The following is a 63,673-nucleotide window of genomic DNA, read 5'->3' on the forward strand; positions in this document are numbered from 1 at the left end:
GTTAATTAATACTGATTAAGGCACCTTATCTTTCTAAAACCCGAAGCAAACGTTTCTCAAATATATCGAGATATTTTAAGAGGAACCCCTGAATTTCTCTCTGGTTTTTCCTAAAACCGAAACTGCCCATGGTTTCTCATATATGATCATGGGAATGTCAAAGTCGACTCGGGTTGCTTTTTGTCCCGTTGAACCGCTTCTGGTTCAGTACGGACCAAAATAAAATGCATGAGTTTCGGCTTTTGTTTGGGGAAAACTATTTTCAGTTTTTAAACCCACCCCCCCCCCCCCCCCCAAAAAAAAAAAAAACCAAAATGTAAAACATTATCAATTTGATAGGGTTTTCACATTGAAGAGGATATTACATATATCATCAAGTATCGAACGAACTCGTAACTCCTTCACTAAGAGGTTGCAACCTTGTGATGGTTCAATTTGACTTTTCAACCTTGGTTACTCGAAATCCCTCAAGTGATCTGTGTCATGTAATTTTTAATGTAAATAAGAAAAAAAATCATACACATGATAATGATCAAATCTTATTACAAGCTCTCTCAATGATTCTCATCTAAAGATATAAAATTTTACACCTCAAGTTAAAATGTTACCGAGATGAAGAAGGAAATGCAATGGAGAAGATTACACAAGATTTGATTATAAGCTCCACGGACTTGTGCGATCCCGATCTGCAAATATCCTTTCTAGACTTCTACACAAAGAACTCCAGACCATGAATTCTTGGGAAGAGATGGAATCCCAAGAGAAGAGGCAACTAAGAATGGGAGAAACTTAAAGATTTCACTTTACCATGCCACTAATGGGAAGGTTTTTCTTTTTGGCAAGGGGCGGGGGAAAAAGCTTGGGTCATGCGCATTAAACGCGCATGACCGTCAAGCCAAGATTTCAATCTTGACCATTGAATTTCGACGCGCGAACAAAATTTCGACTGAAATTTCAATCCGACTGTCCCAAATGCATGGCTTGACGGTCCTGCGCATTTAATGAGTAGGACCCAAGCAAGACTCGGGGCGGGGGAGGGGGAGGTGAGTTTCCTTATTTAGTCTACCCCTTACCTTAAGAAGTATCTCGAACTTGTTAATCAAATGCGCAGGACCCAAGCAAGACCCGGGGCGGGGGAGGCGGGGGGGAGTTTCTTTATCTAGTCTACCCCTTACCTAAGAAGTATCTCGAACTCATTAATCTGCCTCCTTAGCCGGGTCGAGCGATCCGACCAGTGATTATAACTTGGGTTCATTTTACAAGCAATATTTGTTAAAGCAACACCCACCCTTTCTGCTTTAAGAGTGTAAGATGGTGAAAAAGTACTTCTATCAAAATTCCATCTTTTAAGTTGTGAAATCGGGTTTGGCTCAATCTCTTAGAAGTTTTTTTTTTTTTGGTAACCCCAATCTCTTAGAAGTTACTAATACATTTGTTACACATAAAGATCTTATTCCCAATATGCTTCTTTGTTAATACCTTTGATTCAATCTCTTAGGGGTTGCTTATGCAGCACATTTTATATGAAATCTTGTTCCTTTCCACTCTTTTACAATTAAATCTGGTTCAAGCCATTAATGTCACTAATGCATGTGTTACACATGGAAATAGTATCCCTCATACTCCTATTAATTTTGGCAAATGCATACCAGAGTATGCACTATAGATGGTTATCTTATCTTTATAATACTCTTTTACTACTAAATTTGATTCAATAATATTTTAGGCGTTACTTGCGCATGCATGTTTTATACATGAAATCTTATCCCTTTACGCACTTCTACTATTAAATTTGCTCTATGCCATTTAGTGTTATCAGTCCATGTGTTACACACGGAAATATTACCCCTTATATGTTTCTCTCCTATTAATTTTGGCAAATGTATACCAGAACATGTGTCATACATGGTTATTTTATCTTTATATTCTTTTCTATTATTTAAATTTGATTCAATCTCTTAGGCGTTACTTGCACATGCATGATTTATACATCGAGATCTTAACCGTTTACGTTTCGTTGCTATTATATCTGATTCAAGCCATTTAATGTTACTAGCGCAGATGTTATATGTGGAAATATTATCCATCATATGTTCCTCTCCTGTTAACTTTGACAAATGCATACCAGAGCATGTAATATACATGGTGATCTAATCTTTATATGCTCTTCTACTATCAAATTGGATTCAATCTCGTAGGTATTACTTGTAGATGCATATTGGCACACCTACCTAGCCGAATCTGGTCATACTTGAGTACCCGTGGGGGTGATACACCACAGGATCAAGGTTCACGACCAAATCCATAACGCAACACAATATAGCATAATCAAAGAGCACGAAAAGATTAAAGTGATTATTAATCAAGTATTTAAAAATGTTATTACCGTTATCCAAAATTTAAGTCTAAAGTAACATCCCCAAAGTTAGTCAAATCACAAAGGATTGGTTAGCAGTGTTAGTCTCCTTTCTCAAGAGGCTCAAAAGATTAAGTAACACCCTCATCTATCGATTGGATGAGAATGATGTAACATAAAGATACAAAGGCAACTATTACGTCATAAGATATTTCCAATGTCTCAAAACTATTAGACTTTGTAGGCACAGTCTGAACAGGCATACGACTCGCTTTTAGCTTTGTGTCCTCTGTCATGGGTCCCCCATAGGACTCAAATGGTGACGGACTCTCAAAATAAATGGGATCCTCATAACCTGCAGTGAGATCTAAAAAGACATATATGAAATGAATGAATTCAATAAAACTCAGTGAGATCAACATAACCATATATCATGCATTCATCACACATTTCCATAAACAATCCATGTATATACATATATATAATGAGATGAGTGACTGAACATGTATGTGATATGCTCCTAACTCTAATAATGGGGTCTTTATGGGGACACGCATTAAGCTATACACCAGCCTTCTCTCGATTGTCATAGTTACTCTCCCTCATGGCACTCAAGCATATGTTTTGGGTTCTCTGTGGTAGTTGGGTCAAGTCACATCAACCATGGCTGAGGATCAGGTCACCTCTCTCTCACATTATCATTGGTCTGAGAACTGGTGTGTCTCAGGGATAATCCTAGGCCAAATGCAAAATCATAAAGTCACGTACTACATATGGTCCGGATATCTCCCTTCATACATAGTGCCCTTTTGGTTCGATATCATTCTCCACCTAGGAATGGTATCCTCAACAGGAGGCATCTATTGGATCACATTCCTTAACTCTAGGGTCATCCACATATGTTGGGGCGGATGCCTTTCATGTCTCCATATGGCACTCAAGCCCATCTTTTTGACGCCTATGAGCCTAACCCTAACATATGCAACTCTACCATCTCATTATGACAGTGGGCCTGTTTGATGCACACATGACCCAACCACTGCAATCATGGGTCACCCGGCTTCAACACCCCTGCTAAAAGGGTTGTAATACTCAAGGTTTCACTAGCCAACACCTTTAGACACTTATTGATCATGTTCCTCGGTCTAAGTGAATATAAGGGTCATTAGGGTAATGAGAGAACCCACAACCCTAGTCAACAAGTATGGATGGACATTGTCCTACCATTCAACCCACACATAAACATCATTTTAAGATCATCATTCAAACAATTTGAATAATAAATAAACACAACACCACGTTACCTTCCGTTCGTGCAAAGTCACATGCAATTCATAACAGACATACGATATCAATGTAAACGAAGATAACATTAATAAATACGCAAGATATAACAATGTATTTTCCTCACCTGTCAAAGAATATCTCAATCTCCAAAGTCCAATGAAATCCACAAAAGAGAGTGCAAGTGATCAAAATAACCCTAGAAATATGAAAAATCAAATGAACGACAATCGAGAATCAACCATGGATCAAAGGGGGCAAAACATGCACCTGGACCAGAGGGCGGATGATTGGGCCTCCCAGGGCCGGTCGACCACCCCTGGTTAACCGCCCACCTTCAAGCTGCGGCCAAGTTTGGTCGATTTCGACTCCAATTCAAAATCAACTCAAAATAGAGCTTTGGGGTCTTCAATAGAACATCATTAGGGTCCCCAAGACACCCTTCAAACATCCCAATTGATTCCCAAACGAAAACCCCCAATTTGGGCTCTCCGTGTCTGCCATGGTGTCTCAGAGAGGTCTAAAACCATTTCAAATGCAAAGGATTGCATGAACCAACATTCAATGGGGTTGGGAGACATTAATGGAGGTAGAAGGAGCATTCAATTGTACCTAACATCGACAACTACCACAACATTGCAACAATCCAAACATAAATACTTCAAAAGAGAGGTTGCAAAAGGCTTTTTAGGGTCCTCTTACCTTATCGCGTGATTCCCTTTGTATCTCGCGCTTCGGCACCACCAAATGAGTGAAGAAGCTTCAAATCCCAAGTTCTTTCTCTCTCCCACGTACTCAGCCTCCCTCTAGTATAAACAATGCATTTATGAGGTTGGAGAATCATAAAATAGGGTTTTCAACCCAGACGAATCTGCCCCTAAACTGGGCAGAGACGATTGATCCAAGTGGTCAACCGCCTCAGACCAACAGGCCCTGTTTCTCCTTTGTGTGAAGGCCGATTTCAATGGGTTTCAAAGGGTAGAAAGGTCTTTTCAAGGACTGGTCAATTGTATAGTTTACCTTAAAATTTGAGTCCTCTAGCATTGGTTTATGGGTATGCCAAAGCCTCTCTTTATGCCTTTCAAACTAACTTTCTCTCTCCTCTTAAACTCCAATTGAGTGGCCGAGTCTTCATCGTAGTCATCCACCTACATAGGTTTGATTTTTAAATACCCGAACTCAACTCATATGGTCCAGAGTTGTCGCCTACTTGCACTCCGGGTTTCCGGTCCTAAAACCAATCAGTTAATGGGTTAGGATCCTAGGGGATTTCACACATATTTTATACATGCAAATCTTATCCCTTTATGTTCCTCTACTATTAAGCTATTAAATTTGATTAGGCCATTTAGTATTATTAGTGCATGTGTTACACATAGAAATATTATCCCTTATATGTGCCTCTCTTACTACTTTTGACAAATGCATAACAAAGCATGTTTTATAGGCTCTTCCACTATTAAATTTGATTCAATTTCTTAGGTGTTACTTGCGCATGCATGTTTTATACATGATCATTCCTTTACACTCTAATATTAAATCTAGCTCATGACATTTAATGTTATCAGTCCATGTGTTACATGTGAAATTATTATCATGTTATATGTTAATCTCCTATATAATTTTGAGAAATGCATATCAGAGCATGTGTTGTATATGGTGATCTTGTCCCTTTACATTTATTTGCTATAAAATTTTATTCAGGATTTTTAGTGTCACTAGTGCGTGTGTTACATCATGTAGAAATATTATCTCTTATTTGTTCATCTCCTCTTAATTTTAGAAAATGCATACCAAAGCATGTGCTATACATGGTGTTCCTATCCTAATTTATATGCTCTTCTAATATTAAATTTGATACAATATCATAGGTGCTACTTGTGCATGCATGTTTTATACATGGAGATCTTATCCCTTTACGTTCCTCTGCTATTAATTTGATTCAGGCCATTTAGTATTACTAGTGCATGTGGAAATTTTATCCCTTATACATTGCTATCTTAGTAATTATGAAAACTGCATACTAAAGCATATGATATACATGGTTATCTTATCTTTATATGCTCGTTTACTATTAACTTTGATTCAATCTCATAGGAATTACCTAAGCATGCATGTTTTATACGTGGAGATCTTATCCCTCAACATTACTTAAATACAATTCAGTCCATTTAATGTTACTAGTGTAAGTGTTACACGTGAAAATATTATCTCTTTTATGTTCATCTCCTATTAAATTTCACAAATGCATAGCAGAGCATGTGTTATATGTGGTAACCTTATCTCTATATGCTATTATATTATTAGATTTGATTCAATCTCCTATGCATTACTAGCACATACATGTGTTCTACATGGAGATCTTGTGATATCACCATTAACAACCTGATATGTATTGTAGATCCGAAACCCAAAGAGCTAGTGCTTCTATATTGAGGGCCTTAAAGGTGAACCCCACAAGTCAACTTGTAGATATGAAGAGAGTAGTTACATCCCAAGTTGCTATACAAGAGAAGGACAAGATGGATAACTCACTCTCAGATGGAATGGAGAGATGGATAGTTAGATTCTAAGAGTTGCACCTATGAGATGATTCTACTAGGTAAAATCCCACCATGTGTTGATTTAATTACTTGAGTACTTAATACTATATGTATAAATATAATGGTTGAATGGTAGTGGTAAGGAACCCCAACATACTTCTAATGAATGGTATATAGGCCCAAAACCTAGGTAAATAGGAAAAATTCAACCATGAATGATGAAGGGAAGTAGATCATGACTGGGACCCACAGTAGCCATATGGCTAGCTAGACCACCCAATTGATACACTATTGATCGCCTTATCAATCTAATCAATTGTCATAAATGCAATATTAAATAATTAGCCTATAACCCCTATGATAGCCCCTAATACAATAATCAGAGAATCATTTCGTTTGGAACAAAACAGAGGTTGGAAGAGAGGATAGGGAAAAAAAAAAAAGGCTCTAATGGCTTTTAGGTTTATTTGGGGACTAGGAGGTTGCTGAATTGCGAGAGTGAGGAAATGTAAGTCTCACTCTCCTCTATCTCCCTATATTCTTTTATTAAGTTTGGATAAGAATGAACCTATCAATGAACATATCATTGTTAGAAATTTGGAAAAACCAAGGCAGGTTTTAGATCTAATGATTATGCATTTATTATGTTTGGAATAGTCCAATAATGCAATAGAATGGCATACACAATAGTGGATAGATCCCCATTGGGATGATCTAATAATGTTTGGCAACTTAGGTAAATGAATGGATTAGAGGCTATTTAAAGGGGAAAATACTCTATAAAGATGTTGTAAATGGATGGAACATTCATGTGGAAACCCACTGGAAATTGGGGAAGAAAAGCCCCAAATATGGATTGGGATTCTGTCAGTAGCATAGGCGGTCGATAGAGTCGGTCAATGATGTAATGACCCGCTTATCCCTAGGTATCGAATGGGTGTTGTAAGACAGAATTAGGGACTATTTTGGATAGGTAATTCACCTCACATGAGCTCTAACCGTACATTATAACTAGGGAATTTGTCTGGAGAAAAGATTCACAACTTTATAATATGAATACCATTTAGATCAGATCAAACACTAGGGACAGAGCTAAGATTGAACATTAGGGGGCGAATAATGAATCTAGATCACCACCCCGTTGGGCAAACACTAACGCCTTTTCATCACACATATTGTGTGGACCCTTGTGGGACCTATTGTGAGTCCCACCTCCGAATTATTTTATCATATTCCGACATGGGGCCCATACTAAAAATATAGGCAAATTAATTGGAGGATTTAAATATAGATAATACAATTATAAGTAAATTACTGAAAATATATAGAAATAAAGCATAGGGGCAAAAGTTGTATGATTAGACTTGTTACCATTTAGAACTTTAAAAATCATGAAAGAAAGAAGGCTAGGAAAGAATTGAGGGAGAAATTGTAGGGGAAAAGATATATTTGAATTCTATTAACTAAATATGGGAAAAACAATCACTTCCCATAAATTAAGTAGGAAAAAAAAATCAACAGTTATGATTAGATTTGATAAAATCAGTGGCTGAAATTCTTCATGTCCAACTAATAAAACTTAAGATTTAAATTGGTATTGTTATTGCCAATGCAAGGTTGGTTGATTGGTAAGATCCATACTTCTTAATGAAAAGGTTGTAGGTTCGGACCCTTCAGATAACATATGTAATATCCCCATCCCTTATATATAAAAGTTTCCAGTTCTAAAGATTTAAATTGTTATTAGGAGGAATCAAAATTTCAGGAGAAAGTTTAGGAATTCTTGAAAAAGGGGAAAGAAGGGCAAATAGTGTATTTCACAAATACAAAGAGAAAATCAAGAGAGAAATAAAAGGAATATGGAAAATTTTTAAAAAATCAATGGCCCCCCTCCATAGAAGATTAGTATTCATTATAAAGTTTGATACAACAGTTAGATACTTGCATAATAGTTAATGGATGGCATATATGTTGCACCGCATACATAGTGGTTGTAATTGTTTTTCCCTCATGATTTCGGTGGAACTCAACTTACAATAATGAGTTAGTACTAGTACCGAAGATGCCCCTACCTGAGGAGGCGGGAAATGTGAGTCTGAGGAACATTTGTGCCTCTACATGACGAATTATATATGTGAATGTTATACCTGTTATCATAGTTCGCATATATATTAGGGATGAGACATGCTCATTGTTATGTGTTGACCTATTCATTTACTCTAGATATTCTTTATTTGATATTTCATATGGATAACTGTATTAATTAAGAATAATTTTTATAACCACCACATTGATAAACTATAATTACCGACAACATTAGAATTTATCTTTTCACTTCATGGCATAGATATTATAAATGATGCTCGATTACGAGATTGTATCAAATGTTTTGACTAGGTATTTGTATCATAGGACTCGGGTTACTCGGGTGGACAACTTGGTATCAAAGCCAAGATACTCAACCCCAATCAACAATACATTTATAATATCAATGTGAGTACAACAATAGCAACAGTAGCACCCTAGGACAACCGACAGTAAAGATATCTCCTTGTCCTTTTACAAAAATGTGAATGAAGAAGATCTCATCATCCCATGAATAGGTCATATTACTATAGAAGCATCGAATGAGGTGAGTATAATAGGGGCTGTCCAAGATAAGAAGAGATTCTCAACCCAGAGCAGCAAACCGCTCTTGCACCCTAAAAGCTGCAAATTTGACTAACATCACATTTTGGCCAATGTTCGCTTCCATCTGACATTGTGATAGTGGTCAAATGCTTCTCAATTCAAAAATTAGGTTTGGGTTGAATAAGTTAACCCTCACCCACGGGTAACCCATTCACAACTCTCCGAATGTGATGCCATCGAATCCATCAGATTAGAAATTTGAACCATGACAAGGACATGATTGGTGGTGATCTCCAAACCTTAGTACCCTGTAGCTCAACTTAAGAACACCCTACCCATAACTCAAGGATGAAAAATCTCAACTACTCAAGCCCAACCCTATCAAGTTCAACCTAACCCAAGCCCACCCTGGTCAACCCTAGGACTAGGTTGTGCTATGTTGGCCTTAATTGACACAGTTTGTTTTGGCCTCAAATCTTTGTGCACTAAAAAGTAAAGGGAAATACCTTGTATTAATGGTGAATGGAGAGAACATACCCAGACGAATGAAGCAAAAAATTGGTATAAAATCAAGGTATCAAGTTAAGGACTTAAGGTTAAAATCAATTGGGTTGGATTGGACAAAGGGTCAACCTAACCTAGCCCAGCCCTAACTTCAGCCGTGCATTTTATTGACCTAGTCCACCCTTAAGGTTAAAAACCCAGTCTGAGCCTTGCTTGTTAATGGCCGGATTTTACTATGTACATAGGTTGTCGCGATGGGAAAAACTGAAACACATTTAGTGTAGCCTGGGAGAGAATGGAGGATTAACATCCAGCATGGAGGAAGGGGACAGTTGTAAATGTTTACAGTTTTGGCCAGCAGGAGAGGAGAGTAAAGTCTAGCATTAAGTCTCTTTGCTGCTAACGTTTCTCTACCATGGATTGAAGGAAGTAGGGAGATTTATTTCGCCAGAATAATAATAAAGGTTGCAGTAGCTTCTGTATTTAATTTTGAACTCCTGGCCTTTTCTCCTCCATCCTGAGGCTTTAAAAGCCCTAAACCGTATAATCAACACACAGAGAGATACGTACAGAGCAGCAAGTTTGTTGTTACCTACCAAAGGAGGTGTTGTGGTGCAGTGAAGAATAAGAGAGATCCACGTCTGCTTGTTGTCCTTAATTGATTTCTACAAGGACTTATTCCTAGCAGCCAGCTACTAGTAGTTTAGCCAAAAACAGATCAAGCCCATTCCTCCACTCCCCTCGCATGCAGACCTGTACCTATTATTCATTACTATTCATTACTTCTACTTGTACTCAGACATTCCAAACAAACCGCTCATCTATGTTGTTCTTTACTTCTTTCAACTTTCAACCCACTTAGAAAAAGAGACCCTCTAAAGCAGATACTAAAATCAGCCAGAGTTAGCCACTCACCATTAAAGTAGTGAGAGACAGAAAGAAAGATGATGTAGATGGAAGAGATCAGGTTGCGTCAGCTTCAATGCTGATACAGCTAGCGATTCAGCATTAAATTAGCAAGAGGAGACAGTGAGAGATGATGAAGATGGAAGCAGATCAAGTTGTGTCAGCTTCAATGTTGTTTTCGAATCCTACATCTAACCACCAGCTTTAGTGTTGTTCTTGAATCATATATCTAACCGTCTCTCTCCACCCGAAAGTGCTTTAGCGTGTTGTGGTAGCACCGTGTAGCCTATGATTTAAATCGAAACTTGTGGTTGAGACGAAACAAGTGTTCACTTCGGGCACAACTTTGGATGTGAACTATAGGCAACATGGTGGTGTGGCACCCAAGTAGAGCTTCTCTCTCTTCTAACACTAGCTTTTTTTACAACTGGAAAAAAAGTCGAGGTACCCTTTAATCCAGTTAGCTAGTATTGAGATTAGAGAATGTGGCGTCCAATTGTCAAACTCCTACACCAATTCAGGTAGCTCGATGTTCTCCCTTGCTCCTACAAACCTACCTCCTTTACTTTGAGCTTAGAGAAGGAAATAGCAGCTTCTCTCTTTTGTCTCCCACATGAGCAATCAATTGCTTCAGTAGCATCTAACTAGCTTGGCAGCAGAAGAGGGTGGAGGCATATGATCTCACCCAAAGACATCTTTGAGATCATAAATGACTCCAGGGTGTACTCAGGATGACATTATTATCATCTATATATATAAATAGGGTTTATGAATGCTAGCCTGCTTTTGAAATTATTACTCAAGTCAAAAAGATCAAAACAAATTCTAGATTTGCAGCTCAAAATTCTGCTATTTTTTTATTGTTTTTGGGTGTGGTTGGGAGATGGATTTTTATATATCCCCTCCAAGTATGTGTCCGTTGGCAACTTTTTCTTGGTGAATGCATGATGTCTTGCAATCCACCCTGAGGGCATATGTAATATTCTCATTCCCTATATATAAGAATCACTTATTGTAATATATATAATATCAAAATAATTCTACACTTATTATTTCCATTCTCCTCTTTCCATCTTCTTTACTTCTCACTCTGCAAACAAAGAAGTTGCAAAAAGAAAAGCTACACCCAAAAGGTTGCAATTAATGACCTTCTTTTCTTTTCTTTCTTTTCTGTAGGATACTCTTCTTCATCACTTCTTGGGATGGATGCTGAACTCTTAACTTTGCCCTTGGATAACTAATCAAGACCAAAAGAGAAGGAGAGAGGGAGAGAGAGACGTTTATCGTTGATATGCTTGCACCGGGGAGGACAGAAAGAGATGGAGAAACGGAGCACCAAGGAAAGAGAAGTGAAAGATGGTGAAGGGGAATTTCTATCCCGTCCAACTCTAGCTGATTCTTGATGGGGGTGAACAGAAAACACCTACGAGTGCAATTTTTTATTCTATTTTTTAACAATCCATGATTTTGATCAATTCAATAAAAAATGATCAGGCGTAACCAGTTCTCCCTACAGGGATATCAGAAGTACAGAATGGTACTGGAAGGCAGGAGTATATATATCCATCCAATCCTTTTCTAATGGCACAACCACCATTTTGAAATTTAATTTGAGAAGGAGAGAGGGAGGAGGTTTATCATTGATAATGCTTGCACCGGGGAGGAGAGGAAGAGACGGAGAAACCAAACACCCAAGAAAGAGAAGTGGAAAGAGGGTGAAGGGCTCTTTCTTGTAGAGAAAAGAGGAGGAACATGGAAAGAGGTGAAAGAAAGATGTTAAAAATCCTCTTTATATAATTGTTTATATCAACCGTACGATTTTTGTTTTGACACATGTCATCCATCCATTGAAATTAGAATTGGACAAGATAACAATCCATTGGGGGATTTATCCTAACCTATACACAAGGTTCGATATGTCGACTCATGTCACCGTGTTGGACCCTGGCAACACGGCGACATGGGCGACATGTGGCCAAAAGTAGCCCGACTTTTGGCAAGGGTTCGATGAAAAATCGAACTCCTGTTTTGAAGGGTATTTCAGGTCATTTTGACCTGAAATTTGACGTGTAACCTAATTTGAGGTCAATAAACACATTGGGAGTGTTATTTTGACCTAAAACATCACCTAACCTAAAGTTTATAATTGGCACATGTCCAGCTATATGCGGGCAAAACTGGAAGTTTGGAAAATTCATATAAACTAATATAAATATGTAAAGAAAACACAAATACACAATTAGTAAAGAGATGTACTAAAGTTTACAATTCATTATACAATTATGTTGAGAAAAGAGATGTATGGCTCATGCTTCACATATTGTTGTCAACGGACACGGGGTCCCGCTCCCGGTGAACGGGCGAGGGTCTGGGGAGGCCACCCCGGCGGGGGTGTGGGGGCAGCGCCCCCGGAGCTTTTAGAAACCCTATGTCACCTTGGCAAAAAGCGAATGAAAAATCGGCGAAAAACAAACGAAAGGCTGTTATATATGGCAAATTTAGCGATATATCACCGACTTAAGGTGTTATCGGTGTCGCTGGGGGGTGTCGTGTCGCCCCCCAACGACATGGCGACATATCGCCCTGTGTCGGCGACATATCGCCGACACAATGAACCATGCCTATACAAGAACTAGATTTGAGGGTAAGACAACCCAAATGAACCTACGATTATTAAGGGGTCCTTTAATTTGCCCCTATGAATTGAGGATTATGCTCCCTTGACATCTTTATATAATGTTTAATATCAACCATCGGATTTTTGTTTCACACATGTCATCGATCCATAGAAATTAGAACTGGACAAGATAAGAATCCATTGGGGGATCTATCCTCACCTACATAAGAACTAGAATTGAGGGTAAGACAACCTAAAAGAACCTATGACTATTAAGGGGATTCTTTGCCCCTATGGGTTGAGGATTGTGCTCTCTTGACATCTCTTCACTATATATTTAAGAAATGAGCCTACCTCTAAGGAATGACAAACTCATAGGTGCATGAATCCCCTTCCTAAACAATTGGTGGAGGGGTGTGAGAGAGCGATATCATGGGTTACTTTTTTAATGGTATAATTGTGACAAATATAGTTGAATTATTGACCTCAAGGGACCATGCACTCCAATGGGTAGAAATGATAGGATCATCTACCGTTAACCCTTCCTTGACCCCCCCCCCCCCAAACCACACACTAGACTCCAACGGCAAGCCTACAACAAATCACACGTGTTTCAATTCTTTCATTAAATATGAAAGAGAATCTCATCCTAGCAAGTGATAAGCTTTGAGGAATCATGAATTGATTTAACCAAGTGATAGGCACTCCCCTATTAGGATTTAGGAGTGATTTCATTCATATTGGAAGAGGGGGGGGGGGATGAAGAAGAAGAAGCTAAGGCCAGGCCTAAAATGACCTTAATAAAGTTTTGTATGTTGACATACATATCTAGGTTTGGTGGGTATTGTAGTAAGTATGACCTTAAATAGTATTATTGGAGGACAATGTGATGTAAGATAGCCCTAGAAATTAGGGTATTCAACAAGAAACGGGACCCTAAGCCAACTAAGACACTATAAAGGATGACGAAGTGGTTTGCATAGCACACAAATGAATTCACACTTAGAGAACAATACGGAATTAATTGAGCTTTCAACCTAAAAAAAACTTTAGATAACATGCAAGATAAAACTTAAAGGCTTGGGGAAGAACAAATTAGATTTATTCATTCAATCCACAAAACTAGACAGGGAGAAATAGGGCATTGCATTCAACATAACAAGAAATAGTTCACACAATTGTCCTTTCATTCAATATATGAAATCTAATCCCAACCAAACTAACACTAACATCTATCCAAGCACCAAAAGGAATTAGTAATAGAGCATATAACCTCAAAAATATTCTAACAAAATAGTGAGGTGAATTACTATAAAGGAAAAAGGTGAAGAGAAACAACATAAGTAGGGATTGGGAATAAAAATTGCAAAAAACAATTATGCTAATAATATTCTCGACAGAGAAAATAGAGGGGTAAGATAGGAGAAGCAAGAGGTAGAAGAAAGAAACAAAAAGAGACAACAATTGGGGTTGTCAACAAAGTGAAGAGTAGGTCATAACAAAGAGAAATTGGTAGCAGCAGACTATCGTGCGGAGGGAAAAGAAAGGAGGTGAAGGAGCAAGAAGCTTCACCTAAACAGGAGAGAATGAAGGAAAAAAGGAGGAGAAGAAATAGAAGAAAGTTAGGTAAAAGAAGTACCGATTTTGGAAGAGGGAAATGCAAGATTTTGTTTTAGATCAGAAGAAGTCAAACTAGAGGAGAAGACACACTTGTTGAGAGATAAAAGGAAGTTTTCCGCCAGAGAGAGAAACAGGCTATCATCGATCTTTTTTCTTTCTAATTCTTGATAATTGTCCTTGTTGGTGATTACACATTAAAAGGAAGAAGAAAAAAAAACTTCCTAAAAATAACCCAATAACATAAAGGAAATAAAATAAAATCTTATAACTTCAAGATATGAAAAGAAAAGCCTAAACTACTTTTACAAAAATAATCCTATGATGCTAAAACTAATACTAATACTGAAAAAATGTGGTGTGGAACATGTCATAAGGGTTCAAATGACCATTTCTAATAACTGAACCACATAGAATGATTCTATCACCTCCGCCTCAAGAAGTAATAAGTGATGGGCAGGGGCCATGTGATGCCCCCATCAATCCTCCCTGCGTGCGAAGAATTCACCTTTGGTAGTACACTAGGATGTCAGGGTCTAGTCTCTGAAACTCCTCATATGTAATCCAAGAGTCGTTATTCCCCTATCGTCCATGCCATCTCATTAAAAAATCATGCCGTCCTTTATGGGTGGTGGATATGACTCTCTCTCATCTTCAATCTTCTCAGGTAAGGTGGTAAACTAGGGTAATGGAGCAAAAGGTGCATTGCGGGAAAAAGGATCTTGCTAGTCAACGTTAAAAGGGGACTCTCTTGTTGCAGGGGAAATATGATGAAGGGATAGTATGCTGATCATTGTAGGGACTAAGGTCTTCAACATTGAAGATATTCCATATCCCCATATCAAATACGCACTTGTGCGGATCCTCTTAATTACTTTGAATGGGCCTACCCCCCGAATATGAAGCTTGCTTGCTTTTCCTTTCACAAACCTAGTCGGGGGGATCCGAACCATCACTAAGTCATCTTCTTTAAACTCATGTAACTTTCGGTGAAAATCTGTAGGAGACTTATATTCCTCATTGCTGGAAGCAATCCGTTGTTATATGTCTACATGTAAATCATGTATGCGCTATGCAAAAGACTTAGCTGACTCATAACTTTAAAGCTGACTACGACAAGTATAAGATGTATTGGAGCTTTAGGCTGAAAACCTAAGCAAATCTTGAAAGGAGATAAATCAATGGACCGGTTCTTAGACATATTATAGGCAAATTCAGCATGGGACAAAATGCAATCATAGATACCCAAAATCTCAACAACTAGACATCTAAGTAGATTACTTAAACTCCTATTTACAACCTCGGTTTGACCGTCGGTTTAAGGATAGAGAGGTGTAGAGAACTAGAGTTTGGTGCCTAACATGTGCCACAAGGTGCACCAGAAGTTACTAGTGAACTTGACATCCCTATTAGACACTTTGATTAGGGGAAGGCCATGGTGCTTGAAGACATTATGAAAGAACAACTTTGCCACTACAAAGGCATCAAATGTCTTAGAGCACTCTAGATGAAGTGGGCCATTTTTAAGAACTGATCCATTACCATAAAGATAGAATCCTTGCCTCACGAGGTCCTAGGTAAGCCTAACAAAAAGTCTATGCTGAGGCCTTGCCATGGGAAGTGGGGAAGTGTAGAGGAGTATACAAACCCATGTTCTACTTATGTTGTTTTTCAATTTGACAGGCATGACACTAGCAAATGATGCACATTACATCTCTCTACAAAGCAAACCAATAAAATCAATCCTCTACTAATCAAATGGTCTTATCTTGACCAAAGCGCCCCGGCAGCTCCACTATTATGCATGCAATAACCCCTATAATCCTAACCCAAAACCCAAATTGAAGGTCCAAGTACCTAAGCCTCTAGTTTGAAGGAGTTGTGGGGCATCCAAATTGAAGTCTGTGGATTGGTTCCAGAACCCATGGATCTAGGTGAAGATGGTGAAGAACTTGTCTTATTTGGAACTAGAAGAAGATCTAGCCGAAACACAAAAGGTTTGGTACATAGATGAAGGAACGATAGCTATCGATTAGGTGAAGTCATAAAGGAGTCAAGCTGACATATTCACAAAGGCTATGTATGTCAAAAACTTGTGTATTGCATCTACATGAATGGGTTAATGCCTAATCCTAAGGTCACATGATGGATACCCTACCTATGTGAAGAGACTAAATACTTGAATTAGGTTCAAGGGGTACCAACGAAGTCATGGGAGGACTGGTTCAGTACTATTATTTATAATTATTCCATTCTAGAGTGTAGATGAAGGTAATAGTACTAGCACAAGGGTAAGGTTGAGCAAAGCTCTTAATTAGTCTAATCCCAAGGAATGTGGGGTGTGTTAGTTGTGGTGCACATTAGAGACTAACCTAAGTGGATGTATGGGGTTTGGCTACCGCCAATGACAACTTAGGCGAGTTATCTAAACATTCATGAATCCAAGATAAGGGACATGGCTGGTTCAAAAGTCCAATGTGTAATATAAATGTAGCTCCAATAGTTGACCTCTAGGACATGGACGATGGGACGGTCAGCTACGCTAATGAGAAAAGGTTAAAGGAGCTTGACTCTACTTGTACTTTGTAGTGTGACTCATTAGACCTAGTGTAAGTTCAAGTCCGAAAGACACCTACAAGGATGTGTCCTTTAGTGTCTAATATAGTCACAACACATGTCCTTTTTTTTTTTTCCTTCTTTTTTTTTTTTTTTTTTTTTTTTTTTTTTTTTTTTTTGCAATTTTTGAAACTTGTGGGGGATTGTTAGGTTTTTTATTAAAATCTATATTAAGTTTCAAAATTAGTTTTTGCATTTCTTTTATTTTAATTGTTGTGGGACCCATGATGTAAGGGTGGTAATGAGGCACCCATGAGTAAAGGAGGCCCTTAGTGACCTTGGTTATAAAGCTCTTCATGACATTGATCATGGCTCTTAAAGGTCTTGATCATGGTGATGAGGTGGGCTTACTTGTAGGGTGAAATTTACTCAAATTCTAACTCTTGACCTTCAATTCTCATTTCAACTTCATGACCATTCATGGCCATTACCATTAGTGTGGTTAAGGTTATTGAATGGATTAAATCCAATTCATACAAAAGAGGTGAATATGAGAGTTAATTCTCCAAGTAGTGGGGAGATTAGGTCAATGTGGTTTATTCTCATTAGAGGAGGGACAAGCCCATTGATTCTCCATTACTAGAGAATTGATTCTCTCCCTTGTGAGGAGGTAAGTCATTGTGATTCAATGACCCAATTCATTGTCTTGAGAATCTCAAGAGGTATTAGATGTGGTTTGGGCCTATATAAACCCATCCCCTTCCTTGTATGTGGTGTGGAATAGAGACACTCCTCACACTTGCATTATTTGTTTTATGAAGTTCATTTCTTTTTTGAGTTTGTCTAAGTGTTGTGTTCTAGCTTTTGGCTCCTTGAAGGGACTAGAAGAACTACCTCATCTTCTAGTTGAAGGTTACTTTATCTTGGAGGTAGTGGTGCGAAGAACCCTTGGTAGTAGGGTGCATCAATTATCTTAAAGACAATACTCAAGGTGTGGCTCAACCTCGTTCGCTGGTGGTTCATTCGATTGCAACATCAAGCTCTCTAAATTGGCTAAGGATCTTCATCTTTCAATTGTATTGGAATTTTATTATTGTGTTCTATTGAATTTGTAATACAATTACCCCAACACTGGGTTGCTTTGCTAGGGTTTTGAGTGTTTTTCTTCTTCCTCCTTTGTTATCTGTGGCTTCAGGGTTGTAATCTTGCTTATTTGCAAGGGTTTTGGGGTCTCTAGGTTGGGATTCATTTTGAACAACACTAGGTGTAGTAGTTGTAAGTTCTTCTCTTCTCGATACTACATTTAGGCTTTGAATCTGAGCCCTGGATGTAGGTATAACAACCAAACTTTGTAATTTCCTTGGTAGCAGTTGTAAGAGATGAAAGAAGAGTTCAATTCATTATGCTTCCCCCCACACTCCACTTTTTCACCACTTATTTAGGAGAGGGCTCATCTCTAAACACTAATTTTTGAAATGAAAATGGACATATCTTCTAAATGTATGATGGAGAAGTGTGAGAATAGTACAATCTTCTATTTTCCAATCTGCCAACTCATAATAGAACAAGCAGGTCTCTCTCTTTCTCTCTCTCAGTTGTGTACATCATGAAGATGATGACTAAATGAAAGCAAACCTATGTGGGCATTGGGATGGTGGGTTTTAGTTCTACACACAGTCCCTTTGCCATCCATAAATGCACAGTAGGCCATGTGTTCCTTCCTCATTCACCTCAGAACATGTAGACCTTGTGGCAATGGAAAAGTTTCTTATGGCTACTCAGCCCATAGTTACTCCAGAAATGAACACCAAGCTGTGTCAGCCGCCATCCCTTGAGGAGATTAAATCAGCTCTCTTTGCAATGAGCCCTCTTAAAGCCCCTGGCCCTGATGGCCTCCCTTCCATCTTTTTCCAGAAGCTCTGGGAATCCACAGGCCAAATTTTAACTAACTTTGTGCTTGAGTGTTTATCTACAGGTGTGATGGACCCTAAAATGAATGTCTCATACATTTGTCTTATTCCGAAAGTGCCTTGCCCTAACTCAGCTGAAAAATTCCGGCCCATCAGTTTAGGTGGAGTAGCAACCAAGGTCATTTAAAAAATCATTGCTCAACGACTCCAGGAGTTTCTTCCAGCAATTATCAGCCCTTATCAATCTGCTTTCATTCCTTCAAGACAGATTTCGGATAATATCTTCATGGCACATGAGCTGTTCCACTATATCAAACACAGGATAAAGGGAAAGAAGACATTTTTAGGAGTCAAGTTGGACATGAAAAAGGCTTATGACAGAGTGGACTAGACTTACCTTAAGGCTATGCTAGTAAGATTGGGTTTTAACCATTCTTGGATTTCTCTCATTATGAGTTGTGTATCCTCTGTTTCGTACAGATTACTTATAAATGGTAATATCACTACCTCCATCACCCCAATGAGGGGGATCCGCCAAGGCGATCTGATGTCTCTAGCCTTATTCATCCTATGTGCTCAAGGATTCAACACTTTTATTGCCCAAGAAGAACAAGCTGGAAGCATCAAAGGTATGTCAGTTAAAAACAGATACCCCCCATGAGATCATGACTATTGCCAAGGTAGTGGACAAAGACATCAATATGGATAAATCAAGTTTATTTTTCAGCCCCAATACTCGTCTCAGATTTAGAAGATGGTTCTCAAGAATCCTAAAAATTTCATATACTTAAGAACCTACAAAGTACTTGGGTTTGCCACTAGATGTTGGGGTTTCGAAAGTTAACACTTTTGGTTTCTTGAAGGAGAAGGTGCAAAGAAGATTTGAAAGCTGGAAATTGAATCTGCTATCACAAGTAGGCAAGGAAGTACTACTTAAATCTGTGATTATGGCACCTTCCCCAATTTGCAAGTGCTCATTTTAGAATCCCAAAGCAGATCCATGATAACCTAAACAAAAATTCAATAGATTTCTTTTGGGGTCAATGTGATGGAAGACAAAAAGCACACTAGATTAGTTGGAAGAGATTATATTCATCAAAAGACAAAGGTGGATTAGGTATCCGTGATACTAAAAGGCAGAATTCAGCACTTCTTACAAAATTGGCCTATAGATTGTGGAAGGAACCTGATACCCTCTGGGCAAAATTCACAATAAGTATCTACTTCCCAACTACAAATTTGCTTGATGCAATGTTAGGACACAATCCTAGCTGGGCGTGGCGCAGTATTATAGACGGCAAAGATATTCTCAAGGAAAACTTAAGATGGAAAGTAGGAAAAGGAGACAGAATCAGTATATGGGAGGATTGATGGTTGCCAAATATCCAAGGAGGTAAAATTTGATATCCCAAACCAAATATTTGTTCGTTATACTGGGTGGCAGACCTTATATCAGAGGATACTAGGAGCTGAAACGAAACACTTCTTCCTGATTTCTTCCATCCTCTTGATGCAGCTGAAATTCGCTGCATTCAGTTAGGCCTGTTTCCCAATGAAGATGAACTTGTTTGGGGGGCTGACAAGAAAGACATTTTTTCAATTAAATCAACGTACCATGCCTTATCAAATAAAATGGCAGCAACAGAGCAACAACAAACGTCTACCTCTCGCACACCAAGGTGGAAAAGCATAACCAGTGAAATCTGGAGTATGATTTGGAAGACACATGCTCTGCCCAAAATCATAAATTTAGTATGGAAAGCTTGCGCAGAAGGTCTCCCAACTGGTGAAAATCTGAGAAAACGCATTATGCCAGGGGATTACTTTTGTCACCGAGCCTGCATCATTGAAGAATTTGTGGGACATATTTTTCTTGATTGTGATTTTGCCAGAAAAGTATGGTTTGCAAGCCCCCTCTCTTACAAACCACCACTACAGCAGCCACTCCACCTTGCAGATTGGCTTCAAGAAATTCGGCACCTTCTCCCAAGAGATAAAAAGGAATCCAGGAGTTTCCTTTGCCTCTGCTTTTGTCTTCTATAGGAAATATGGATAGCAATAAATGAATATATGTTTAAGTTGCTCAAGAGAACCCCAATCGAGGTGGTACACAGGGCCATAAAGCTTCATGGTGATTTCTGGAAGGCAAAAGAAGTTTCAAGTAAATCAGCTCAAATACAAAGCCCATCAAATCCATCTACAATTCATAATGTCTCTCTTCCAATGGGCTGGCATCTTATTCAAACTGATGCTTCTTTGCTTGTGGGTAAAAATCTGATGGGCTTGGGCTATGCTATGTATAACACAAATGGGCTTCTGTTAAAGGCGGTCTCTAAAAAGGTCTTTTTTGAACAGGCCCTAATGGGCAAAGCGATGGCGTTAAGAGTAGCAACGTTAGACTCACTGGGTGAATGCTTTGATAGTGCTGTGTTTCAATCGGATTGCGAAGAACTCATTCACATCCTCCACTATCAAACACTGGGTATCCCCTTATGTCTTGATCCTATCATTGTGGATATAAGAAAACTTCAATCATACTTCTTAGAATGTAGATTTGATGTAATTCCTACAACTAGCAATGTAATTGCCCATGTCCTAGCTAGGAAGGCCCTGTCGATTGCGGGCTCGACGGTTTGACCACTTTCCACTCCTTGGCTGAGTCCATCAGCCTTGGCTTCAGCTCAGCCTTAATGAATCTTCTTACCAAAAAAACAAAAGAAGATGGTTTACCTTGGGTTATTTTGGGATTTTTCAAATATACAAAGATGCCACATCATTAGTTAGCTAACGAAGTTTAATTGTAGGGGTATCAATGATAAGGTTGGACTAATATAATTTTAAAAAGGGATAATTATTGTTGCCCCTTTGTAGTTTGATTTTATTACTAATAAAACCCTGTTCTTTACGAAATTACGGTTGCCCCCCTTCCTTATAATGGTGTTAAGTAGTCGTTAAGTTTGAATATGTAATGTCTACTTTGTCCTTCATTAAAATTAAGAAATCGAAAGACGATGCTACCCATTTATAAAAACTAAATTAAATGTCAATTTTACCCTAAACTTTATTTATTTTGAATTAAAGAAATGGGCAAAAAATTTTGATTTGGTGTCCCACCTCCACTAAACTTCATTTATTTTGAATTATAGAAATGGACAAAAAATCCAAATCTGACTTGGTTTCCCACATTCACTGAATTTCATTTATTTTGAATTCATTTATCTTAAATTAAAGAAATGAGCAAAATCCAAATCCAATTTGGTTTCCCACCCCACTAAACTTCATTTATTTTGAAAATTAAAGAAATTGGCAAAATCCAAATCCAATTTGGTTTCCCATCTTCACTAAACTTCATTTATTTTCAATTTGAGTTAGATTTCGATTTTCCTTCCTCTTCGGTTTCTATTTGAGTTTTATTCAATCATTTTTTCTTTATTTAGTGTTTTTTTTTTCATTTGAGAATAAAACAGATTATGGTTATTTTTTTCTGAGTACTACTATAACTTGACAAAAGGGTAAATAAGTAAAGAGATAAGAATAAGGGTATTTTGGGATTTTTGAGAAAATATAAAGGTGCTACATCATTAGTAAACTAACGAACTTAACGGTAAAGGGCATTAATAATTATACACAAAGTTAAATGTTGGATTAGTAATTTTGAAAAGTATAGGAGATAGTATATGGGGCAATACTAATTACCCTTTTAAAAAGTATAGATTATAAAATAGTTATTAAACTTGACCAGAGGGAGGCATTAGTAATTTGGATGGATTTAAAATTATAGAACCAAATCGGTCCGTGGATTAATTCCGGATTACATCATCACTCCATGGATCGAAACGAACGAGCTAATCCGAATGCCACCAGATCACTGCGAAGGGTTGTTTCCTCTGGAGGCCTGTAGAAGTCGGATTATAGGGGAATGAATTTTTCCTTCTCTCATCCGTCGGCGCAACCGCGAATGAGGAATTTCAATGGCGATTTAAGTGTTTCCAGTATCGCTTGCTTGGATATATATAAGCTTTTGGATTCGATGCATAGATTTGAAGTTAAATTTTTTGTGTCCTGCTTCAGTTCTGGAAAACGAGTTTTTATAGGTCTTAGGGTTTATTTATTTATTGTGTATATGGAGAAGCCATTGAAGCAGTTGTCTTCCCTAGAATGGGAGACTTTCATCGAGGATTTCCAGTTCAGAACTGCTCTTCGGGAGCGATGGCTTACACAGTATCCTGGCCTTTCTTTCCTCGATCTTATTCTCTCCGCCGTTCTCAAGAAAGATTTTCCGCTAAAGCTCCAGTTGATCGTATTTCTTGAAGAGTTCTTTGAAGTTTTGATTAAAGAATCTGAGGCCGAAGAGGCATTGAGGAGACTAATGGAAGCTCTCCGGTCTGTTGTTCAAGCACCAGTGGATGGAATCTCAATGACGTATTCGCTGAAAGAAGAAATGATGATTTGTTCAACTTCAGTCATGATTTCTATGGATGGATTGAAAAATGGAATTCGCTACTTAGAAAGTTTGACAGAATTGCTCTTGACTGTCATTAATCGGCCGAACTACGGGGTGGATCGGCAGACCAGGGGTGTGGCCTGCGAATGCTTGAGGGAATTGGAGAGGGCCTATCCGTGCTTGCTTGCTGATGTGGTCGGCCATCTATGGAATTTGTGCCAAAGCGAGAGAACTCATGCGTCACAAAGCTACATTCTGTTGTTAACATCGGTGATCCATGATATCGTGACCTACAAGACCAACGTGCCGATTCTTACCACCTCGGTCCCTCTGGTCCCTTTCAGCGTGCCGCATTCCCTTCTAGCCTCAGCTTCTTTTGAGACTAGGGAGTTATCAGTTTCGAATATTAGGGAGCTAAGGAGAGTGACGGCTTTCTTGCTCGAAAGGCCGCAGATTCTAACAGCCTGTGGGATGTTGGAATTCATGTCGATGTTGATGGGCGTTACTATGGCTCTGGAATTGCAAGCGTCGTTGTTGAAGGTGCAATTCTCTGGCTTGCTTTACTCGTACAATCCTATCCTATGTCATGTTGTTCTGATGCTATATTCCCGTTTCGTAGATGCGTTTGATGACCAAGAGGGTGAGATTTCTCGGCGTCTGATGCTAATCTCGAAGGAAATGCAGCATCATCTAGTTTTCCGCCTGCTGGCCCTCCACTGGTTACTGGGTTTTATTTGTTTACCCTTGAAGAGGGAAGCGACAAAGAGGAGTTCTATTACTAATATGGTTATAAACTTCTATCCAGCGGTCTTCGATCCACTGGCATTGAAGGCTATGAAACTAGACTTGCTTGCCTACTGTGGAATCTGTCTTGACAAGTCAAGTTCAGAGGATCCAGAGGGTGCGGGAGTTTCTTTGGTAAAACTCTTTGAAGATGGCCTCGTCTCTGTTTCAGCATTTAAATGGTTGCCCCCTTGGAGCACGGAAACCGCTGTCGCATTCCGAGCTTTCCATAAGTTCTTGATAGGTTCAGCACCTCATTCTGTGTCTGATGATCCTGCTACTCTCAGTGTTTTCATGGAATCTTCAAGTTTTCCAAATTTACAGGTACTTTTTCTTTTAACTAATTATTTTTCATTAGAAGTGAAAGGTACCTTCCTTTCATTCCATTACATTTAGCAAATGCATCCTCACTTCAGTTGTTTCCTTATGTTCAATTATAAAACATAGTTTTAGTCTAAATCTCTACATTTATTCAATTTGTGTCATTCCAAGCTAATGAAATAAAGTCCTCACGCTTATACATTACAGTAATTAGACATGAAAGCCGTAGCTCCATAAGATGCCATTGTTCTTTCCTCATGATCAATAATATGTCATTTATTTACTTATCAATATATGAGTTACTTCGCTTCAATTTCTTAAGCATCAACATCATTTTAGATTTCCCAACCACATCATGAGCATCATAATGTGTACAAACAAGAATAAGGCAAACCCAATGCCGAAGCCTTCTGCACAAGCAGACTTTGGGACAGGGGAGGGGCCAATTTTCCTATGAAGCCTTACCCCAACAATCTTTGCTGAGAAACTGTTTTTGCCTTGACCTCAAGCTACGATTATGGCTCACCAACCATTGCACCAAGGCCCACTCCTTATGCGTACAAACAAGAACAAGAAACTAATAGGATGCTTTGTAATAACATGGAACTAGTAGCATGTCTCATAATTAACATATGAGGGAGTAAGCTGCATTTACTAATAATAGGACAGTTCCATGCATATCATTACATGACTTATCCCCACTTTGTGATGTAGTTCCCAATACCCAAACCAAGTGGAAGCCCAAGGCCCAAGGGAGACTCTAGGTTTACTGTCCAGCAGCACAAGAATGGGCTAATATAAGCCCATTATTATTATTTTCTTATTTAAAATCACTTTTCATTGTTTAATAAATTTGCCAGGTAAGTACATTCCTGCAGAAACCAATGAAGAAAACACTTTTACTCAACCCTTCCTACATGAATTGATAGGGAATTTGGCCTGAGGTCTGGATGAGCTATGAGCAAACCCCCTTCCCCTTCTCCCCTACCTACAAACAACCCCTCCCCTTCGGTTGCCCCTCCCTCTTCTCCCTAACCTCCCCTACAAATGCTGACCTCTCCCTTCATGATGTCCAGCCTTCTAGCAATGGCTCCATTGTGTTCACTCTCAGTGGCTCCATTGTGTTCACTCTTTGTCCCTACTCCTTAGCCCTTGGTATCGCAAAATGGAAGGCCTGCCTTGTTCGGAACTTCATGGATTCCCATCCTCCGTCCAAGATCACTCATGCTTCCCTATCTAAGTAGTGGAAAGTAGAAGACTTTCTCCACTCATATAATCAATAATGGTGTCTCCATTTTCCAATTCTTCGACGAAAAAGCTAAGCTCCGGGCAATCGAAGGTGCCTCTTGGATGGCCAGGAACAAGAGGATTTGCCTCAGGCCGTGGAGCCTTAAATTGAAACTAGAAAAAAATGGATTTGAATGTCATTCCCCTCTGGATATCCCTCCCAGGCCCCCCTGCTGCAATTTTGGAACTCAGACAGCCTATTATGTCGTATTGCCTCTCTCATCGGCTAACCCCTTCGCATGTATGCTAATGCTTTCAAGTGTAAAAGACTATCGTATGCTAGAATATGTGTTGAGGTCATGGGTTCCTCCTTGCTGCCTGCTTCCATTTTGGTCAGAGATGAAAATGGTTTAAGCTTTGATCTCCCTCCAGTCTGCCATCGGTGCAAGGTGTTCAGCCATCCAAACTGCTCAATTTCTGATAACTCCTTGAACGCCCTGCTACTGCCCAGAAGACCGCTTCTCTAGTCAGCAAGGTCTATTGCCGCGTTTGACCACCACACAAAAAAAAAAAAAAAAAAAGGTCTATTGCCACCAATGGTTAGGTTCCTGCTTCCAAGAATCCGCCGGCGATCTCACCTCTGGGTATCTCGGCAATGGGAGGAACCGATTTGCGCAGTTGGAAGTTGATGGTGACCTCTCGGTGCTTTTTCTACCAAGAGCTGACCCTCACTGCCCCAGTGCCCCTATCACCAGGCTTTATGCTGCTGCTAGTTGTGCTTTTCTTCTTCCGGTAAGCCTTCAACCTGCAACCCCCTACCTGTAATCTCCAACGTTTTTCTATTATAAGGCCTGCCCTCTTCTGCACCTGCAGCTTTCCCCACTTTTGCCTATCTCTTCTGTTGAACCCCTCCACCTCTTCCCCTCCTACGGCGAGGGAGGCCGCGGCAGTGGAGTTGATGGCACCACCGGTGCTTTTCTTCCAAGAGCTGACCCTCCTGCCCCACCCGGCTTGCTGCTGCGGTGCTTCTCCCGTGCCTCCCTGCCTCCCTCCTGGTCTCCCGTTTTCTTTCTGGCCGCCCTCTTCGCCCTGCGCTGTCCCCCTTTGCCTTCTCTTCTGTTGAACCCCTCCACCTCTTCCCCTCCTACGGTTGTCTCCTCTACCCCGATTGACTCTGCCATGATCGAGGCTTCCCTTGCCTCCACTCCCTTCTCTTCCTTTCGCATCTCCCCTAATCCCTTTTATTCCCTTGCATGCCCAGAACCACCCCCCTTCTTGTTGGCCCCTCCTAGGCACCACATTGTGGTGTCTATCATCCAATCTAACCCCATTCTTCCCCCTTGTCTCTTGTGTTCTCCCATCCCCGTTGTTGTGGACCATTCATTGGGCCTTCCCCACCCCGCCTCCTAGCCCGGCCCATCTACCTCTTCTTGTCCTAATGAGCCCCCCTCTAATGGGCCTCCCTTCTCTTCTTCCCCTCTCCTTGAATTGGGGATTTCCCACCTTCTCAAAAGCTGCTTGATCAGCCCTGTTGTAGCCCGCTACTCCTCCCTCCTGATTGCCCATGCTGAGGCATCTCCTCCACCCCCTCCCTGGGTGTCCATTGTCGTGGACCATGTATTGGGCCTTTCTTAGTGTGCTTGTAATGGGCCCACTGACCCTGAGGTCCTTGATGGATTGGACTCTCCTCTTGCATCCTTGATCAAAAGCTGCTTGATCAGCCCTGTTGTAGCCCGCTACTCCTCCCTCCTGATTGCCCATGCTGAGGCATCTCCTCCACCCCCTCCCTGGGTGTCCATTGTCGTGGACCATGTATTGGGCCTTTCTTAGTGTGCTTGTAATGGGCCCACTGACCCTGAGGTCCTTGATGGTTTGGACTCTCCTCTTGCATCCTTGGGCGATTTGGCCCTAATTGTCAATAATAACGATCCTGTTTGTGTCGGCTGTCGAAGAAGCAATCACTTGACTAAGGGGCCTCGCAATCTGGATGGAGATTTCGTAGTGGATTAAAAATCTCACAGGAGAGAGGGGGGAAAAAAAGAAGAAGAAGAAGAAAGAAAAAGAATGGGGGCAAAATTTAGTCCCTGATCTTCTTTTGGTTTTAACCGGTTGTTGCTATTTATTTTTGTTGTTTAGCTTGCTGCCTGTGTCGGTTTTGTCTGGGCTTTGCCCTTGAGTTCGTTTATATCCTCTCCCCCCCCCCTTTTTACCTTTGGTAATCAGTTCTTTATTCACCCCCGCCCCCTTTTTCCTTTGGTAATGAATTCTTTATTCATCCCCCCCCCCCCCCCCAAAAAAAAAAAAAAAAAAAGGGTACAGTTCTGTAATTCTGCCAAGCCAAGTTAGGACAGTCTAGTTGTTTTAATTTAAGGTGTGTTCTATCAAGTTAAGTCATAATAAAGCAGCCCATGATCGGGTAGTCCATGTAAAGGTCAGTACACACTTCATTATTTTTATGAAATTATCTGGTTTTGCTGCCAATTTTGTTATCCTTTTCTATCCTGAATTCCTGAGTTTGTTTGGTGTTACAGCCTGAGAAGGTAACTCCAAGGTGTTCCACAGAAGGTTCTTGGTGAAGAAAACTTGAGATCCTTCTTCGTGATTGAAGATTCCGTCTCCACACCACTCAAGCTCCTCATAGATTCATACATGGCTCCTCCATCCAGGCACCAGGCAGCCAGCACCTCCATTTCTCTTTTCTCTTCCCTGTAATTTCTATTTGAATCCACTACCTCAAGCAGTCCCTTCTTGACATAAAAACCACGAAATGCCATAGCACCACAACCATCCATCGGAATTGCACCGAACTTTAACCACGTAAGCCCCTTACAATTAAGCTTCCATCCAAGTCCCATTAAATTCTGACTTGCCTAAAGCCCGGATTATTAGTTATTGTTTTGAACCCTGATTTTAATCCGCGGGATCAGTGACTTCTTATCTTTGAATTCAACCAAACTTGGGAAACATACCTTGGGTATCAAATTCTAGGTTCAATCAAAGTTTCAGCCGACACAAACAGCCTTGAGCCCTCCTAGCACTTAACAGACAGTGCTCTCTAAATGTTGCCCAAGAATAATTTTCTTTTTCAAACCAAACCTAACCTAAACTCATCTTTATTCTCCTATCTTAGTCAAAATGGGGTTTCCACACCATTTATCTTAAATAATAACAATCCCAGCCCATCACCCAAAAGCTACCCTAGAACAAGGTTCAAAATCTTGTCTTGTCTCGGCATCTCATCCCTACTAGGATGACCTGGATATTGAGATTTAAGCCAAAATCTAGCACAATGTCTGCTGGATTTCAGTGGGTTATAGGCATATTTGGTCTGATTCTTCTTGGACGTCTATTTTAAGGCCTGTAAGCCCATATCCATGGTTGAGTTGATAAAAAGAATCCACAATGGTCTTTTGGATTCATACTCGTGCTTGTTTGTTTGCGGTCGAATCTAAATGGTTTTTATTATGTACAAGACCTATTTAGAATATTTTCAAAGTAATATTGGAACACTATAGCAAACCCAACATGACATGGGCTGCACTTGAGACACATGTGGAAAGCCTTATCAAATTTTACTACTATTTTCAAAACCAAAACTGATTTTCTGTCCCTTTTTTAATAGCTGTATATAATTATTCTAATTTTTAGGAACTTAAAATAAATATATTCAGGTGGGAAAATGTTTCCACATCGTGAGGCTATGCTTGTGTTATTCACCATATATTTATTCAATCACCATACAATACATTTGTCATATATATATTTGTTTTTATATTTTTGATGTGGGTAAATAGATTCATTTTTAACCATAACAACAACAACAACAACAATAAGCCTTTTCCCAACTAAATGGGGTCGGCTACATGGATTCTTGCCCTCCAATCGGCGTGGCCTGCAGATCAAGGCCTAAGCTAACATATCCTTTCCACCACTTCTCCGGTTATCTTAGGTCTACCCCGCTCTTCGTCCTTCATATGGATTCCTTCTCCGACGAGCATTTATGGCTCCGTTGACGGGCGTGCCCCTCAAACGTTTCTAGCTATCCTTATAGGGCCTCCTGATCGTTTCTTATCTTTCCTCCTGTTTTGCCACTCTCCTCTTGCTCTTCTTTCGCTCCCGGTTTTCTTTGTTCTTCTCCCCCTCGCCCGTATTCTGCTGGTCGGCCGTCCTTTTTTCCTTGCTTTTGGAATCGCGTCCTGCCCGGTGCCCTCTCCCTTCTCCCCCTTTTTTTCTTGGGCCTCTCTTCTTCCCTCTTTTCTTTGTTGCCTGGTACCTACTCACTCGAGGATCTCTTTTCGTCGTTCCCATTCTCTCCGCCGTCTGCTGTTCACTGTATTCCTTCGATCTACTAGTTTGCCTTTGATTCCAGCTACTCTCCATGATTCTATTTGGTATTATCCCCCTTGGGTCTCTCTCCACTTCTCCGGCATCCCGGGGGCCTCATCTTGTGTCTTTGGTTATTCATCCTTTCGGTGCTGTTGGGCTTGTTGCCCTTGTGTGCCCCTGTGTGTCATTACTTTGTCCCCCCTGTTCTACACTAGTCACCGCCATCATACTATCCTTACTATATCTCTTTTACTTGCACACTTCTTTTCTCTAGTCTTGCCATTCGCTCTGGGACTCTTCTGCTTTTTCTAGGTCAATAAATACCATAAAAATAAAAAAAATGATTAATATCACTTGCCTCCCCTCTTAGTTGACCAAATGACACTTGGACCCCCTCTTAATTGGATTTTTTATATCACTAACCTCCCCACTTGCTTGGCAAAGGTATCAAACACCTCCCTTTGGTTAACTTTTTCAGTTAAATTTACTTTGCCATTAAATTTTTTTTTTAAACTCCAAACTACCCTTAACTAAAAAAAATATTTTAGTGTAAACCCCAAATTAATCTCAATTACCCTAGTAGTTAGAATTTTGAATTACCCTCAATTAATATTATTGTCAAAACCCCAAAATACCCTCAATTGCCCTAGTAGTTAAAACCTTAAAGTATCTTCAATTAATTTTGTTGTTAAAAAAATTAATTTCATTTTGGGGTTTTAACAATAAAATTAATTAAGGGTAATTTAGGGTTTTAACTATTAAGGTATTTTGGGGTTTTAACAATAAAATTAATTGAGGGTAATTTAGGGTCTTAGCTACTAAGGTAATTGAGGGTAATTCAAGGTCTTAGCTGCTAGGGTAATTTGGAGTTTAAACTATAATGGTAGTTTAGAGTTTTAAAAAAATATTTAATTAAAAGTAGAATTTAACTGAAAATGTTAATAGAAGGGAGGTGTTTGATACCTTTGCTAGGTAAGAGGGTAGGTAATTGATATTATCCAACTAAAAGGGGTTCCAAGTGCCATTTGGTCAACTAAAAGGAGAGTTAAATGATATTTACCCCAAAACAACAAACATTACGAAAAAAATTTATTTTAACATCGTGGGTAAATCGGCCATGGTGTTCAACAACAATAACAACAACAATAAGCCTTGTCCCAACTAAATGGGGTCGACTACATGGATTCTTGCCCTTCAAACAGTTCTGTTCAAAGTCATGCTAGATACAAGGCCTAAGCTATACACATCCTTTCTCACCACTTCTCATAAGGTTATCTTAGGTCTACCCCTATCTCTTCTAGTTCCTTCAATATGTATTATATCACTTCTCCGTACAGGGGCATTTATAGGTCTCCATTGAACATGGTCGTGCGACCTCAAACGACTTTCTCGAAGCTTATCACTTATGGGAGTAACTCCCAGACCAACTCTAATATGATCATTTCTTATCTTATCCATCTTAGTTTTGCCACTCATCCATCTTAACATCCTCATTTTTGCTACACTGAGTTTATCTATATGATTCTTTTTAACAGCCCAACACTCTACACCGTACATCATAGATATATTAATTTCAATTCCATTGAACAAGTATTGATCATACATTTAAAAAAAAAAAACATCATTTAGAGAAAAGTGGGTTACCTCAAACTGAAGAGGAAAACTTCAATCTCAGTGTTGTGGGAACTTTAATCCATTGCTTCCACATGTTTGTCAGTGTTTTTTCAAGAAATCCCTTTGATTTGAGGTAAAGTATGCTCAAAATACTCAAAACGCCCCCCCCCCCAACACACACACACACAACAAGGTTTCTTGTTGGAACCAGAGCAAATTCAGGTTGTGGTCAAGATTTTGAGACATTTCTTTTGTTTCTTTATTTTCATCTCCATGTCAGGCCCTCCATTTGACCGATATCTTGAAGATGATCTCAAGCGAAATCTGGTAATAAATTTTGACCTCCCATCATTTCAGTGGGGTCAAAATTCTCAAAATCTTTTAAAATCTCAATGGGTTTTTGTCAGATTTCAATCCATGTCCTAGTGGCCCTAACTAGAGCTACCCTAATTTGAAGCTGGTTATTGCCTTGAACTTGGTGTCGGCCTTAAATGGATTGAAGCTGCATCTCTTTGTCTAGGTTATCTTAATTGACTCCACAAGCCTTGATTCTAGAATAGCTGGAGGTTTGCTTAGAGATCACATAAGAATAATAAACTGAATTATTGCATGATTTTTTAAGCATTAGGGAGGTGCCTATGGTCAGAGATTAGGTTTTTAATGATGAAATTGGGGTTAAAAGTGGCTAAAATGAAATTTAAGGGCCAACTGAACTTGCCTGTTCTGAACTTGACTTGCCCGTTGGTCTTAGACTACCCAATCCAGAGCACATCCTGTTGATCCATATCTGGTCCATCCAGATGCACCCAATACAATCGAGACACTCTGATTCCATAGGGACAGTAGGGTTTCAATAGAATTCATCCCACTTTCAAGGTGGGTTTTGACATAGTTCTATGCATTAATTGGGTGAAATGTGTTGCACAACGATTGAAGCTTTGAGCATCCCTGTAAAACCAATATACCGTGCTGGCTGACACCATATCTAGTCCAATTGCCCCTGATGTGAATTACTTGAGATATCTCTCATTTTCATTTTCTGATTATTCTTAGCCGTGGCTTGACATAGGTTTCAGAGTCAACCGATTCTTGGTTGTTGAGCTATCAAAATTCAACCTAAGAAAGTTTTAACTGTTTTTTCTGTCTGCACCTCCCCCACCAACAACCCCCCCCCCCCCCCCCCCAAAAAAAAAAAAAAAAAAAAAAAACACACCCAAAAAGAGAGAGAGAGAGAGAGAGAGGAAGAAAGCAAAGCTATTAATTTGTCTATTATCAATTTCTGTTGTGCAGAGAATGTTAGTGAGCTTGGCATTGGAGTTCCGGAGATTAGTTTCGGTGATTGTTGCTTTCATTGACCGTTTGTTGGCCTGTCACTCACACCAGTGGCTGGGGGAGCGATTGCTTCAGACATATGATGAGCAATTGCTTCCGAAGGTCATCAAGTACTACCATTTGGCTTCTTACTTTTCGCTTTTTGAGAAGATTGCTGAAAATGCTACAATACCTCCTTGTGGGTTGTTAAAGCTGCTTACCACTTTTGTTGTTTCCATTGTGGAGAAACATAGTCCAGAAACAGGATTAAGTTCATGGTCTCTGGGAAGTAAAGTTCTTTGCATTTGCCGAACAATGCTGATGCACCATCATAGCTCTAGAGTCTTCCTTGCACTCTCCCGCATCTTGGCATTCACTTGCTTGTGCTTTCCTGACTTGGAGGTTCGTGATAATGCCAGGTATATGGAGATGTTTCTTTCAGTATTATAGATTTTGCTGTACTATCAGGTCTTCATTTTGTTTTTCATGAGGTGTTCCTCCTTTTAGGTGTTGCAGTGGATTAGGCTGATGTTTGGGTGTTACCGTGACAAGTTGTAACCAATACATAGTGGTTCACTAATTGGGTTTCAATATGCATCTTTGAACTGCAAAAAGCCTCCAGTTTATGGGTGCTGTAACCAAATATTAGGTGATGTCAGGTTTTTATCATGATAGGGAGGTTCTTGCTAAGCAAAATGTGCAGCCATTGCCTGAAACTTCCTCTTTTATTTATTTATTTATTTTATTTTAAGAATTTTATGTGCACATGCCCTAGTTGGTCATGAAATTACTGAACCCCCCCCCCCCCAATGTGCCAAAAACTACAGGGGGGTCCACTTTGTTAATGACCGTTTAGAACCGTTACTAAATTCAAATAATATTTCAAATATGACCAGAATACCCCTTATGTATGAAAATGACTCAAATACCCTTTAACTTAAACCCTATTTTCAAAAATTGAACATTTTGCAAAAGATGGGTGAAGGAGGAATCCCTTCATCCATATTCTTCATTGGTTAAGTTGCGTAGCTGGAAAATGAAGGGCCCTGCTGGAAATCACCCGCCAGCACCTCTTCTTACATTGAAACCCCCTTCACCCAAAATCAGATCCAAAATCAGCCCTCCACTTAAGCAAGACACCTGAATCGATCCCTAGTTCTCTGCTTGGAAGCTCAATATGAAGCTTGCTGATCCTGTTGAAATTCTTTAGAACCTGCATGGGCAAGTGATGAACCACTCCACCTGCCTTCATATCATCCTCTTCCGCTCCTCTAGCACCTCCAGTACCACCACCAAAGGAATTACTCCCTTCATAGCTTTTGCATTGACTGACAAAAATTCTGATGGCAATCCACCAATCATGACTGTTTGTGAGATACAAAAACTATCTATGTCAATTCCTAATTTCTGTTTCATTGTTAACTATTGTTGACTGTTTCAGTTAGTTTTCCCATTCTTCTGTTGGATCTTGAGGGCAAGAGATCTTCTGAAGTTGCGACTCCATGTAACTCAGGTTGGCTGTTCTTGCATTTGGTTTATGGTGCTAAATTTAAACTTTAAGGCAAGAGACCTTCTGAAGTGCTCTAGGTGGTTTATGATTCAACCAAGCTCTTTAATTCCAACTTTTTTGTTGCTTTTCTTCATGTAAAAAACTCTTATTATTCATGGAATTGGAAGGCAGAGATGTTTGAATGGCAAAGAGAGGTGGTTCGACGGGGAAAACACATTATGCTTTTTTTTGTTTGTTTTTTTTTTTTTTTTTTTTTTTTTGGTGTGGTGGGTGATTTCTGGTGGTGGTGATTGATTTCTGGCAGAGTGAAGGAAGAAGATGGGTGAAGGGATTCCCCTTCACCCACCCGTTGGTTCTTTGAGAATAGGGTATAGGGGTATAATTGTAAATTTTAATGGTATGGGGTAAGGGTACAATTGTAACTTCATTTTTCATTTTTACTGTATTTTCAATGGTATGGGTAAGGGTACAATTGTGACTTCATTTTTTACTGAAGGGTATAATGGTCATTTCATCTCAGACGTTAGCACCATTGTGTGTGTGTGTGTGTGTGTATATATATATATATATATATATATATATATATTTTTTTTTTTGTGTGGTGGGGGGGGGGTGTTGGTGGTGAACAGATGGCTTACTAATTAGATTTTCATTCTTCTCAATTTTGAGCCCTGGTTCCCTGCATGCTCCATCAAAAGAAGGTTTAGGAACTAAATAGGGAAACAAGAAAGAAGATGAAGGGAGAGGAAAGTAAATTCTCAAGAAAATCTATAGAAATTGAAACTATCTGTGTTACCTAACGATCCCTCGTTGGACTGTTGAATATTGCAGGTTCTACTTGCGGATGTTGACATGCATACCCGGAAAGAAGCTCAGACACATACTAAACCTTGGGGAAGAGCTTCCTGGTATTTCCCCATCGACAACAAGTAGTTCATTCTTCCAGACACAGTCACCTTTGCCTTCTCGTGATCTTCAGAAGTGCAGAGATATCTCTTCCTATGTTCACATCGAGAGGGTGGTACCACTTCTTGTTAAACAATCATGGTCCTTGTCTCTATTTACTCAGGGCATTGGCAGTGAAAACCCTGGATATTTGGAGGGAATCAAAGATGGTGAACAACCTGTAAATGTGCTAATGGATGTTGATGGCAATTCTGATATCCAAATTTTCTCTGAAACAGAAATGATTGATCAACCAAAGGAGCCACCTCGTGTGATGGATTCGAAGGTTTCGGAGATTCTAGCGATACTGCGGAAGCACTTCTTATGCATTCCTGATTTCAGACACATGTCAGGACTGAAGATTCAAATACCTTGTACTCTTAGATTTGAATCTGAGCACTTTAGTCGCATCTGGGGAGTTGATTTATCTGCAAATAATCTCGATGGAATAGATGCACTGCCTGCTATGTATGCCATAGTCCTTAATTTTTCATCATCATCATCACCATATGGTTCTATTCCATCAGTCCATATACCTTTTCTTCTTGGTAAACCTTGCAGAAATGATAATGCTTCTGCCTCGAAGGATTGCCTTGATATTGTACCTGCAGAAAATGGGCCTGTGGAACAGGATATCTTCAGAGCTCCACTGGTGATTGAACTAGAGCCAAGAGAACCAATACCTGGTTTGGTTGGTGTTTCAATTGAAGCTAATACTGAAAATGGTCAGATCATTCATGGGCAGCTTCGGAGTATTATGGTTGGCATTGAAGACATGTTCCTCAGGGCTAGTGTTCCATCTGATATTTCAGAGGATGCAATCCCTGCATACTACTCAGATTTGTTCCATGCATTATGGGAGGCTTGTGGTAGTTCCTCAAAAACTGGACGGGAGATATTTCCATTGAAAGGATGCAAAGGAGTTGCAGCTATTAGTGGAACCCAATCAGTCAAGCTACTGGAAGTCCCTTCTGAAGCTCTGATTGGGGTTGTGGAGCAGTACTTGACACCATACATTGTTAGTGTGATTGGTGAACCTCTTGTTAACCGAGTGAGGGGAAGAGGGGTCATCCAGAACACTGTCTGGAAGGATGTATCCTTAAATTCTGCCTTTGATGTCTCAACCTCCTTTCATGGTTTTAATGAGGGCCCACTTCAACTTGAATACATTGATGCAAATGACAAAGAGATCCATAGTGATATCACTAAGAGAAACATGGGGTGCTTTCTTGTTCTTATATTTCTCCCACCAAGGTACCATCTCCTTTTTCAGATGGAGGTATGTGATATTAGTACATTGGTTCGAATTAGGACTGACCATTGGCCATGCCTGGCTTATATAGACGAATACTTGGAAGCTTTATTTTTGTTATAAACGTGTATTATTTTTTGTATTACTTCTATCAATTTATATTTACTACATCAGTTGTATTCTTGGCAAAGTGCTCTTGCCTCGGGTGGCCCATACTGCTGTAAGCTCTCTGGTTCTCCTTTTTCTTTTTTCTGTTTTATTTTTACCTCAGTTTTATCTGAATCCACCCCCCATTTGAGAATAAGCATCGTGTAAATATTTCAGGGGCACCTTGGTCTTCACCTTGTATTGTGTTTTTTTTTGTTTTGGTAGTAACCTTGTATTGTGTTCATGTGTGTTTTTGGTGAAAACCTTGTACTCTGTATGTATCTCAAATTCAATAAATGGTGCTTCTTTCTTTTATTCTTTCAATTGCAATGGGAACCAGAATAGTAACCGAGATTGAATGTTAATTTGAGTATGTCTTTGATTTTACGTATTTGCAACTTCTAGATTGTCGTTCTTGTGCATGTTGATTCTTGTGACCCTTCTTATTATAATTTTTTTAGTGAAATTTTTTAACATTAACTGAACAGAATAAACCACTGATATCTGACTTCTTGCCTTTAACTGCTAATTTTCTGATTATGTCAAGCTATGGTTTTAGTTTGTCCAGAGCTTTTGTGTTACCATGAGATCCAGATGGAAGAAGGAAGCCATCTCTGATGCCAGATCCAGCACCAAAGAAGTCTTTTTTTTCTTTCTTTCTTCAAGGAAACAACCTAGGATCAATAGGTGTATGGATTGGGCCTTTATTGGTTGGGTTTTACTTGTAATAGGCCAACTTAATAGACCCCAAACATGGGTTCATGAGTTTAGTACGAAAGTGAGAGTAGTGGAGTCTTTTTCCATTTAATTTATGTAATTAGATTAGATTAGAAGTTTCTTGGAAAAGTAGTTGGTGATCACAGAAAAAAATTCAAGGGAAACTCAAGTTTCGACCAAGTGAAAATGGGAAACCTAGGTGGGAAATTAAAATTTTTTGAGCAAACTTATGACTTTTTCATGCAAGTTTCGACAGGTTTTAGAGATTATTTTAGGGTGGGACTCTACATTTTAGTTAATTAGAGTATAAAGAACACATTGATACATGCATTTTACTAAAAAAGTCAATGTAAATATGTCATTCAATGTACATAACATTAATGTAGAGTTGTCTAAGAAGTACACTATAAATTTAAGTACTTAACTACTTAAGTGCATAACATTCAATATATAACTTCTAAGTTCAAAACATCAAATACAATGTAACTGACAATAAAAGGAAAGTATAACGCAGTGCCAAGAGGAGTGCCTCAATGGATCCATCCCATGAGCTGAGTAGTACTGTGCCTATAGCATCCTCTCTTCCAACCAAAGAATATAGACATCCCATGACATTTTATGCCTATGGTTGTCAAGGTAATCAACAATTGCAACTTTATAAGTCTAGTCATCAACATGCATAATATAACCAATTTGAGGGAATGCGCAATTTGGATAGGGAAGTCTTGATGGAGGGGGTATTTGGGGAAACATGAAGGAAACAAAAAAAATAAAAAATTTGGGAAAACTTCGAAACTTATAGGAAAATGTCTAGGTTTCCATGAAATTTCCTATGTTTCCCACGAAATGATGAAATTTCGATCTAAACTTTGGGATTTTTTCGGTCACCCAAAGTTTCGTTTTGAGGTTCCAAAAGTGAGAAATTACGAGAATTTTGCATGTTTCAATCGAATTTTGTACAGTGCTGGTGATTACTTATTTGTTTTAGAATTCCTTCAAAAAAGATGGGCTGTAATTAGGCTTAGGTAGGATATTATCTTAGCATCAGGTTAGGACTTAATATTTTTCTATTTTCTAAAAATCTATTGTATGGCTGTTAGCCACTTTATGAATAGCCCCTTGAGGGAATATTAAAGTATGTAGAGAGAAGTTAACTGAAAACTTTGATTTTGAGCAAATCTTGGGGTTTGTAAAAGCTGGTCAAGGACCTCCTCTTCCTCAGGTCGAAGTGCAGCCTCTCCATTGACAGCCGAGCAAGTTCGGGGCATATGCAGAACTTTTTCACCTTGACCAAGAGCCGTTAAGCAGCATTCTGTCAGTTCACCAGCCAAGTCAGAGATCTAGGCATGAAATCTTGATCCTGCATTCTTCCCAAGGTCTTGGACCTTTCTTCTACCCTTTAACTATTGGTTTCAGATTTAGGTTAAACCTCTGGAACTGTTGATTGCTTCGGATTGCCACTAGAATCCCTTCTCTTTTCATATACTAGAGCCCCATGTTCCGCGATTAGAATTCCAACTTAATCTAGAAGACCATTGATCTTAGACTCTTAAATCCCCTGAACCAGTCTCTACTTTTTAGGAGTCCTCCCTTGAGATTGAAATTCTTAGCAGTCCTATTCATATCAAACCATAACCCTAAAGCCACTCCTCAAGAAGACCCACCTAACCTCTCCAAATAAGGCCTACACTGCTGTCTTGATTGGTCCCCCAATTTTTAGGGCTGCATTAATCTCAGATGTGACTAAGTGGAAATATTTTTCCAATTCTTTCAAATCCCAAGATGGACAAATAAACTAAAACTTTAATGAATGATAATAGACAATAAGATTTGCTAATTTGGAAAGGTTTGTTGCTTTGCCAAAAGTGGTTCTTCGGGCATGGCAGGTATGATGTTCTTGAACTACTTGGTCCAATCAAGATTTTTCAAGCCAATGCTAGACCTGATGTAAACCCCAAGTCTAGGGTTTATCTTCAGGATCTTATTCAAGTGAACCAACAGAAATTCTAGGGTAATAATACACAGCGGTTGTAGGTTTAGGGCTGAATAGTGTTGTTCTAGGGTTGAGAATTGAGTAGCACTATGTTCGGTTATGACTTGGAACCAGGGTTGGTTGAATTTCATCCTGAACCTTGCTGTTAGTTTGAATTCAAAACTGAATCTTCAAGTTTAGAATTTTGGAATTTAGGGTTTAACAAGAACTAGGGTTTCTAGGGGGTGGCTAGGGTTAGAGTTGAGGTCGAAGGTAAAGAAGGGGTTGGGGAGGGTTATTCTAAAAGGCTTTAGGGTTTGGATGAAGGGTTTAAAAGTTGAGTGAAAGAGGATTATGGTTTCTAGGGTTTGGTGAAGAAGATGAAATGTAGGGTTTCCTAGGGTTTTGAGTGAAGAAGAAGGGGCTGTAACTAGGGTCAAAGCTAAGGGAGGGAAGGGGTATTTGATTCCTAAGGGGAGTGAGAATTAGATGAGGGGTTTGGGAGATCTAGAGTTTAGGTTCTGGGAAGATCTAGAAATGGGAGAAAAACACAGGGTGTTTTGGGTTTTCGGTTTTCAGCACAAATGGCGAGATTGGATCTTTATCCGGGTCAGCCCTGCTGCTTCCACAAACAAATAAGCCAAATCCAGATCTGGATGGAAAACAATGTTATTAGATGGGAAGTCGGCTTTGCCGGTTTGGCTTGGTTGCTTTTTACAATTGCATTGTTTGCAAATGCGAAAAAAAATAAATACGTCAGACCTTTATAGTGGGAAGGAATAGAAAATGAAAAGAAAAGATTTTGTGAAAAAATTTCAATGTGAGTTTTAGTTTTTTAATTTTAATTTTTTTTTATAAAAGAAAATGCATTATGAAAGAAAAGGATTCAGGTGGAAGAAGTTCCACTCAAATTGTTCAAACACAACAGATTGTTTTACGACATATTACATAAGTTTAAAGATTGCTTCCAAATTCAATGCAAGCTAAATTCCTAGCGATGAAAAGCAAAATTGAAAAGCAAAATTGGGACTAATTTGGCCAAATAAGTCTGAAATGCTTAGGAATAAGGGTTAATAGGTCACTACAATTAGACCAAATTTCATCTAGGGAAAATCTTAAACTATAGCAAAAGTTCTAGTTGTCCACGAGATCATGCAACACAGCTTCTAACAAAGAATCAAAGCTTCTTGTTCCTACGGTCATGGATATACATTTTCCTCCTTTTCCGAGAGCAGTTATCCACTTCCACATCCTTGTTTGCATTCATACCTTGCAATAATCAAAGTTCCGTAGATGCAATGTTACGACCCAGGAAGAGGGAGAGATGGTGCTTGATGACTCACAGCCTGAGGAGGTTGTGCGACGAAGTTCCAGAATATCTCGTCCACCTGCATTTTTGAAGGATTATAATATGTAATGAGATTTTAATTGAAAGAGTAGTCACTGGGTAAAAGGTGTATGGGTTCCAGGTGTCACTTCTAGTAGGTTCTATTAGCTTTACTTCAATTTTACTTCAGCTATAAATAGCTATATTGCATCAAGCATAAAAAATAATAAAGAATATTCATCCAAACCCTCTAAATTGCACATTCTTCTAGATCTGAACCCTGTCTTCTGAAAACATCTTTTCTGAAACCCTCTTTTTTCCTCTCGTCTCTATCATTGGTCCGACCTGCCATGGCGGATGGAACTCGTTTCAAGCATGTTGATGAATCGGTTAAAGCTTTGAATACAACTGTAGCAGCGCATGGTGATTGTCTCGGTTCGATCCAGATCTCTTTGACGGATCACCGCTCGACTTTGGACGAACAGCGCCAAACTCTAACAGAGGTGGTGACTCGATTGACATTGTTGGATGGCCGATTGGAGCAAATCTTGAGGTTGAACTCTACGGCATCGGAGTCACGCGATTGCACTAGTGGTTCTCCTGTGTCGTCGTTGTTGCCGACTGCATCGAATACGATCCAGACTCGCACAGTTCGTCTCGAGTTTCCTCGCTTCACTGGATCCGATCATGTTGGCTGGATTTTTAAAGCAGAGAGGTTTTTTGATTTCCATGGAACGCCAGATGATCAACGATTGTTAATTGCTTCGTTTCTTATGGATGGCATAGCTCTACAGTGGTTTCAATGGCAGTATCGAGCGAAATTATTCACCTCTTGGATGGTGTTTATTCAAGCCTTGCAAACACGTTTCGGTCCTTCCAATTACGATGATGCTCAAGCTTCCTTGTCTAAATTAGTGCAAACTTCGACAGTTGCTGATTATCATAGTCAATTTGAGGCTTTAGCTAATCGAACAACAGGAATTCCTCCATCATTTTTAGTCAGTTGTTTTGTTTCTGGACTACGCTCTGATATCCGCTGCGAAGTTATGGCATTCCGCCCTTCCGACATGTCACAAGCTGTTGGTTTGGCTCGTTTGCAAGAGGCTAAACTTGCTGACAGTCGGTGACCGTGGCTACGTGCACCTCCGCTTTCTATGCGACCACCTCTGCTACCAACGCCTAACACACCTGTGTTGCCACTGAAGGCACCACTATTGGCGTTACCGCCGCCTTCTCTTCCGATTAAGAAATTATCGCCTGCCGAAATGCAGCAACGGCATGAACGCGGATTGTGTTTTAATTGCGATGAACGTTATGTACCAAGTCATCGTTGTAAACATCGTCATCTCCTTCTGTTGGAGTATGATGAGGAGACCCCTTGTGTGCCTTTAATGGCGGACGCACCACAGATGGAACTTTCAGAAGATGTTGAACAGGAGGTTACCACACCGGCTTTGTCTTATCATTCCTTGACCGGAGAACTTAGCGCTACTACTCTTCGATTTACCGGTCGTGTGCATGGTCATCCGCTTCAAGTTCTTGTTGACGGAGGTTCGACACATAATTTTCTCCGATCACAGGTGGCACGCCAGTTGGGCTTAACCGTGATGGCCTCTCCTAATATTTCTGTTATGGTTGGTAGTGGGTCCCGTTTGCAAAGTGAGGGTGAAATTCCACATCTACCCTTGCAAATTCAACAATATACTACTACAGTCAGTGCTTATGTCTTACCTTTGGTTGGAGCGGACCTCATCTTGGGAGTCCAATGGTTGGCCCAATTGGGCCCAATCTTGTTTGATTATAACCAACTCTTACTTTCCTTTGGAAAAGGCATGGATCCCATATGTTTGAAGGGTAATAAGGCCCACGATCCTGAGCCCTTACAATATCAAGGATTAAAAAAAACAGTGGAGGCCCATTTGCATGTTATTATTTTTTTGCTTGAAGCTAATGTTTTACATTCCCAAGTTCCAGACTCTGACACTCCAGAATTGCTTCAATTATTGGAAGAGTATGAGGACATTTTTGCTGAACCTCAAGGGTTGCCTCCAGTTCGTGAGAATGACCATCAGATTCATTTGCAAGAGGGTAGCCAACCAGTTACGGTAAAGCCATATAGCTATCCTTATTTTCAAAAAAATGAATTGGAAAAACAAGTTATCGAAATGTTGCATGCTGGTACCATTCGGCCTAGTCATAGTCCTTTCTCTTCTCCTGTTTTATTGGTTAAAAAGAAGGATGGAACTTGGCCTTTTTGTGTGGATTACCGGGCTTTGAATGCTATTACTATACGGGATCGTTTTCCTATACCCACTGTTGATGAGCTTTTTGATGAATTATATGGGGCTACAGTTTTTTCCAAATTGGATTTACGGGCTGGATATCATCAAATACGGGTTAGACCTGAGGATGTGCCCAAGACGGCTTTTCGGACCCATGAAGGACACTATGAATTCTTGGTTATGCCTTATGGCCTTTCGAATGCACCTTCTACTTTTCAGTCTATGATGAACTCGGTGTTTAGACCATTTCTTCGCCGGTTTGTTTTGATTTTTTTTGATGATGTGCTGGTCTATAGTGCTTCTTGGGTGGATTATATGGCGCATTTGCAGCAGGTCTTTCAGACACTGAGGGTTCACCAGTTATATGCCAAGCGTAGTAAATGCAGCTTTGGGCGCCCATCTATGGAATATCTTGGACATGTCGTGTCAGCCCATGGGTTGGCTGTGGATTCTTCTAAGGTGGATGCCGTTTTGTCTTGGCCCATGCCCACATGTGTTAAAGAGGTTAGAGGATTTTTGGGCTTAACAGGTTATTATAGACGTTTTATTCAAGGGTATGCAAAATTGGCGGCTCCACTTACGGATTTGTTACGCACTGGGCAATTTGAATGGACTGACTTGGCCCAACATGCCTTCATTGCCCTTCGCCAGGTATTGGCCCAACCCCCAGTGTTAGCTCTTCCCAATTTTGACCAACCCTTTATTATTGAAACAGATGCATCTGGACGGGGAATTGGGGCTGTTCTTTCTCAGGGAGGCCGTCCAATTGCTTTCTATAGTCGAAAGCTTTCTCCAAGGTTGCAGGCCGCCTCCACTTACGTACGGGAGATGTTCGCCATCACGCAGGCGGTGGCAAAGTGGAGACAATACCTTTTGGGGCGGCGATTCATCATACTCACTGACCAAAAGAGCCTCAGGGAGCTCACGCTTCAGGTTGTTCAGACGCCGGAGCAGTATCAATGGTTGACAAAGTTGTTGGGCTATTCTTTTGATATTGAATATCTACCTGGAAAGGAGAATAATGCTGCAGATTCCTTATCTCGTCTGCCTGAGGTGTCTTTGCAGCAATATTTGATTTCTACACCTCAATTTGATTTTTTGGATGAACTCCGTTCTGAGTTGGCTTCTTCGCCAAAGATGCAGCAGTTAAGTGCAGACATATTAAATTCTCCTCATGACTTTCTAGCTTATCGGGTCCGTCATGGTGTGATTTTTTCCCGAGATCGTTTATTGTTGCCGACTGATTCTGTTCTCAAGACTCGTTTTTTGAACGAATTTCATTCCACGCTAGTCGGAGGTCACTCCGGTGTTTTGCGCACAAACAAACGTCTAGCTGCTAATTTTTTCTGGAAAGGAATGAAGCAAGATGTTAAGTGTTTTGTGGCTCAATGTGCAATTTGCCAGCAAATTAAGCCTCTCACAACTGCTCCTGTTGGTTTGTTACAGCCCCTTCCTATTCCCGCAGCTACATGGGAAGAAATTTCTATCGATTTTGTGACTGGTCTTCCTTCTTCGGGTGGCAAATCCGTTGTTCTGGTGGTTGTAGATCGTTTGACCAAGTATAGCCATTTTTGTGCGCTTTCGGCGAACTTTATGAGCACTCGAGTTGTGGAGGTATTTGCTAGTGAAATTGTTCGCCTTCATGGGGTCCCTCGAACGATTCTCAGCGATCGTGATCCCCTCTTTCTTAGCAATTTTTGGAAAGAGTTGTTTCGCCTTCAAGGCACTACTCTGGCACATAGCTCTGCTTACCATCCTCAAACCGACGGCCAGACGGAGGTTGTGAATCGCACTTTGGAAATGTATTTGCGAGCTTTTGTGGAGATCGAACCATCTCGGTGGGTGAAGTTTTTGGGTTGGGCAGAGCTCTGGTATAACACCAGTTTTCATTCTGCAATTCAGATGTCTCCCTATGAAGCTCTGTATGGGCAGCCACCACCAACCATCACTCGTTTTGTTTCTGGGAGCACCGCGAATGAGGCGGTTGGCCATACCCTGCGTACTCGTGATTAGATCCTTCACCATCTTCGGGTGAGTTTGCTTCGGGCTCAAGAGCGGATGAAAATTCAGGCCGATAAGCACCGAACTGATTTGGAGTTTTCCACTGGAGATTGGGTGTGCGTTAAATTGCAGCCATATCGCCAAACTTCCATTGCTAGGCGGTTGAATCATAAGCTTGCGAAGCGATTTTTTGGGCCATTTCAAATTGTCGCTCGTGTTGGCAAGGTTGCATATAAACTCTCTTTACCGGATGGGGCTCAAATACACCCCGTTTTTCACATTTCGGTACTTAAATCTTTTGTTGGCGACCCGCCGACGGTGCTGCCTAGTCTCTCTTTGTTACCTCCGGATGCCCCCTATTCCTGTGGTAATTCTTCGTCTTTGTTTGCTGTTTCGTGGTCAGCACCGTGTTTCTCAGTTGTTGGTACAGTGGCAAGATAAACCTTTGGAGGATGCAACATGGGTTGACGACTCTACCTTGAGCGATATTTTTCCTGCCTTCAACCTTGAGGACAAGGTTCTTTTGGTTGCCGGCGGTAATGTTACGACCCAGGAAGAGGGAGAGATGGTGCTTGATGACTCACAGCCTGAGGAGGTCGTGCGACGAAGTTCCAGAATATCTCGTCCACCTGCATTTGTGAAGGATTATAATATGTAATGAGATTTTAATTGAAAGAGTAGTCACTGGGTAAAAGGTGTATGGGTTCCAAGTGTCACTTCTAGTAGGTTCTATTAGCTTTACTTCAATTTTACTTCAGCTATAAATAGTTGTACTGCGTCAAGCATAAAAAATAATAAAGAATATTCATCCAAACCCTCTGAATTGCACATTCTTCTAGATCTGAACCCTATCTTTTGAAAACATCTTTTCTGAAACCCTCTTTTTTCCTCTCGTCTCTATCACTATTATCCCAACTAATAGGCGAAAATAGAAAATAATTTTCATGGTGTATTCCTTGATATAGGAGGTGAAACTTTGAGTTCTTTTAACCAAACTAGAGTAGTTTCTAGAGTCTTACTGGGGGTTATCTTCTTGCCTACTTTGTTTATGGATGTCCAGATATAATAAAAGGAGATTGAAAGAACAGAAAGCCACTAGAAAATCATTTTTTGTTCCATTGAAAAAGGATACAAAATTCTAAAATAAGTCTGAAAATTGAGTTAGCCCGAAAATATTCAGTCCTAAAACCTAAGGGATTTGCAAATAAAATGTGTTTTGCATATCAACATGAAAGAAAAACATGCCAATGAGTTTCATTCGGGCAATCACAAAAGACACACTTACCAGATGAATTATTCCATTTTGCAATAGTTTTGTTGACAACTAAACTATTATGCAAAATCCTCCAAAAGAAAATTTGGTATTTTGGATGCAATTTAAGGGTTTTGAAGACTTTCCTCAATCTAGTTTCATTCGGATCCTGAAAAATTGACTCAATGGAAAGGCGGGCAGCTAAAAGTAGATTGTAAATGGATAGCCGAAATCTGCCTCCGAATTCGCATTTGTATTCGTTTAAGGGTATCCGTATCCTTAAATTTTTCTTACCGAAAAATATCCATATCCGTCCGCTAAGCAACTGGATTCGGATTCGGATAATTGTTTATCGGATCGGATAATATCCGGATAAATTTTTATCTGAATAGAGTAAAGTATTTAACATATTTTCTTCAAAAATAGATGATAATCGGATTCGGTAAATCGGAAATTAGAAATTTATAATAAAAAATTTAAAAAAGTGACAATTATCAATCAATAATCGGATATTTTATCGGATCGGATTCGAATCCGGTTGCCTTCTCTAAATTTTTGCCGGATTCGGATTCGGATAGTGGATTTGCTAATCGGATTCGGATTCGGATACTGGTGTATTCAAACCGAATCCGGTCCGTTTACAGGTCTAGCTAAAAGTTTGGTGGAGAACTTTCCCAATTCAACAAAATAACAGAACCAAGCATCTTCCAAAGGTTTGGGGGAGATTTGAAGGATTTCCAAGATAATGGGGAGGGAAGAAGGGGGAGAATTCTATTTAGGTGCCAAGAGTAATTTTGGATCAGGTCACCAACCATGAGATTAGGGATATCTTGAAGAGAGGGGGGTATAAACATGATGAGGGATAGAGGGAAACCAAGGATCATGCAAAAAAAAAGTAGAATCACCTTTCCCAATCATTTTGAGAGAGGACGATTTGAGGAAAGGGAGGGTTCTAGCAATGCCATTCCAAATGCGGGAACCTTTCTTATTCCATATTCTAGGATTGAAAGGTGAGTCAAAAAAATATTTACTTTTCAAAATTTGACTCCAACCAGAAGAGTGTTAGATAACACTCTCCAGGAAAGTTTATGGATGTGAACTTTGAATACCTAAACCACCCACCCAGTAAGGCTTGAAGAAGAAGTATTTTTTTAATTAAAGAAACTTTTTTAACAAAATCAAAGCCACCATTCTAAAAGTTAAGAGTGATAGAGTCCAATTTAGAATAGACAGACTTGGGAATATGAAACCAGACCATTTGGAAAGAAGGGATGGATGAAAGACCATATTTGATGAGAACAAGTATACTCGTGAAGAAGAAACGACTAGCTTTCCTTGCTGGAAGGCGGGAAGAGACTTTTTCAATCGATCGAAATCTCTTGGTCCTAGATCTAGAACTAAATAGGTATGTTCCAAGGTATCTACAAGAGATGCTCATTTTGGGAATCCCAAGAATAGGGCACAACTTTTTCTTAACAGCTTGGCTGACATTTTTTTTGAAGAATATTTCACTTTTTTTGAAATTGATACATTGTCGAGACAAATCAGCAAATAAATTGAGGGCAACTTTAACAGTGAGAAGATCATTTTTTGAAGCTTGAAAAAAGATAAAAACATCATCAACAAAAAATAAATAAGATACTTCTAGGGCTCTCCTGGCAACTCTAATGCCCTTAAAGCTATTTAACTCCCTGTAAGCATTCAAAATCTACAAAGGACCTCCATAATGCAAAGAAAAAAGTAAGGGCTTAAGAACATCCTTGATAAAGTCATAAGGGTTGTCATTCAGTTTTATAGAAAAAGAGGAAGAAGATATAAGAGAGGAGATCTAAGAAATCAAATCTTTCCCAAAACCCATAAAATCTAGAGACACTAGTCAAGAGACTCCATTCAACTCTATCAAAAGCTTTAAAGAGATATAATTTAATAGCTACACATCACTCTTAAGGCTTAGTATTTCATCCAAAATGCTGCAACTTGCCGGATCTAATGAGTGGGCGAACCCATTAAGGGCATCTATGGCATTCTTGCAATCGGATTGAACCACCAACTTGGACACCTGAAGAGATTGTGCCAAAAAGACTCCATCCTAATTTGCCTCTATCTCTACTACCATGGGAGACATGCCCCTACAATGAGATGCTTTAGTAGCTAAGAAATCTCCATGGAAATCCCATAGAATGCAACCTCGCCCTCCCCTCTTACTTTGCTTCTCCCAAGCACCATCAACACATAACCTGAAAATGGTATATGTTAGAAGGTGGGTTTGATACCAGAGGAGAATCATGATAAAACCATCAGGAATCGACATACAAACACGTACATCAACATTTAAAGACCTAAATGAATTCATCATCCGCTCTAAGGAAGGAGTTTTCCCCTTGAATAGTGTTGTGCTTTGAGCTTTCCAAAATGGTCCAACAAAAGGGTACTCCAAATCATATATACAGATTTTAAATCATTAGTGGGTTCAAACTTTGAGTGGACAAAAAATATCCAATTATGCATCGATTAACACGTAAATTCCATACTATCAATTCTGAGCGGGGAATCTCTCCAACAAGATGTGCATGGGGATAGAAAAACTAAGCATACATAATAGATTCAATAAATCAAGCACATCTCAAGCATGGAAGGGAAACAATGCTTTGCGTACGAAACAAATTGTCACTAGTAGCTATCGCCTCACTTGCTGCTCCCCAAATGAAATGCTTTATATTTGGGAGATTGAGGAGTTTCCATATCTTCTTCCAACAAAACAAAGTGCTAGAGGAAGAGCTTGTGTTACTAGATGCTGACAACAAAGAGAGACAATGAAAGTAAGCAAATTTAACTGTGCATTTTCCATGCATATGTGTGGTCCAAAGCCAAGAATTGTTTGTTATCTAGGTATAAAATAGGCAGTGACATAATTGCATCTACCTCAACCTAGGAAAACAAAAAGATTAATATAAGCAAATTCCAATTACTTATGCTCCAATCAATCAGTTCACAAACATAACTTAGGTCCATTTAACATTCGGAGGCTACTAATCCCTTATGAGGGAAGAGAGGCTAGCTAGGGTCCTAGTAAATTAATATGGTTTACCCATTGCCAATTTCCTCCCAAGACCCGAAACAATTAAGTTCCTACCTATCAGTTTCCAACCCCGTGAACTGTCTCTGGTAGTCATTACCTACAAAATATCCTAATCCCTTAGGTATTTTGCAGACAAGACTCTTGCCCAAAGGGAGTTTGGGTTTGAGAGCAGTCTCCTGCATTGTCTAGCCAATGTAGTAGTTCTATTAAAAGAATGGAGGTTTCTAAAACCTAGCCTCCCTCCACCATCCTCTTACACTAGGCTACCCAATTGATCCAATGGATTCCCTCCCTTGGTTGTTCTTCCACCAAACTTGTTAATATTTGTGGATCTTATTACAGAGTTCCAGGGGAATCATAAAACAAGAAATGACATAGATGGGGAGGGCACATGCAACTACTTTTATTAGAACTTCTTTGCCCCTAAGACAACTTGGCCTACATCTAGCTAGTTTGGAATTCAGGCTAGAAAGTCTGGGATTTAGACTTACCAAAAGTGGTTGGCAGATTGTTTCTACCTGTATGGGTCTCTAAAAGTAGTCTTTGGGTCATAACATATTATTATGTTAGAGCAAGTGTTGATTGGAAGGTAAGGATTAAGACTTTGTTATTATTATTGTTGTTGTTTGTATTGATATGGTTGCTCAAATGTTCTGTGTTACATCAATTATGATGTAAGTTAGAGATTGAATTTCTCCTTCTTTTTCATGTCTTAGCACAATTGGTAATTTTGCCTTGAAGTTGAAATATGATTATTCAGGGTGAAGGGGGGTGTCAAGTGTGTTACCCACCCTTTCAGATTAGGGGAGAAATCATTTTCCCTTTTAGTATAAGAAAAGCCTAACGATAGAGCTGGTGAGAACAAACTAATAATCTTCTTTCAGTCGTTGGTTTTACCTAATAAGGGTTTATCGGTTGGGCAAGAAATAAGATAGAAAAGAATGGCAAAATATAATTAGTAGTCATGATGAAAGTAATGATTGGTTCCTATCTCTCTCTCATTTAGTACATCCTCCCTATCTTTTCCTTTTTCTTTTTTAATAAGACCAAATATTGTTATTTTTTATATTTAAGAAATCTACCATTCTTGAAACTAACGTTATATTAAACAAAATGTGTTTGACCCTGAGACTTGGTGAATACAACAAAAGGGAACATAAAAATAATTTATTTATTTCTAATACCTTTATTCTTATAAATATTTTAGATCTAATTTTTTCTTAAGATAAAGTGAAAGAAGAATTTCTCACTAATAGCTGTCGTGTATTTTTTAGAACAATAAAAATAGGAAAAAACAATGATGACATAGATGCATGGGGTAACTTTACAATGTAAGGGTTTTTTTTTTTTTTTTTTTTTTTTTATTGGCAACTATTTGTAGATGATAAAAGTGACCATCTATTTGTGGTCAATTGAAGATGTGGTTATTTTTTGAATTTTAAATATTAAATTTTGTAATTCAAGTTTTTGAATTATGCAAACGAACAACCAAAATTTAATAAATTACTAACAAACTCAGGTGCAGAAAAAAAGTAACTTTCCAAAAAATTTAAGTAACAAAGATAAGACATTTTCAATAGATGACACTCTAAAGACTATGTACCTAGAACCTAATTTCCCTAATTCCCCTAAACTCTTCTCTAACTTTCTTAATTGATCTTCTACCATCTTTCTCCTCTCTCTTTTTTTTTTTTTTTTAATAACTCTAAGCTCTAAGAATATGGGTCATGCATTTTGATTCTATCTCCTTCTCCCCCACTATATACACAAATACCAAAAAAAACATACAAATGAACTAGCTACAGAAAAACCCGCAAATGGGAAAAGTAGCTAAATGTAGAATTTCCTCTGGCCAGCCCAGAGAAATGATGGATTCTTCTCTTTCACCCTTCAGATAGATGCAAGCATAGGGTTGTTATTGGGCACCAATTCAGATGTGTCTGTAGTTGCAGACGAAGATGATGCTTCATGGGCAACACTGGTCCTCATTTCTAGCACTTTCTTGTGGGAGTTGGAGTGCAATGATGGCACAAAAGTTGGGCTAGCAGCAGGTCTATATTCTGGGAAGAGCCGACCTGACTTGTATCGGACGCCGCATGCATTGCAGAGCGTCTTGGGGCCTAAAGGTCCTGCCCTCCACTGTGGGGTCTTGGTTATCTCACAATGCAAGCATTTCCTAACAGTAGTCCCCGGGTGAGGGAGCTGATCAGTGGCACTTCCAGAACCTGAAGAAGTAGGAGATGGTGGTGGTAGCAGCAACTTCTTCTTTTTCTTCTTCTTCTCCTGCTGTTTTGGGTGATTATCCATCTCAGTAACAGAAGGAAGACCAATGGGTTTGAAATGTATCTTCTTCACTGGTGGGGACTCTACGTAATTCTCGATTTCCAGAGCAGATTCAAAGCTTGAGTAGGGGTAAAGTTCCTCCTCAGACCCACAAGAGGAGGATGGTGAAATGATGGGAATGTTGATACGGGGTTTGAAGTAAGCAGGGCGTGGACGCTTGCTACGAGCACGCCCTGGCACGAACGTTATGGGACTGAGCGGCATGGTTCTGAACCCATTGCTACTACCATTACTGACAGAGCAGGAGCTACTGCTCTCAAGAACAGAGGTTGGACTAGGTGTCTGGAATTCGTGTGTTTCTTTGATTTCCTTGTCATTGTTGCTGCTGTTCTCCTTCTTGATGACATTGCCACCGATTAAGGGGGATTCCTTCTCGATAATGCTCCCTGCAGAAAACGAGTCTTCCACAAAATTGGACAACCACTCCAGCTGAGCAATGTCTTCATGCTGGAAAGAAACAAGACTCATCAGTGGGAACTGTGGAGTGACCAAAACATGAGGGAAATGAATGTCTTCGTAAACATTTCAGTGCTGGCTCCTAAATCAATTGAACAAGAAATGAAGAAACTCACTGGAACAGACAGCTCTGTGGGAAGTTCTGAAGTGGTGGTGTCCTCATTTTTGCTAGGGAAAATGGAGGTAGTAGAACCTGCTAAAGTGTCTGCAACTGGAGGCCAACAAGCACCTTGGAAAGCGTCACATTCCCCTTTGAAAACCACCAACACCATCGACATCCTCCATCGGAAAATCCAAGAAATCGTCGATGTGGTCGAACAAATCCCCGCAGAAGTCATTGTCTAGATTGTCTATAAAGCCCGACCCAATCATCTTTGTCTCTTAACTGCAAAAGAACACCAAATAGTTAGTGCTCCTTCCAGATTCAGAGCTGAAGAATGAAGATTATTTCGTTCTGGGTATCGAACTATCGATCAAATCTCGGTATATTTACTCTTGTAATTGAAGCCAATCATGACCACAGTCAATTATCATGTTGTTAGAGTGTTTCCTTTGCAATTAAAGCCAATCAAATGGTAGAGAAAACACCTTACTTAGCCTTTAAAAAATTTCCCTTATTATTATTATTATAATTATTATTTTGAAAAAAAATGAAACCTCACCAAGCTAAAGAATTGAAATTTATAAATCTATAATTTCATATGAATTTAAATGCTAATCTAGCCACTCAAAAATTATAAGAAAATATTATTATGGAGAATAATGGCTCTTCAAAGGATTGTTTAGTTGATAATGACCGACGTTTCTTACTAATGAGGATTGTATCTATTTTGTTTTTATTTTCTAGATTTTCTTCTCTCAATAAAACTGTATTTATTTTTTTTTCTTTTTTTTTTTGTACAACGGGGCTTTATTAATAGCCGGAAGATGAAGATATTAATATGCCTATTGGTTTCAACCATTAAAACAACTCTTCACTGGAGGTATTGGTTTCAACCATTAGAACAATTCTGTGTTGGCTTCAATCCAATGCATACCAAATAATTTCAGCCATCGGATCGAAATTTCGGATCCAACGCTCCGAAATTTGACATGACAGTAGTGAACCATTTTCAATTATATTTTCAAAGCAATTCACTTACGGATACAAATAAGGTGGACCTGAGAATAATTGTTATCGAAGAGAGCACCCTATCCCAATACCCTCATACGAGAATTCATAGAATTTCTAAACTTTTCCCGCCATCCCTTTAAAGGAGAAATTCGGACTCGATGGCACTAGTCCCAATTAAGTGATCCATGCAATTGGGACACAATGGGACCCACGATGGAATGAATTAAATTGAAAGCAAACAACTACTATGTGCCACCGACAAAAAGCGGGTAAGCATTACTATGACAAAAAAAAATCAAGTATAATGAAAGTGCACCATATTTAAAAATAATAATAATAATAAATCATCATGGAAACAACAATCAAAGTAGGCCCCACACGGCCCACGCTAAAAGACAACCTCAACCATCGGACCCTCCATCTTTTCGGATTCCTGAGCCCTACTATCTTTTATTTTTAGAAAAATAAATAAATAAAAATTATAATTTTACTGAATAAAATTAAGATAAATAATAATAAAATTCAAAATAACTGAAAATTAAATCCCAAAAAAATAATAAATAGTTTGTTTAACCAGTTACATCATCAAGAGCGGGAAATGGTAAATGGTCGATGAAAGATACGCAAAAGGCGCATCTTAGCAAACGCCACCGCGAACTAACGCCGAGTTCAAAAAAATTTCGGCGGCCACAGAGCGAAGAACAAACAAGTTATCGTTCATGCTCGTATTTGGCATCAGATTCTCTTAAGGAAGTGTAATTAACAAGGTGGCATTTCGATGATGTCTGTAGAACAGGAATTTGAGTTGTCCAGGATCAATACCTCAGAAATGAGAAAAGTGAGATTCTGGAATCCGAACTGAGAATTTTGCAGTATCGCTTGTTTGAATTCTGAACTGAGAAGTAACTTGGAGAGGAAAAGAATGAGTAGAGTAGATTCTGTAATCCGAACTGAGACTGTGGAGCAGAATTGAAGTACAGGATCGTGGATTGAAGCAGAAACAGACTTGCAACTTAGAATTTCATTAAAATGTTCTTAGTTCCTGCAAAACAAAGAGAGAAGCAGAAATGAGAACCAGAAGAAAAAAAGAAGAAGAATGAAAAAAAAATGAAAAAAAAAAAAAAAAAAAAACTGCGTCACAAGGAATGAATTTATAATCGTATATCCGAATGCAACGGCACTCCGAATCAGACGCATAAATGGAAGGGCCAAGCAGATGAATCCGGAAAATCCATGAATATTCTTCAAAAAATACTATAAATGGAATATAAATACAGAAATATGATAAGAGAAAGAAATAAACCTGTTTCCCGCCGAAAAATCCGAACAGAAAACCAATGACACGAAGTAGAAACAGTGAAGTCCTAGTCTTCAGCAAAGCTCAAGAAACCCCTTATAACAGTGAAACAACCTCAATGGCAGAGCACTAAAACCTACTCCTAAACCTAAAGTTCCAAGAGAAGTCACTCAAGCTGAAATGCAAGAACAAATTGAAGCAGAGAAAGTTAAAGAAGAAGGAATAACAGAGAGAGAGTTGCAGAAAGCAGAAGAAGAGAGAAATTAAAGGTTCTGAGAAGGGAAAGAGCGGCTAAAAAGGGGAAGAACGTGATACGGTCTCTTCTTCTGGTTGGTGAACATGTTCCTTCATTGCTAGCTGTCTTTTACGATCCATTCACTGTCGTGATGTTGAAGTCTTTAATACGATTTTTCTTCTCTGTCTTTCTTTTCTTTTCTCTTCTCCTCTTCTGATCTCTCATGTCTGCAAGCAACAACGAACGGGACCCACATCCAACCTTCAACAGTGGATCTTTTCTTTTTTTCTTTTTTAAAATTACGCCAATCTCGACTCTGAATCTGGAACATGGATTACCACTTTTTCCGTAGTTTTGAAGTTTCAAAGTTTGAACTCGATTTCACTGTGAGAGCAAAAGTGAGCAACTACGAAACCGGTTCTTCCGATTTTGGCGTGTCGGTTACTCGGTTTTTGCTTGCATGAAACAGATCATATGCCGCGGAGGGTTGTTTGGACAATTGACTTTGAAACTGCTAGCTGTGTCCGAGCTTTATTGCTTTCTTCTTCTCTTTTTCCTAATTTTTAACTGCCTCAGGGTTTCAATAGTTTTAGATTTTACCGCCCTTTTAATGCAAAAGGTTTGAATATGGATGTCTTAAAATAAAGAAAAAAGAGGTAGATAAAACAACTCGTTCGATTAGGGGAAGTTTCATTTTGGGTTTGGATCAATTTTGGTGTGAAAACTTGTGAATCGGGTTGGACATTTCTGGTTTTGATATCTTAATGGATTTTTTATGCTCTTGTTCTTTTTCAAAATTTTCTTAGGGTCTGTTTAGTTACATGAATTCAGATATTTGAAATCTCCGAATTTACAAATGGAAGATTTATGCATGTATGGTTGTGTCTAATCCTTAAATTCATGAAATTTATGAATTTACCTTTTTACACTAAAACCGTGAATCTTTTTCAAAATTACCATGATTACATAATAAAGGCCTATTTGGTTACATAAATCTTGAATTCATAAATGAGAGATTTATATCTATTTTGTTGTGTGAATCCCTGGATTCATGAAATCTAGAGATTCACCTTTCTACACTAAAAAGTAAATCTATAACTTCATCCATACTATAAAAATATTAAGCATTTGAACCATGACTCCATAAATGTTTTTTAGGATGAATCTACGGATTTCATTAATTCCAAAGATTCAAGCTAACCAAACAATTAATTTTATGAAACATGATTCCATAGATTTGAAGTCTCTAGATTTTTTGAAATCTTCAGACTCTAAGTAACCAAACGAGTCCGGATCTACGACCCCATCGAGGAGCTCAAATCGACGGCTTTTCCACCCAAAATACGGGGGGGGCCAGGGGTGGATGATGGGAGTTTTGTTTTTTTATTATTTATATTTTTCAGTTGTGGGGCCCACCGATTTTGTGGTGGTAAAACCGTCAGAGAGCACTGATACCATTTCTGTCACACCTCACCCAGCCGGATCCGGTCATACCGAAAATCCGTGGGGGTGATACACCACAAGATCTAGGTTCAGTGACAAATCCATACAAAACATGATATAGTATAATTAAATGGACAAGAATAAATCAAGTTTTTCATATAAAGTTATCAAAACTGAAGTAATGGTTACAATCATCCATTACTTCAAAATAAAAGTATAACATCAGAGTTTTGAAAAGAAAAGAGAGTAGATTTATTCGCAGCGGAAAAATAAACTAAAATAGTTCTCTAATGGAATCTAATACAAAAGAACAGTCTTGATACTGGCATGAAACTCCATGTGCGTCCACTTCTTCTTCGGTCACTCTTTCAAGAAGATATACTAGCAACGAATCCTCCATTCGAAAGAAGTCCTCATAACCTGCAGTATAATCTAATAGAAAAAGACATATAAAAGGAATAAATTCAACAGAACTCAGTGAGGTCAACTTAACATCATATCATGCATTCATTCACAAAATTCCACACCACACATTCAATATGAATATCTATAATATAATTAATGATAATGATATGATATGAATGATTATGCTCCTAACTCTATCATGAAGTATGGTAGACACGCATTAAGTCACACTCCAGTCTTCTTTGGGCGGTCTCATCACTCTTCCCTCACGGCACTCAAGCACGTCTATTGGGTTCTCCGTGGTTGTTGTGTAAAGTCCTGTCAAGCCATGGTTAGGGATTAGGTCACTACTCTCTCACATCACCATTGGTATTAGATCTGACGCATATCAAGGATAATCCTAGGCCAATGCAAAGTCATACGGTCTCGTACTTCATGTGGTATAGATACTTCCCCTATGGCACCAACCAACTTGGTTTAGTATCCAATATCTTCCCTCATGCCTAATGCCCTGTTGGTTCGATACTTTCCCACCTAGAGTCAACGTATCCTATAGTCTGTGAGAGGACACAAAGTGCTTCCCGACAGGGTGATGATTTGAATTTGTAACCAAACATGCCCTAAATATTTTTTTTAGGATGAATCTACAGATTTCATTCAAATATTTAGGCTAACCAAACAATTAATTTATGAAACATGAGTCAAGTAACCAAATAGGCCCTTTAATGATCTGTCTTACCCTTTTTTCATGTATGAAATGTTTATATTTGTTCGTTTTTATAATTTTTAAAATTTCTTTAAAAAGATCCCTTTAATTCTCCCCAATTATTTTTTTTTAGATTTTTCTGAAAATAAATTCCTTTGCATGTATGAAATATCAATACTTGACCATTTTCCCCCCTCCCCCAATATTAAATCGGGCTTTGCCCTACCTTTATGATCATGATACATCTAAATACAACTCTAGTCCCAATATTTTTCAACAAAATTTATCAAAATATATATATTTTTCAACAAAAGAAAGGAATCCCAGTTTTGAAGAGGTCGAATTCACTATTAGTGCAGGTGAGACAAATCTCTATCCTTTAAAGGGGATGCAAATCTCCCACACGAGGTATACCGTATACAGCCATGCTTGGATTTTATTTATTTATTTATTTTTTTTTGGGTGATAAATAGACTATGAGAATCTTGCTCTATAAATGATAAATGCTTTAGATCTATCTTCACATGTATCCATGTGGTTAGTAAATTTAAAATATATTTAATTACCCCTTAACATGTATGTATATGTTTCATATTTTCATATGAACCTTCCTCTTGGTATTTTTTTACATTAACCTAGTTCAAATTTTCATTGATTCTTTTGAGTCAGAGATAGCGGAGACTATTTATTGATTCACATGGAAGTAATTATAATGGTGATTAGTTGAAATTGATTAAAATTAATAAATAAAAAAAAAAAAAAAAATCTTTTTCTAACCGTACATGAGACCGACCACTGACCAGCACGTGCCCCAGACCAGCAACCATTTGCTTCACGGTCTCAATATTAACTTCATTCGGTGATGATGGTGTCACGTAGGTGTTATGTAACAATCAGATTCCAATCCTACGGCAGAAGAGTCACACGATGCTGTTCTACACAATTTTACGGTGTATGGGAAATGATAAGATGCTTCATAGTTGCATCTAGATTCTAAGGCTGTCAATCACGTTCACCAAATCCACATGGGCGCAGGGCCCCATCGAAGGAATATTTTATAAGTTATTACCAGATCCCACACTGGTGAGATCCCTACCGCGCACATGGCACAACAAGTGTTGAAAACCAACTCGCAATGCAGATCCAACCAAAGAGAATATTTGAAGATGCTTTTCCTTTACATCTGGTTGGTCTGTTTCACGTGGATTCAAAAGAAGAGACTCATCAGGGTAGGGTAGGGTAGGATGGTCCGTAGTTACACGTGGCTACTGGCTTCTCCTCCGAATGGCAATTTTGTAATTTCATCGTGGTCAAAATCCCCCCACCTGATAACCAATAGAAAACCTTATCTACTTATCATGTTGCGCCCCTCGTCTTTCCAAATTTTCAACGGTTTTTTTTTATTTTTTTAATTTAAAAAAAGGGTGTGCTACTTTTCCAAATTTCAAAAAAGCCCCGGTGTGCCACGGTGGACCGTTAGCATGTAAAGATAAAAAGGAAATGATGGCGCGGAACTTCACGCGCAGAACCCAACTCGGACTGACTCACTCACTCACTCACTCACTCACTCACCCTCTTTCTCTTTTCGAGTTAACTTGAGCTGTACTCATTGCATCAAATATTGGTTCCTTACAAAATACTCTCTCTTAGACGTTAAATAGAAAGTCTATTTATTTTCAAATTTAAAGGAATTTACACTCTTGCCCTTGGTTGTCTGTTAACTTACTTAGGTTACACTCTATGCATCAGTTCCTTACAAAATACTCTCCCCCCTTGTAAGGTAAACCACATTCATCAATGAAACCTTCTTAGTCCAAACTAGTCCAAATTCGTCTTTAAGCCAGAGGGATATGGAGGGACGAAAATTTGAATCTATAACTATTTCTATATAGAAAAAGACTGTAACCACATAACAGAAGCACATTTACGAATTATCGATTTATTTCTTCATGCATAAGAAAAGAAAATAAAATATCTATGGACATTCGGTGATTATATGCAAAATAATTAAAAAGCACCCTTACCGTGATGACCAAAGCTAGCAACATGTAATCATTTGTTAAGTTGTCATAATTAATTGACAAATCTTGTTTGGTTAAGTAAAGACAAATTCTTTTAGTAATTTATTCAACCATCAGTGATTATATGTATGCACTCATAACATAGTGCCCAGACCATAGATCTAGCTTAGTCTTGTTTATTAATTTTTCTTTACTTATATATTTTATTTCTAAGACATCTATAAGGAGTGGTTTTGTCAAGACTCTTGTTATTATTTTTTTTTAAATAAAAGTATATTGAAAGCAGAGATAGAAAATAATAAGATACTCTTATGATGCCATGAAGAATTTTTTTTTTTAAACTAAACTTTATATATATATTTAGAGAATTGAGACTTGGATCCAGTCCTCCCTGCCTAACCTGCAGGGATTCCATCTGGCGATTTTTTTGATAAGGGAGGTCTCAATAATATATCATTGATTATAAAAGAAAAAAAGGTACCCTATACTTGGGTTAGGGTTTAAGAATTATGAAAAAGATTCATAATTTTTTTTGAGGGTCATAAGTATGAACTTCATATTCAAGAATGATCTATCATAAATTGTCGAGGTGTTTAGGATCGAATCGATATGTTTAGTTGGGGGCAAAGTAGTAAAATTGATTTCACATGTTTAATTGTGACTAAATAATCTTATCCTTGTCAATATATAAGAAGCCATATGATAAACACACAATTAAATAAATCAATAGTCTGATTAAAATAATAATAATAAATCAATAGTGCTAAAAAGAGTTCAGAATTCTACAAATAAAAAAAAATTCAAATCAAATGCTGAAGGTAGTGGTTACCAGTTTGGTGAACTAACTATTGAAAAATTTATCCTTTACTTGCTACATTACCAAATATCAAGTAATATTGATAAAGACAAAGATGTTATGTGATTATTGTATTAATTATCAAAAAATATTTTAATCCCCTTGTAGCATTATCAGAAATCAAGATAAACTTTGATGGAGAGGAAGAGTAAGATGTTACATGTATTGGACTAAAATTGGCAAGCCATTGGCTCGCTTGCTTATGTTACGTTTGAGGAACTAAGTACAAAACCCTCGGTCGTTACTGATGTCAGACTTCTTGATCAAGGAGTAGGTTTCGCATTGCATTACATACGTTATTATCTAAAGACTTGATAGGCCTCTAGTGAACACGCAATCAGCTGCGCCCCAAGGCAGCTCTTTGCATCAGGCTTGTCCCTGTCAAGTTGAATTTGACATGACTAGTGTTGCGTCTAGAACTTCTTCGATAGCCGGATATTGAGATGACCACCTTAAGAGCTCTCCAACCAAGTTGGAATAACTGGGATGCCTGCACACACAAAGAAAGCAAGAACGGTCCGGCCTAGTTTTGGTCAGGGAACCGCCTCCGACGCTCAAGTCAGCCTAGGCAACAATAATGGTTCTTGAGAGAGTTCTCAAGAACGTAATGAGTAAGTACTCAGATGAAAGTTCTCGTACCTTTTTCCATGTAGGAGGTGGGTTTATATAGAGGTTACCTGGAGGCGGCGCTTCCTTGAGTTTCGGATTGACGGTTGAACAGTGAGTGGAGTCTCTTTGGAATAACGGCTCCTTTGTCGGACCGGATAGAGCCGTTATCTGATGACTCATCTCCCCAATTCTCGAAACGGCTCTTACTGAGTAGTTATCTGTAACTAACTTTCTTGACCTGGCCGTCTTCTTCAACGTCTCTCTTGGACTTAGTCCAAATGGGCTTCTTGAGCTTATTCCGTGCATGTTCCCTGAAGGGGTGAATATGCTTCCTCCCGAGGGGGTTTTCTGTGCCTCTCAAGGGAGAACACTATTCCTCCCGAGTCTTCATATCGCCGGGGGGTCCGGGAGAACACTATTCCTCCCGAGTCTTCAGAATAATCAAGTCCCGAGTGGATATGCGTTTTCTCCATAAGGGATTCTCAGAATCCTCCTAAGAGGACTTCCCTTAAGAAGTCTTCTCTATCCCGAGTGGGGGTGTATGTTCGTCCCGAGGGGGGGTCCTCAGGATATATGTTCTCCACAACAACTAGCTTTACAAGAACTGGGGGCTCATGAGGACACATCAAAACAAGTTAACCTGGTATGTTGGGTTACAAATTCTCCACTTAAATGCTAATCAATGGGTACGCACTCTCTATTACTCTTCCCTCTACATTCGATCTAACACATTTAAGCATTCAGATTGAAACCTAACCACCCGAATAATGTTGTGTCCCAATCTGACTTGAGCTTTGGAGGTGGTTCATTGATCCCAATGGTTGGTCTGCTTTGATTGTGTTCTCTTGTTTGATCTCGGATGAAACAAAGCTCTACCTTAGTTCATTATGATAGCAACATTCTTGTTGATTATTATTTTGTACTTCTGAGGTTATTTTAGTAGTCATGATAAGCCTCAAATAGAGAAGTATTAGATCAATAAACGTAGAATTAAGAAAATCTTAAAACTTATCTTCTGTAACTACCTTAGAAGAGACTAGCTACCTCCCAACAAGCCAGACATCACTATTGCTTTTTTTTTTTTGTTGGGGTAAGGAAAAATTTTATTAGATAGAGAAATCGAGATTACAACCTAGAGATAATCATACTATTATTATAAAAGTATGAACTCAAGGGACACAACGACATTTTGTTTCTCTCCAATACCCCTCTGCATTCAGTCAATTAGATATTTGTATTAATAATAAATGATGTCTATAATAGTCAATTAACATTTAAGTTTATTCTTTTCTCATTTTTCCAAGAAACCATTAACAATAAAAAGAATATGAAAAGTTTCTCCCCAAAAACCAAGAAATGTTAATTGATGAAGAAGAAACTATATTAAAACATTTAATCAAAATCACACATTTAAAAAATAAACTTATTCCAAATTCCAAACCTTAACTATTGTTAACGGGTTCACTTATACATAGACAATTCAACTTCCATGGCCAATACATAGTGATTGATAAATACCTTGTGCATTGCATGTGGCACTTTTTTTTTGGTTGCCAACCCCGGTTTCCAAGGCTTTGCCCTGACTAATCGGTGTTTGACCCGGGTCGCACACCTGGCTATGGTGAGTGAGTTTCCCAGTGGAGATTTTTTGCATCTACAAGGTTTCGATACCGGAACCTTGCTTAAGCAGACCGAGCTGCTTACCACTTAACCACTTAACATGATCAGAGGGTGTGTGTGCAAGTATAAGAAATCTCCTTGCGTTAACGCCCTTTCCTTGGCCAAAACATCTGCCACTGAATTTACTTCCCTAAGCACATGAGTAAAAGAGATATAATCAAAAGTATTCACCAGTCAATTTTGCATCTGTTAAACAAAATCATGTCCTATTTTTGTATGTTTCCCTCCTCCCATGTCCTCTCCTTAATTTTTTTTAATTCTTATTTAATTTCTTTTTACCTATTTTTCCTCTAAAAGGTCCAAACACTTTTCAGATTACATTAGAGCTAGGTTTAATGGAGGAAATCAAGCATCCCAGGTCTAACCATTTCTCCTTTTATAGTTTCAAGAAGATTGCTTGGAAGAGAAACATCAGGGGACGAATAACCATAACAGATGGATCCATGTCTGCCATTGGAGCTAGGTGGTGTTTAATGAAATGGGTAGGACCTAGGGAGCACATGACACTGCTCCCAAAACCCATTCAATTCAACTCCATTTTCATGTCCTCCAAAGCTTAAAATAATGTAAGAGAGATCTAGAGAGAGAAGGAGATTAATAATGTCTCATTACTAAGACAATTACAGCATTTGATTGGATATATACTTGCAGAGATTAATGAAATGCTGTTGAATCAGACGAAGCTTCCCATTAAAGATACAGTGAAGTCCGTAAAACATCCCACATGTGGTTGGTGTTTCTTTATCATCTTTGTTTTGAGGCTAGTGGTTGAGAGAAAGCCCCATGTAACCTTCCCGAAAGAGAAAGAGATAGAAAAGAGAGGTGATGAGAATAGCAGTAAGAGATAGTCTCAATTAATTACTTTAAACTACATTATCATTTGATTGACAACTAATTGAATTAGAACTAACTAGGTAAGTGTTGGTTCAAGAAATATAATCGAAGCCCCATGATTCGCTCTTGATCCAGGTCTTGTTCTTGAGACCAAAACAAAGTGAAAGTGGGCCGCCTCTGGGGACGGGAAGCCACCTCCGACGATCGAGTTAGTCCAGGCTAGTAAATTAGAGACTCTAT

General features: G+C 39.0%; 2 protein-coding genes across 2 annotated transcripts; one reads left to right on the forward strand and one right to left on the reverse strand.

Moving 5' to 3' along the window:
• Window positions 1-22,712: 22,712 nt before the first annotated feature.
• Window positions 22,713-37,638, forward strand: LOC149021906 (AP-5 complex subunit beta-like protein). Its single transcript, XM_089150084.1, has 3 exons — window positions 22,713-24,475; window positions 32,930-33,369; window positions 35,292-37,638. Exons 1-3 carry the CDS (start codon window positions 22,844-22,846, stop codon window positions 36,778-36,780), a joined length of 3,561 nt encoding a protein of 1,186 aa, XP_089006210.1. The 5' UTR covers window positions 22,713-22,843; the 3' UTR covers window positions 36,781-37,638.
• A 13,161-nt stretch (window positions 37,639-50,799) lies between these two features.
• Window positions 50,800-55,109, reverse strand: LOC149021907 (GATA transcription factor 8-like). The gene is given in 5 exon segments (XM_089150085.1): window positions 50,800-52,224; window positions 52,350-52,491; window positions 52,493-52,618; window positions 54,170-54,389; window positions 54,651-55,109. Coding segments are annotated over 3 exon segments (1,155 nt in total). The 5' UTR covers window positions 52,606-52,618; window positions 54,170-54,389; window positions 54,651-55,109; the 3' UTR covers window positions 50,800-51,324.
• Window positions 55,110-63,673: the final 8,564 nt, after the last annotated feature.

The sequence above is a fragment of the Hakea prostrata genome, chromosome 3, assembly GCF_041222555.1.
Source record: "Hakea prostrata isolate BN-2017 chromosome 3, UWA_Hpros_2, whole genome shotgun sequence".
In the NCBI taxonomy this organism is placed as follows: Eukaryota; Viridiplantae; Streptophyta; class Magnoliopsida; order Proteales; family Proteaceae; genus Hakea; species Hakea prostrata.

Bases quoted from the DNA above. Each gene is read 5' to 3' on its own strand.
- LOC149021906 (XM_089150084.1), top strand. From the start codon at position 22,844: ATGAATTTTTCCTTCTCTCATCCGTCGGCGCAACCGCGAATGAGGAAT. The intron at 24,476-32,929 runs GTACTTTTTCTT...TCTGTTGTGCAG, and splicing joins CAAGTTTTCCAAATTTACAG to AGAATGTTAGTGAGCTTGGC. The intron at 33,370-35,291 runs GTATATGGAGAT...TGAATATTGCAG, and splicing joins GAGGTTCGTGATAATGCCAG to GTTCTACTTGCGGATGTTGA.